The sequence below is a fragment of the Lampetra planeri genome, chromosome 38 (assembly GCF_965212315.1).
Source record: "Lampetra planeri chromosome 38, kcLamPlan1.2.h2, whole genome shotgun sequence".
NCBI lineage: Eukaryota > Metazoa > Chordata > Hyperoartia > Petromyzontiformes > Petromyzontidae > Lampetra > Lampetra planeri.
Window position 1 is genome coordinate 4,611,622 of NC_136144.1, and position 57,453 is coordinate 4,669,074.

General features: G+C 52.9%; 2 protein-coding genes across 4 annotated transcripts in view; both read left to right on the forward strand.

The window, feature by feature from the left end:
* The first annotated feature begins 2,499 nt into the window (after positions 1–2,499).
* CCDC22 (CCC complex scaffolding subunit CCDC22) lies at positions 2,500–29,777 on the forward strand. Of its 3 annotated transcripts, none has more exons than XM_078612238.1 (18): positions 2,500–2,729; positions 5,890–6,029; positions 8,689–8,866; positions 9,980–10,112; positions 11,560–11,660; positions 12,670–12,763; positions 14,512–14,681; positions 15,453–15,656; positions 17,384–17,455; positions 18,025–18,144; positions 19,411–19,530; positions 19,843–19,959; positions 20,992–21,093; positions 22,095–22,202; positions 23,726–23,821; positions 26,627–26,686; positions 27,733–27,807; positions 28,416–29,777. In XM_078612238.1, exons 2-18 carry the CDS (start codon positions 5,980–5,982, stop codon positions 28,527–28,529), a joined length of 1,914 nt encoding a protein of 637 aa, XP_078468364.1. In that variant the 5' UTR covers positions 2,500–2,729; positions 5,890–5,979; the 3' UTR covers positions 28,530–29,777. The 3 variants fall into 3 exon arrangements, with proteins under 3 accessions (XP_078468364.1, XP_078468363.1, XP_078468365.1); XM_078612237.1 differs by having other exon boundaries at positions 5,911–6,029; XM_078612239.1 differs by having other exon boundaries at positions 5,911–6,029; positions 12,679–12,763.
* Positions 29,778–52,847: 23,070 nt separating this feature from the next.
* The window catches only part of LOC144731160 (sodium- and chloride-dependent GABA transporter 3-like), a 25,587-nt gene continuing 20,981 nt past the window's right edge, over positions 52,848–57,453 (forward strand). Inside the window, exon 1 of the mRNA XM_078612125.1 lies at positions 52,848–52,886. Within this exon, the coding sequence (XP_078468251.1) occupies positions 52,848–52,886 (39 nt within the window). The remainder of the gene's footprint in view (positions 52,887–57,453) is intronic.

Consider the following 57,453-nt stretch of genomic DNA (forward strand, 5'->3'; position numbering starts at 1 on the left):
ACGCTGGTCTAATGGTGGCACAACGTGGTTGTGAACGTGGGACGAACGTTGGTTTCCCGTTCCTCGTTGACTAGGAGAGATTTACCTCTTTTGCATGAAGGCCTACCCACCAGAGGTCGCAAACGGGTTTTGATTCCTTACCCGTACCCGGCCGCACCAGGGTCGCAAATGGGTACCCGTACCCGGCCGTACCCGTACCCTACCCGGCCGGGTACGGGTAGGGTACGGGTATCGGGTACCTGATTGCGACCTCTGGGATGAAGCCATGTTGCAGGCGCGGGTGGGTTGATTCTAGGAACTTGAATTGTGAGAAGAGACGAGACGTTGGGAAATGAGTGACAAACGGTTACTCACCAGTGACTCACGGCCTACCCGTACCCGGCCGCACCAGGGTCGCAAACGGGTACCCGTACCCGGCCGGGTACGGGTACCCCTCCCCACCCACCCTCCCCACCCAGCCCCTCCCACCCCTCCCCACCCTCCCCTCACCACCCAGCCCCTCCCCACCCTCCCCACCCAGCCCCTCCCCACCCTCCCCTCTCCACCCAGCCCCACCCCTCTCATTTTTGGATGCACGATGGACGGACGGACACAATAATCCCTGTGGGCTGGTGGAACCAGGAGATTCCTACCAGTATTACAAACCAATTCAGACCTCACTGGTAAGGGGACGTCCATAAATGACGTCACGCACCTAGGGGGGGGGAGGACTCAGACATTTGTGACGATGTGTGACGAGGGGGGAGGGGTTTGAGAAATGTGACGTCACATCAAAATGCGCAACTTTAAATAAATATAGACAACACGTTCTACTTAATTAAGTAGACGTTTTAATAAATGTTTTCTCCTACAACATCAGAGTGCAGCGCCACATTAAATACGCACTACAATGACAATAGTTTAAAGCGATTTGAAGCATGCGTTATTTTAAAATTGGAAATATGGTTTTGGGGGGGGGGGGCAGAGCTTTGTGACGTCATATTTGAGGGGGGGGTCTGGCTTTTTGTGACGCCGTGTGACGAAGGGGGAGGGGTCCAAAATCGTCCAAAATCGCGTGACGTCATTTATGGACGGCCCTAACCCAGTAAGTACCCTTATGAATCTCAAAGTTAATCCTACAAAGTCCCATCGCAAGGGAGAAACACATACACACAATTGTTTTGCCCGAATTGAAACGGCTGTACGCCGTATGGACCTGAAAACTCAATTTCTCTGTACCAGAATACAGGGTACAACGTATGGGTTGTCAGGTATGCGACTATACACTACTAACCACCACACTGCAATATACTACACTATACACTACTATATACTACACTATACACTACACTACTATATACTACACTATACACTACACTACTATATACTACACTATACACTACACTACTATATACTACACTATACACTACACTACTATATACTACACTATACACTACACTACTATATACTACACTATACACTACTATACACTACACTATACACTACACTACTATACACTACACTCTACACTACTATATACAACAATATACATTACACTACTATCCACTACACTATACACTACTATATACTACACTATCCACTACACTACTATACACTACACTATACACTACTATATACTACACTATATACTACACTACTATATACTGCACTATACACTACACACCTGTGAACCCCTATCAGTGCCCCACCTTATTACAGACCAACTCAGACCTTATTGGTCACCCAGTGCCCTTATAAATCTCAACGTCCATCCTCCAATGTCCCATCACAAGGCAGAAACACAAATAAACAAACAAAAAGCTTTTGCCCGCATTGAAACTGGTAAACCACGTGGGTTTACAGCTGTGCAAGTGTGTGGCCTTTAAAGGAAACATTAATAGGCGACTTTCGATTTAAAGCTTTCGTGACTGCAGGGATTCATCTTCTTGGTTCTTTCGGTAAAGTCACGTAGAAGGGAAATAATAAAATAATAAAAATTAAACGTAATAAAATAATTCTCACGACGTTTCGGCCACAACGCAAGCAGCCGTCCTCAGGTGAAGGACAGGTCTGTCGGAAAGACAGCGTCTGAATGAGTCTGAATGTCTTTCCGACAGACCTGTTCTTCACCTGAGGACGGCTGCTTTATCGAAAGAACCAAGAAGATTAATAGGCGACGTTTCGGGCAAAGACCCTCGTTCATATGACATAAATGGCCCTTCGTAGCACATACATGTCCCTTCTTCATAAGCACATGTGCTAATGAAGAAGGGCTATTGCCCGAAACGTCGTCTATTATCTATACAATGTGGATGCAGAAACCCAAGAAACTCAAGGTAACGTTTTGAAACCCAAGAATTCGACCCTCGCCCCTTGGTCACGAGGTCAGCGGTCAGCTGATCGAGGACCTGGCGGCCGTTACAATTCCCAGCGCACAACGGCGCCGATGAATAAATCTCGCACTCTCATTGGCCACCGCCTCCGCGTCTCGCGCGCAGCTCGCCATCCGATTGGTTGGATTTGAGCTCGAGCCTTAAGCGCGCTGGGAAATGCAAATCCGCCTGCGGTCTGTCATCGAATCCCGCGGAAATCCTTCACCGGGGACTTGTGGGAACGGGACTTAGGGGGCCTTAGGAACTCGGGGGTCTCGGGGGGACCTGGGCCACCCCCGGTTGGACCTGCCGGGAACCCGCCACCGCCGGGGAGCGACACGCCGTCGCCTATCGCGCCTCCAGAAGCGGAAACATCGGGTAGGCCGCACCCCAAGCGTCCTCGTTGCCTGAATCGTAGCCCGAGTCGCTGCGCCGGTGCTCGGCGGGATGACCCGAGCTCGGTAGCCCCCAAGCCTCGGGCTCCGAGAAGTCGTGTAAAGTAAAACAATAACAGCACTGGCGAGGAGTTGAGCCGTAATGTGTTTCCCGTCGCCTTTGTCGAGACGTTAAATGGGCCTGGTGGTGGTTATTCCGTGTGTGTGTGTTACGGGGCAAGGGACTATTGCAGTGGCAGTGGTGGGTGGTGGTAACCGATTTATCGGCCCCTGGGCGATGATGAGCTGAATTTAACTCCAGAAAAATTGCAGTGGACGCTCCATTGAAAGACATGCGCACGTACGTGCAACAGCCCTCTTGTCCATCCACTGCTGGATGAAGGCATTTAAACGCTGGTGAAGGCGGGGATCATAAAGCAAGTAGCACAGCAACGTGATTCTTGTATTCATCTGTGCGGAGCTTTGAATGTAACCCAACTCGTATGGGGTAACCATGGTGCCTGGTATGCATGGGGCCGTGGGTTCGATCCCGACCCTGACCCCTGCTGTATATTTGGAATGTGCGTGTCTCTCTCTCCCCGTGGTCGCGTGGATTTTCTCCGGGTCCTCCGGTTTTTCCCTCCACATTTAGAAATGGGCGTTTCGAGTATTTGGCTGCTATAAATATTCACATGATAAGCCACGTCGTTGAGCAATCATTTGTGACCAGGTTGCTTCTGAAAAAGAGCTATACAGCTCAGTGGGCCTTATCTGGTAACATGAACAACAATAGTTTCGTAAGCCTGGTGGGTTTTCTCAGGTTTCCTCTGACACTCCAAGCCATGAATAATGGAATTGGCCAAACGTCCCAATATAACAAACACTCCTTCCCCCTCCGATGCGATGAATCAATGTGTCAATGTGAATCAGGCCCATTGGTGGTAATAATCGGTGTTCACGAGTTGTGGAATGGGACATGTTTGTCAATGCATGCTCCTCCTGAAAAAAAATAGTCTTTAGATTTAGCGAGGCTTTCCTATGAAGAGGAAATGATTTATATAAAAAAAAATCACGGTGACTTCCTGCTCTCATTGAGCATTGATGGCATTGGTTCTGATCTTTACGGTTTACAGCCCTGCCAGATTCAGCGGTGAAAACTCCACATTGCTAAAGCGGTGCCATTGTCCATCCGTGGGACACGGTTGAAAACCACGTTTGACATCCACGGTTGATGTATGTATTGCGATGTGCATACGTTGAGCTCTGGGTACATGTCAACTCGCGTTTCGTTTTTTTTTTCTAAACGCTGTTAACCGGACGTGCAACGCTTCAATGAGGAACTAATGCAACAGCGAGGTCATCTGTCCTGTGGCTGGTTGCAAATATTTTTTTTTCGAACGCCAAGTAACGCGGGATTCGTTGGTTGTCAATCCGTGAACTTTGATTGACAGCTTCTGTTGACTTTGTGTCGCCATTGATTGTTCTGCTTATTGGAGACACTGTACAAACACTCGCCACTGTTGTTAGCTATGGGCCAGGAATTGAACTCGGGACAGGGTTCCTAGTGCAGTACGCCACCCATTTGTTAATATGAACGGTATTCAGAAGTTTGTTTCAGACGTATATTTCCCGAGTAAAACCAGTTGAGCTAAGAAGCTCCTTTTGAAGGAGGACACAGCCAGCAGACATCATATTTGTAATTTATTCTGTTAATTTAGTAGATTAGTTTTGCCTTAAGTTTACTTAATTTTCTTTACACTTACATTCACTTGTTTTTAACAAAAAATATATTTGCTACGAGGCTGTATTGCTAATAAAGGGCAGTGCAGAAAATGTATTATTACTCTAGAGTACAGCAGGGTACTTAAAACAACTGTTCACACTTATATGGAACTATCGTTTTTAATGGATAAATAACGGATAATACACTGTAACATGATAACAAATGCAATGTTAATAGCTTCAAAAAGTCAGTCTCCACTTGTACGCAATCGTTGTCAACGCATGGCCTGGAATCTTCTCCAGGTGGTCTCCAGAGCCCGGAGGCACATTTCTTGTGGTATTGTTGCAAATTCTCAGAAGTGTTAGCATTTTTTCAAGCACCCTGTATATACCAGTGTTCTTTACTAATTTTCAGTGGGGCCACTTTCGCCGATAAGACATCACCATTATGAGGGCCGCCACACATTTGAAATCATTTGGGGGTTTAACAGCATCACGATGATGATGGGTCGGGGTTTTTTCACTATTCGTGAATTGTCGAGGGCCACACGTCAGGGCCCGCAGTAAAGGTCACCAGTGGCCGCCAGTGGCCCGCGGGCCTTGCAATGAAGAACACTGCTCGATACAACGTCAAAGCTCCCCACCTTTGCGAGCCAGTGTGGTGAAGTATGTTCAATAGCAATAGGTTTTTACCCTTTCAACTGGTACAAAAACTGACACCTTTATACAAGGCATCATGTTTGCAATAACCACAACACAAGCAATCAAAATGCAAACAAAAAGAAACAATTCTGATGATGCTAATGATATGCACTGTCCTTGAAGTTGATTGGTCCACACCCGAGACAGCTTTTCTTAGAGCCTAGTCTCCATTGGTGTTGGACCAGATGACGCCAAAAGGCGTACAACTCAAAGACAGCGCACTATCAGAGTATTGAGAGCTCGGGGTAAGCATTTACACTATGAGACCTCCTTTACCAGTGGCAAAATATAGTAAATGCCTTGTATAAAGGTGTCAGTTTTTGTACCAGTTGAAAGGGTAAAAACCTATTACTATATTTTGCCACTGGTAAAGGAGGTCTCATAGTATGTTCAATAGCCCCCATGATCTGCAATGACATGGGGGAAGCTATCATCCAGCGATGGAATTACGGTGCATTTTTTAGTACTTTTATAATGTTTTTTGTAGAATGGTCTGCTTTTTCAATGGTGTAAACCCTGGAACCTGTTCGTGTTTAGCTGACCTGGCTCTGCAGGGAATTTGACGGAGGTGTCTGGTGGATACGAGTCTTCTGCCCTCACTGTGCTCTCCTCTGGTATTACTTAAATCTGTCTCAAAGTCCCCTTCTCGTAAAAACGTGACATATTACAGCCAGGCACGTGCCTTTTTTTTTTAAAGCCACCCACTGTGTAAGTCATGGTGTCAATTAACATGTGTGGAGCCTTGTGATCTTCGAACGCAGAGTCGGTAGGTTGAAGACGTGAGGTTGGTGAGGAGGAGAGACGGTGGCTGAGGAGGTCAGGGTGCCATCATGGAGGAGGTGGACAGCATCATTCTTCATTCCCTCCGGCAGTGCGGCCTGTGAGTAACTGGTTCCACTGACCACACTCTTTCTGAACCACATACAATGACCACACTCTCACTGTAACCACACCGTGACCACACTTTTTACATGACCGCACTGTCACTGTGACCACACTCTCACTCACCACACCCTCAAAAAGAACACACTCGCACTGTAACCGCACTGTGACCACACTTTTTACATGACCGCACTGTCACTGTGACCACACTCTCACTCACCGCACCCTCAAAAAGAACACACTCGCACTGTAACCGCACTGTGATCACACTTTTTACATGACCGCACTGTCACTGTGACCACACTCTCACTCACCACACCCTCAAAAAGAACACACTCTCACTGTAACCACACCGTGACCACACTTTTTACATGACCGCACTGTCACTGTGACCACACTCTCACTCACCACGCCCTCAAAAGGAACACACTCTCACTGTAACCACACCGTGACCACACTTTTTACATGACCGCACTGTCACTGTGACCACACTCTCACTCACCACACCCTCAAAAGGAACACACTCTCACTGTAACCACACCGTGACCACACTTTTTACATGACCGCACTGTCACTGTGACCACACTCTCACTCACCACACCCTCAAAAGGAACACACTCTCACTGTAACCGCACTGTGACCACACTTTTTACATGACCGCACTGTCACTGTGACCACACTCTCACTCACCACACCCTCAAAATGAACACACTCTCACTGTAACCACACCGTGACCACACTTTTTACATGACCGCACTGTCACTGTGACCACACTCTCACTGACCACACCCTCAAAATGAACACACTCTCACTGTAACCACACTGTGACCACACTTTTTACATGACCGCACTGTCACTGTGACCACACTCTCACTGACCACACCCTCAAAATGACCACACTCTCACTGTAACCACACCGTGACCACACTTTTTACATGACCGCACTGTCACTGTGACCACACTCTCACTGACCACACCCTCAAAATGACCACACTCTCACTGTAACCACACTGTGACCACACTTTTTACATGACCGCACTGTCACTGTGACCACACTCTCACTGACCACACCCTCAAAATGAACACACTCTCACTGTGACCATATTCTCACTGAGACCACACTGTGACCACACTCTTTACGTGACTACACTGTGACAACAGTGTGATTATTTTTTGTGACTACTCTACGGTCAGTTCAAGAATAAGTTCTCTCTCGTCTCATTTGTGATGTTCGTCTCAGCTGGTTCTGCATTATGTCCATCTCGTTTGTTCTACTGTGCTTAAGCTACATCAGCGTGTACATTTCTACGATCGTTAATCACCAACTCTCAGATGCGCAGCTTTATGTCATGAGCGAAAGACTGTTGGGGCAAGTGCTGTTAGCCGGCACGGCGCACGAGAGGGTGGTGCGGTTAGAACCATGCCCGGCCGACTTTGTCTCCCGAGTGCCAATGTTTATGCACACTTCGCCAGCGACTCATTTCATGGCTATGTCGGGTTAGGGGTGGACCAGACCTAGTTATGAGATTCGTCAATTTAGGCCATCAGTGGGCTATTAAACTTGCGTTGTCAGGTTCGGAGCGCAATGTGTCAACTGTTACATTACCGCTTCCCGTTCACACATACACACAATGTCACCACCTTAAGTTCAAGGCTTCATGGTGGGAACTTTGTCCTTGTGCGTTATTTTATTTTTTGCTTAATCATGTAAGACACTCGAAAGAGACCGGGATGAGTCTCATTTTCAAGAGTTACCTGGGGCATTATCAGAATCGGCATTTTAATTTCCTGGAGGAATCCGATCAGCGATAAAGCTATTTTTTCACAGATGTCTTGTAGGGGACAATGAGCACTGTGTGTAATCACAATTGAGTGGTTTGCCAGTCTTTTTCGAATTTTTGGCAAATTTGGACCACGACGCTGGCGCACAGTGGCCCACGCATGCCAATTACGCCACTGGATCTTGACCGTCCGCTTTCATCGGGGGAGGGCGCAGGTTTTCGGACCGTGAACCTCTGCAATGAAGCGGCAAACTCACAACCACAGGGCCGCGTCACCGTGCAGGCGTCACTGTTTTTGTGAGTGCAGGAGAGGTAATGCAGTGGTCAGCGTGATGCGCTACGAGCAATAACTGTGGCGAAACATTTGAGCCAGTCCTGGTTCTCCCCGAGGTCAACTCAGCCTTAAATGAGTACCCAGTGCGGAACGTAAATGTCAGCACTGCGGAGACAAAAGTGTCGTATGGCGCTTAAACTAAAAATTATACATATAAAAAAAATTTACTGGTTAAAGCCCACTGATCTATGTAGCTCTTTTGTTAGAAGTGACCTGGCCACAAATGATAGCCCAACGAAGTGGCTTATCACGTTGAAATTTATAGCAGCCGAATACTCTAAACGTATATGTTTATAAATGTGGAGGGAAAAACTGGAGGACCTGGAGAAAAATCCACGCGACCACGGAGAGAGAGAGAGAAAGACATGCAAACTTCAAATATTCAGCAGGCGTTGGGGTCAGACTCGAACCCACGACCTCCCGTATACCAGGCGAGGCAGTTAACATCTCCTAGCCACCGCAAGATCACTTGCCTTAGACAGTCTGTTTAAAGGCTATGACGGGGGGTACCCATTTGCGTGTGTGTGCGCGCGCATCTGCAGGGAGGTGCCGGAGGAGGTGACGGGGCTCAAGGAGTTCACGACGGAGTTGATCGTGGAGGGCGCCGTCCTCTGCCTGCGAGTCATCAGCCCGGCGGCCGGCGGCGGTCTCAGCCACGTGCTCCCACCGGGAATGTCGGCGAGATTCCGGCTGGGGATGAGCCTGGCGCAGGCCTGCCAGGTGCGGGTGGCCGCGTGACCCCCACAACAGAGAGACGAAAGATTTATTCCGTTATAGCGTCAACAGACTGTTGGGGCGAGTGCTGTTAGCGAGTAGCACGTATGAAGGCCGGCACGGCGCACGAGGGGGGTGGGTGGCCAACACCACGCCCGGCCGCCTTTGTCTCCCCAGTGGTGATGTTTACACACCCCACCAGATACTCGTTTGAGGCTGAGTCGACCTAGCGGAGGCCCATAACCAATTCAGATAATCGCCGCTGGTGTTGGCCGTGAGCGGAAATCAGAACTCGGCTCGCCGGGTTCGTAGCGCAGTGCGATAAACGCTGTGACCCACGCTCGCACTGGTGCGTATTAGTACGTATCACATTTTCTTGGTTCTTTCGGTAAAGTCACGTAGAATGGAAATAATAAAATAATAAAAATAAAACATAATAAAATAATTCTCACGACGTTTCGGCCACAACGCAAGTAGCCGTCCTCAGGTGAAGAAACAGGTCTGTCGATGAGACAGAGTCTGAATGACAAGCCCCAGGCTTGGAGCGACTAGCCTGGGGCTTTTCATTCAGACTCTGTATCCTTGACAGACCTGTTCTCCACCTGAGGACGGCTACTTGCGTTGTGGCCGAAACGTCGTGAGAATTATTTTATTATGTTTTATTTTTAATATTGTATTATTTCCATTCTACGTGACTTTGCCGAAAGAACCAAGAAGATGAATCCCTGCAGTCACGAAAGCTTTAAATCGAAACGTATCACATTCTCACACACGACACACAAACACAAGCACACACGGAGATGCAGGTCCCCCATGGCAAGTGCTTTTACCGCTGTTGCTGCTCCTGTTTATGCTGATACTGCTGGTACTGATGCTGCTGCCTCTAATGCTGATACTGATGCTGTTGCTTTTGCTGCTGCTCCTCTCCAACTGCTGCTGCTACTCGTGCTGCTGCTGCTGCTAAATATGCTGCTACTTATGCGGCTTCTGTTGCTGCTGCTGTTGCTACTGCGCCTCTTCTGCTGCTACTGCTCCTCCAATGCTGCTGCTGCTACTGCTCCCCTCCCGCTGATACTGCCACTGCTGCTACTGATGTTGCCACCGCTGCTGCTATTGCAGGAGCTGGGCTACCCGGGTGAGATCGGCTATCAGACGTTCCTGTACAGTAGCGAGTCCGAGATCCGTCGCCTCTTCCTCTTCCTCCTCGAGAAGCTGCCCAAGGAGAGCGCCGCCTCTGCCGACCGGCCAGCCGGTACCCGACCCTTGACCCCTGGAGCCTGACCCCTTGATCCCTACAGCCTGACCTCTTACCTGGGGTATATATATAGGCCTCCGATTAGCGTGGTTGGCTGCGTACGGTGCGAAAGAAGTTCAACATAATGCACATAAATATAAGCAGAACTCCATATCTGTGTGGCCACGTAAAAATACATTTTAGTCCATCGGTCTGTTGACTCTCCAAACCAACAGCATCTCGCAGAAATGTATTCTGAGCAAGGGAACTGGATCGACAGTTTAATATTTCGTCGGTCAATCGACTAAATTGGCGTGAACCGTCCCAGCTTTCAACGTCGCCACGGACCGGCACCCAAGTGCGCGCTTGCAGGCGGCCGCTTGCTGCCTGCGCACTCTTGCCGCACGCAGGGACGTTGCTGCCAGCGGGGGGCGGGGGTGGGGGGAGCGCCCGAGGCTGAAGGAAAACCGCGTTCCGCCAGCACGCTTTGTTACGTTATGAACGCGATGCAAATGCAAGTGTCGTGGTTATAATTAAGGTTTAGGTTTTTAGTGTTGGCACAGGTTAAACCCGTCGGGTAATAAATGTTCATTTTCGATGAGGACTTGATTACACCGTCGACACCTGGTTGCCGTGTCATCAAAGATAATAAACCATGAACAGAGCAATCCAACAACAACTCTCCACACGGCGGAGTTCCGTATGGCAAGGTCGTGCATCAACGCGGCACGAAAAATACAGCCGTGGAGCTGAGAGGTTTCCCCCGTGCGTGCATGGGTGCGTGCTTGCGTGTGTGGGTGCGTGCGTTCGTGGGTGCGTGCTTGCGTGGGTGCGTGTCTGTCGAGCAGTAGTGTGGGGAGTGGTGGCGTAGAGATTAGCGCGTTGCGCTACGAACCCGGCGACCCGAGTCCGATTCCCACTCACGGCCAACACCCAGTGACGATTATCTGAACTGGTCCTGTGCCTCTCCTAGGTCTACTAAGCCTGAAATGAGTACCTGGTGTGACGTGTAAAAACATCACCACTGGAGAGACAAAGACGGTCTGGCATGGTGCTGACGACCCACCCCCTCGTGTGCCATGCTGCCATTCATAGGTGCTTGCTAACAGCACTTGCCCTAACATATTGTTAAGGCTATACGGGGGATCTTTGTCTTTGTCGAGCGGTAATGCAACGGTTAGCGCACCACTCTATGAACCCGGCGACCCGAGTTCGATTCCCGGATAATCTGAACCGGTCGTGAGCCGCCTCTCCTAGGTCGACTCAGCCTCAAATGAGTACGTGGTGCGGTGTGTAAACATCGCCACTGGGCGTCGTGCTGCCCACCCACCCCCTTCATGTGGGGTGCCGGCCCTCGCAGATTGCTAATCGCTGACGGCACTTGCCCCAACAGTCTGTTAAGGCTATCGGCCCGGCGGGGGAGGGGGGGGGGGAAACCTTTGCTTTTGTCTTTGTGTGCCGCCAGGGAAGATGGCTCTGCTGCAGAGGGCGATAGCCGAGCAGATCCGCGTGGAGCTCGCCACCCCCTGGGTGCCTCCGCTCTGCCGGACGCCGCTCCTCCTCTCGGTGCGTGCCCAGCGGCACGCGGCCCTCCCGCCCCGCGCGGCGGCGGTGGACGGGCGTCGGGCTCGGTGCGGTTAAAAGGGGTTCGGCGGTTCGCTGTTGGGAGTTGCGGTTGAAGTTCGGGGTTCGCCGTGAGGGTTGTGATTAGAGTTCGGGGCCAGGGCGGCGTGGGCTGCACGGTTACGGGGGGGTACAGGGAAGGGACGCATCTACCCACCTCTTCTCCTGCTTCACCTCTTCTCCTGCTTCACCTCTTCTCCTGCTTCACCTCTTCTCCTGCTTCACCCACCTCTTCTCCCACCCCTGCCGCCCCCTGCGTCCTGCCGAACAGAAGCTGCGTGATTTGCATGCACGATCTCCCGTGTAACCTCCCCCGTGTGATGAAGATCCCCCATTTAACCTTAACAGACTGTTGGGGCAAGTGCCGTTAGCGAGCACCTATAAAGGCCGGCACGGCACGTGAAGGGGGCCGACACCGCACCTGGCCGCCTTTGTCTTCCTAATGCTGATGTTTACACACCGCACCGTGTGTTCGTCTTAAGGCCGCGTGGAGGCCCAGGACCGGTTCGGGTATTTACCGCTGTTATTGGTCGTGAGCGGGAATCGAATTCGGGTCTCCGGGCTCGTAGCGCAGCTCGTTGACCGCTCCGCTAGAGCGCACTGACACGCGTGTGACCGTGTGTGCGTGGAGCGGTGGCGCAGTGGTTAGCGTGTCGCGCTATGAACAGCACTTTCCCCCCGAGGGGAAGTTTCGCAACTTTCTGTGATCCACCCACCCTTCCACGGCAATTATCGTCGCCTCCTGCCTGACTCGTGGCCCAGGTCACTCTTCTGGGGGGCAAATGAGACTCACCCTGGTCTCGTTGAGTTCTCACTCTGGTTGAAAGAAAATCAGCTTTAACTTAAAACTCGGGAGCGCCGTTTGATCGTGGCCGGAAGGGTTGACGGGCGATGGACGTGACGGTCCGTGAGGGCTATACGGGGGATCTTTGTCCGTGTGTGTGTGGTTGAGTGGCCGCAGGACCCCAGCAGGCCCGTGCCATTCCGCTCCGTCCCGCTCTCCGTCCCCGCCGACGTCACCGACAAGACCTTGCGCATCCCAAAAGGTGAGGCTGTTGTCCACCTCCTGGTGCCCACCTCCTGGTGTCTACCTCCTGGTGTCTACCTCCTGGTGTCTACCTACTGGTGTCCACCTCCTGGTGTCCCTCTACTGGTGTCCACCTCCTGGTGTCCACCTCCTGGTGTCCACCTCCTGGTGTCCACCTCCAGGTGTAGGCCTTCAACTGTCCTTCTACAAGTGTGTGTCCACCAGCAGGTGCCGCCCTACGGGTGTCTGCCTACCAGTGTCTGCCTGCAAGTGGTGCAGTGGCTAGGAGATGTTAACTACCTCGCCTGCTGTGCAGGAGGTTGTGGGTTCGATCCTGACCTTGATGCCTGCTGCTGTATATTTTTCGTTTGCGTGTCTCTCTCTCTCCCTGTGGCCGCGTGGATTTTTTTCCGAGTCTTCCGATTTTTCCCCTCTACATTTAGAAACGTGTGTGTGTTGAAATTCTTCCGCACCGTACGTAGCCATCCGTGGCTGCTATCAATTTCGGCACGGTAAGCCATCTCGTCGAGCTATGATTGGTGGGCAGGTCGCTTCTGAAAAAGAGCTACATCTCGATTTAAAGCTTTCGTGACTGCAGGGATTCATCTTCTTGGTTCTTTCGGTAAAGTCGCGTAGAAGGGAAATAATAAAATAATAAAAATCTAACATAATAATCATCGCTCAGTGGGGTCTTAGTTGGTAAAATAAAAAATAGTTTCTTTTTAAGTGTCCACCTGCTGGAGTCCACCTAGAGGTGTCCATCTGCTGGAGTCCACCTACAGGTGTCCACCTACTGGAGTCCACCCGCACGTGTCCACCTACAGGCGTAGACGTGGGGGCACACAGCAATGAGTACAGGATAACAGTGGATTGTCTTCTGCACCGCCCTCTGCTGGACACCGCGCGAAATAAAGTGGCGGCCGTCAAAGTGCCCCCCACCCCCCGGGCCCACCGAGGTTCCCTGCTTTCTTTCCGCCACCCGCGGATTTCCGTGCGAGGGCTTCCGCGGATTTCCGCTAAGTTAAACTGCGCAGCCTCGCGCCCGCGCGTCCCAGCGGAGAGAATGGGAAGGCGATTTCCACCCACGGCGGAGCGGACTAACGAGCTGTGCTATTAGCGGGGGCGATGGCGCGGAGAGCACCCCCCCCCCCCCCACCACCGGGACCCTTCTGTTAGCGTTTCGTCAGCCAATTATCGGCGTCACCCGGGCGAGGCTGTGGCGGTGGTGGCGATGGTGGGCGGTGGTGCCCGCAGACTTGGGTTAGTGCCGTGGGGGGGGATTTGGGGTGTGGGGGAGGGGTTTTTGGAGGCTTGGAGAAGTCGTTAAAGGTGACGCCTCATTAGCCACGTGATGAGACCCTGTTATAGGGTGCACGTGCGTGTGTGTGCGAGTTCGTAGCTGTGCGCTGTGCGGCTTGTGATGGGAAAGTATTCGGTGTGTTTTTTGAGTTCCTGCAAATGTGTGTGTGTGTTTGTGGGGAGCGGTGGTGTCGCGGTTAGCGCGCTGCGCTACGAACCCGGCAACCTGGGTTCGATCCCGCTCACGGCCACCGCCAGTGACGATTATCTGAACCGGTCCTGGGCCTCCCCTAGGTTGACTGAGCCTGAAATGAGTAAATACTGCCAGTAGGGAGACAAAGGTGGTCGGACGTGGCTCTGACCACACCACCCCCTCGTGTATCGTTCCGGCCTTTATAGGTGCTCGCTAACAGCACAGTCTGTTAAGACGATACGGGGGATCTTTGTCTTTGTGTGTGTCTACCGCAGGCGTGCAGGCGTACTGGAGCGAGGTGCTGCCCACGGTGTCCGGGCAGTGTCCGAGCCCCGCGCGCGTGGCCGCAGCCGTGCTCGAGAACAACGCGGCCGGCGTGAGCGCCGCCCAGGAGTGGGACGCCGAGTGGAACAACCAGGGGCTCGCGTCCCGACTCACCCCGGAGGTGAGCGGGGGGGGTGAGCGAGTGGGTGAGCGAATGGGTAAGTGGGTGAGTGACCGAGCGAGTGAACCAGTGGATGAGTGCGTGGGTGAGCGGGTGGGTGAGTGGGACGCCGAGTGGAACAACCAGGGGCTCGCGTCCCGACTCACCCCGGAGGTGAGCGAGTAAGTGGGTGGGTGAGTGGGTGAGTGGTTGAGTGGGTGAGCGGCTGAGTGGGTGAGCGGGTGAGTGAGCGGGTGAGTGAGTGGGTGGGTGGGTGGGTGGGTGGGTGGGTGAGTGGGTGGGTGGGTGAGTGGGTGGGTGAGTGGGTGATTGATTGAGTGAGTGAGTGGGTGGGTTAGTGGGTGGGTTAGTGGGTGGGTGGGTGAGTGGGTGGGTGAGTGGGTGGGACGCCGAGTGGAACAGCCAGGGGCTCGTGTCCCGACTCACCCCGGAGGTGAGCAAGTGAGTGAGGGAGTAGGGTGGGTGAGTGAGTGAGTTTGACATAAGTGAACGTGTGTGTGAGCGTGTTTGTTTCTATGTGAAGGGAACATACCTCGTATCCCCACATGACTGTCTCTTTGCGCACACTCACTGACTCGAGCGTACGCGTGTGTGGCTGCGTGTGCTTATGCGTGTGCGTGAGTGTGTGCGTTTGTGCGTGCGTGCATGACTGTGTGTGCGTGTGTGCATGTGTGCATGAGTTTGCGCGTGTGTGCATGTGTGCATGAGTTTGCGCGTGTGTGCGTGTGTGCATGAGTGTGTGCGTTTGCACGTGTGTGTGCGTGCGAGCAGGAGTACCGTCTGCGCAAGCGCGAGCGCCTGCACAAGAAGGTGCGCGAGCAGTTCCGGCAGGCCGTGACACGAGGGCTCGCCGACCCCGTCTCGGCGCTGGGGGTCACGGCGGGGGTCCTGCCGGGGGGAGGGGGCGCCCCTGCGGGGACGGCAGCGGTCAAGGGGTCCCGCTTCGTGCACACAGAGAAGCTCATCTTCACGCAGGTTCGTGCGTGCGCGTACGGATGTGTGTCGGTGTGTGCAGGTGTTTGTGTGTGTGTGTGCGTGCGCTAATGGGCATCAGCCCCACCAAAACTAAGCACCTGCCTGGGTATTTTGTACCATCGGACACTCCACCCCCACAACTCCCAATCGGTGATGGGGCAGTTGTGGAGAGAGTGGAGAGTTTCCCATACCTGGGCAGTGTGCTCATGACCGGCTCCGGTTTAACAGCAGAGGTCTCACTCCGAATTAGTCGAGCGGCAATATCTTTTCATCGGTTGCGTAACGCTGTGTGGAAGCTACCTGGTCTGTCGCTCCGCACGACGGTTCAGGTCTCCTCGGCCACGGTCATTCCCTCCCTTCTCTACGCTTGCGAAACGTGGACCCCCCTAATGGAGCATCTTCGCCGGTTAGAAACATTTAGGCTGGCCTGCCTACGATCCATCCTGGGTTTAACCAGTCTGGATTGTGTGAGGAGCTCAAAAATCCTTGAAAGATCTGGGCAAAGTCCCATCAGTGAGCTCCTCCGGCAGGCAAGGCTGCGTTAGCTGGGTCATGTAGCCCGCATGCCCAGCCACCGCATGCCTAAACAGCTTTTGTTCGGCCGCATAGAGGGGGCTAAACGGGCGCGGCACGGACTAGAGAAGAGATGGAGTGATGTGGTACAGGAGGACGTGAAGCTGAGTGGACTTGCTGATGACTGGTACCAGCGGTGTCAAGATCGGCCTCAGTGGAAGAGGCTCGTGAAGGACGCTACTGGGCAGTTGGAGGCAGTCGCCCTCCAACATCAACGGAGGGCGGAAGAGCGACGCTCACAACAACGAGCGGAGCGCCGGGTGGCTAAAGCACAGCAAGTTGGCACAGTAGGGGGCACAGGTGGTGCATCAGCCAGTCATCTCGGTCATCTTGGTCATCTCAGTCAGTCGACCCGTGACACCTGGGTCTGCCCCGTGACCTCCTGCCAGCAGGCGTTCGACACTTCACATGGCCTCAAGGTGCACATAGCCTGGCACAAGCGTCGTGGTGACGTCACCGCCACTTAGTGGCGAATGGCGGTTGTTGTTGTTGCTCATGGACAACATCGGTGACGCATATTTGAGCTGATCCTCGGCCTCCACTAGGTCGACTCAGCCTTAAACGAGTACCCGGTGCGGGGTGTCAACATGAGAATTTGAGAGACCAAGGCGGCGGGGAGTTGTGCCGGTCACCTTGTGTGCCGTTCTAACGGTGCTTGCACCAACAATCTGTTAGAGGCTATATGGGGCATCCTTGTCTTTTTGTGCATGCACGAGTGAGTGCATGTTCGCGGGTGTCTTTTTAACATTAGTATTGTTTATCCAGGAAAACCTCGGCAAGTCTCATTGCCAAGAGGGTATTGCCAAGTTTTCACAGTCGGGATTCCAACAGAGTAATATGCGGTGTCGTTCTTTTCAATTTGACAAATTTTGGACTGTTAAGCCGGTAGACAACGACCAACTCCTGTCCGAACGACGTCGCGGGATCTTTAACGGCCACCTCTCAGTGGCGCGCGGCATTCTCGCGGCTACTACGCACCGCAGTAATCACCGGGGCGGCCGGCGGATCCATCCGCACAGTGAGCGGCGATGTTGCACACGCCTGCGTGCGGTGTACGTGTGTACGTGTGTATCCATACGCGCGCACGCACTCCACGCGCGGGGCTTTAGCTGGCGCCCGTGGTTTGACACCCGTTCCCGTCTCGGCTGCCGCAGGAGCAGGACAAGCCGGAGCTGTTGGCTTCTCCTCCCGGCGATCGCCGCGCCGTCAGCGAGGACACCGAGCAGGTGCGGCGGCACCGTCGTCACCGCCAGCGGCACCGTCGCCACGGCCGTCTTTGTTTTTGTCTTCGCCGTCCGCCGCCACCGTTGTCGTCAAATTTGCGCTACCATTGCTACCTCCGCCGTTAGCGCCACCACCATCGTCATCATCGTCACCGTTGTCATCATCGCCATTTCCGCTACCTTCATCGCCATCATCATCAGCACCAACGCCATCATCGGCACCACGACCTTAATCACCGTTGTCGTCGTCGTCATCGCTACCGACATTATCACCACTACGATCGAGCCCACTGCCGACCACACCATCATCACCACTGTCATTGCCGTGGTCATCATTACCATCATTACCATCATTACCATCACCATCACTACCACGACCGTCATCAGCATTGCCATCACTATCACCTCCACCACCGCCGTCACCATCACCACCACAGTCATCTTCACCACTACCATCGTCATCGTCATCACTGTCCACATGATCGCCATCACCACCGCCGCTGTGATCATCACCGCCACCGTCGTCATCGCCGCCATCATCGCCACCTCCACCGCCCCGTTTGCCCGTGCAGGATGTGCAGGCGGGGCGAGCGAGGGAGGCGGAGGAGCTGCAGGAGCGGCTGCAGCGCACGGCGGCGCACGTGGAGGCACTGGAGCTGGATGCACGGCGGCTGCGAGGGGGATTCACGCAGGCAAGGGCACGCACACACACACACATGTACACACACACACACACACGTACACACACGCACACATATACACACGCACACACACACGCACACGCGCACACGCACACACGTACACACGTACACACGTACACACACGTACACACACACACACGCACACACGCACACACACACACGCACACACGTACACGCACGTACACACGTACACACACGTACACGCACACACGTACACACGCACACGTACACACGTACGCATGCACACACGTACACACGCACACACGTACACACAACACACACCCGCGTACACACACGTACAAACGCACACGTACACACGCGCACACACACGCGCCCACACGCACACACACGTACACACACGCGTACACACACACGTACACGCACACACGTACACACGCGTATACACGTGTACACACACGAACACGCACGCGTACACACGTACACGCACACATGTACACGCACGTACATGCACACACGTACACGCACACACACGTACATGCACACACGCACACATGTACACACACACACGTACACACGCACACATGTACACACGTACACGCGCACACACGCACACACGTACACGCACGCACACGTACACGCGTATGCAGCACACACGTATACGCACACGTACACACGCACACATGTACACGCACACACACATGCACGCACACACGCACACACGTACACGCACGCACACACGTACACGCACGCACACACATGTGTACACACGCATACACACACACACACGGACACACAAACGTACACGCACACACAAATGTACACACGCGTACACAGCACACACGTACACGCACATATGTACACGCACACATGTACACGCACGCACGTGTAGTGGGTTCAACCGAGCCGCACTCTTAGACTTGGAGGCAGCGCATTTATTTAGTTCCAGCACAACGGGGAAACTACTTCCCCTTTAACACGACAACAACCTAGGGCGGTGAGCACCCTGGCTACCTACACTGGTTCCCGAGTAACTATTAACTCCGGACCCGGGATCAACAACATCCTGCCCGGCTCCACATGCTGGAAAACTCGCAGAACGGAGATCTGATAATTTTTTTTACCCTTCTATCTGGCAACAAAACTGACACCTTTTTTACAAGGAGTCATGTTTGCATAGACCACAATACCTGCAGCCATAATGCCAACAAAAAACATAACTCAACATAACTCTGATAATATATGCATTAGTGCGTATATTATCAGAGGGGGGAGTTAACATCTCCCCGTGTCCGTCAGGTGGAGGAGGAGCTGGGGGCGAGTCAGCAGGCCCTGGCCGAGCACCGAGAATCTTTCCGCATGCGCAAGGCGACCCTTGACCTCCTGCCCGACGCCCACAACAATGCTGCCAAGTTGCAGGTGACTCCCCTGACCCCCCCCATCACCCCCCTACACCCCCACACCCGCCCGCCCCCCCGACCCCCTGACCTCTGCTTTCTCACCTCAACCGACTATGTCTATTGTGTGTATGTGTGCGCCTGTGTGTTTGTGTAAGTACGCGTGTTTCTCTTTCTGCGTGTGCATCTCTGTGCGTGTCTTAAGTGTGCGCGTGTGTATCTCTGCGCGTGGTGCTGACCTCCCCACCCCCCTTCGTGTGCCTCGCACTTGCCCCGACAGTCTGTTCAAGCCGTACGGGGGGGATCTTTGTCTTGTTGTATGCGTGTGGTGTAGGCGGTGGTGGAGAGCAGTGCGAAGAGAGTGCTCGCCCTCACCGCTCAGTGGGAGTCGCACCGCTCTCCGCTCGTGCAGCAGCTGCGAGAGCTCAAGGAGCTGGGACTGTCTTGCCAGGTGAGTCCGTGAGCGTGTACCTAGCCTGGCACAAGCGTTGCGCTTACAGCGCCGTCGCTCAGTGGGCGGTGCCGCTGGGTGGGTGTTGTTGTGGGTGTGAGTGGAGCGGTGGCGCAGTGGTTAGCGTGCTACGCTACGAACCCGGTGACCCGAGGTCGATTCCCGCTCACGACCAATAATAGCGGCGAATATATATGAACCGGTCCTGGGCCTCACCTAGGTCGACTCGGCCTTAAATGAGTACCTTTTGCAGTATGTTAACATCAGAAATCTGGAGTCCAAGGTGGCCGGGCATGGTGCTGGCCTTACCACCCCATTGGGGGACGTTTCAGTCTCGCGAACAGCACTTGCCCCAACAGCCTGCTAAAGGCTACACAGTGGATCTTTGTCTCTTGTATCTCCACGTGCGCGTGCAACTGTGTGTCTGTGTTGCCGCGTGACTGTGTGTCCGTGTGACCGTTTGACTGTGTGTCAGTGTGTCAGTGTGTCAGTGTGTCCGTGTGTCTGTGTGACCGTTTGACCGTGTGTCAGTGTGTCAGTGTGTCCGTGTGTCCGTGTGTCCGTGTGTCTGTGTGTCTGTGTGTCCGTGTGTCCGTGTGTCCGTGTGATCGTGTGACCGTTTGACTGTGTCAGTGTGTCCGTGTGTCTGTGTGACCGCGTGGCCGTGTGTCTGTGTGTCTGTGTGTCTGTGTGACCGTTGGACTGTGTGTCAGTGTGTCTGTGTGTCCGTGTGTTCGTGTGTCCGTGTGTCCGTGTGTCTGTGTGTCGTTGGTGTGTCCGTGTGTCTGTGTGTCTGTGTGTCTGTGTGTCTGCGTGTCGTCGGTGTGTCTGTGTGTCTGTGTGTCCGTGTGTCCGTGCGACCGCGTGTCTGTGTGTCCGTGTGTCCGTGTGTGCGTGTGTCTGTGTCAGTGTGTCCGTGTAACGGTGTGTCCGTGGGAGCGTGTGACCGTGCGACCGCGTGACCCCGTGTCCGCGTGACCGTGTGTACGTGTGGTGTTGCGACCGCGTGTGTGCGTGCGCATCTTCCTGCAGGAGGCATCGTCTCGGCGCGTGGCCCAGATCCGCGAGATGAGGGTGAAGATGAAGAGCACGGCCGAGGAGGTGCGCAACAAGGAAGACCTCCACCGCCAGCTGGTACGTGCACACGTGCGTGCGTACTGACATCACGTACTCGTGTGCGTACGCACACACATTTGTCTCTATGCGAGGCTGTGGGTCTCTGTGGATCTGTGGATGGGTGCGGTGGTGTAGCGGTTAGCGCGCCGCTCTACAAACCTGTCGACCCGAGTTCGATTCCCGCTCACGGCCAACACCGGTGACGATCAATCTGTACTGGTTCCGGGCCTCTCCTAGGTCGACTCATCCTCAAACGAGTACCTGGCGAGGTGTGTAAACATTGCCACCGGGAAGACAAATGCGGCCCCACGTGGCGCTGGCCACCCACTTCCTTGGTGCGCCGTGCCCGGCACTTGCCCCGACAGTCTGTTCAGGTAGTAGGTTTTTACCCTTTAAACTGGTACAAAACTGACACCTTTATACAAGACATCATGTTTGCAATAACCGCAACACAAGCAGTCAAAATGCAAACAAAAAACAACTCTGATAATGGTAATGATATGCACTGTCCTTGAAGTTGATTGGTCCACACCCGAGACAGCTTTTCTTAGAGCCTAGTCTCCATTGGTGTTGGACCAGATGACGCCAAAAGGCGTACAACTCAAAAACAGTGCACTATTAAGAGTATTGAGAGCTCGGGGTAAAGCATTTACACTGAGACCTCCTTTACCAGTGGCAAAATATAGTAGTAGGTTTTTACCCTTTAAACTGGTACAAAACTGACACCTTTATACAAGGCATCATGTTTGCAATAATCGCAACACAAGCAGTCAAAATGCAAACAAAAAGAAACAACTCTGATAATGGTAATGATATGCACTGTCCTTGAAGTTGATTGGTCCACACCCGAGACAGCTTTCCTTAGAGCCTAGTCTCCATTAGGTGTTGGACCAGATGACGCCAAAAGGCGTACAACGGGAGGGGCGGCGGGGGGGGAGGGATCGATGCTGTTCGTTGAACTTCTTTCGCATCTCCACGTTGCCAGCCGTGCTAATCGGGAAGTGCGGAAACTCCCGCAGGCCTCCGACTACGAGTCGATGCCGAAGGACGTCGCGCGAGCGGCCTACACCCAGCGCATCCTGGAGATCGTGGCCAACATCAAGCGGCAGAAAGAGGAGATCGGCAAGGTGGACCCCTCCGACACTCCTCCTCCTCCTCTCTCCCCCACGGCCTCGGCATCCCCTCTTCCTCCCGTCACCCCGGGCGTCTCGTGCGTGTCTTGTGGGGGAGGGGGGGGCGGTTCGCGGCTCGACCCGTGGCGAGATGTTAACTACCTCGCCTGGTATACAGGAGGTTGCTGGTTTCAATCCCGACACCGAAGCCGCCTGTGTGTGTTTGGAGTTTGCGTGTTCTCCTCGTGGTTGCGTGGATTTTTCTCCGGGTCCACCACGTTCAGAATCGACATCGCGCGTTCAGAGCCATTTGGCTGCTGTAAGTTTCCACACGATGATGAGCCACGTGACCGTGTACGTGCGTGGCGGTTGGCGCGTTGCACTACGACCTCGACTCACGGAGACCCATAGACTCGCGTAGAGAGCCACTGGAGCTTTGTACTTTTAAATCATCATCTATATTGATAACTAATTTCTGTAGAATAGATTTGTTTTTGTTTACTTTGCCTGGAGACTAACAATGCCCATCGACTTGCATTGCTCAAATACTAACTTTACCCACAGACTAACATTGCCCATAGACTAACATTGCTCATAGACAAGCATTGCATACGTGCAGACATTACAGACCCGTAAAAGATTTCGCACTCGGTGGCAAAAGGTTTGCGCGCAGACCGAGGCGTTCTGGGGTCAGCCTGGGACGAGACCCCATTAAGTTATTTCGGAGGAAGAGGGAGGAGGAAATTCGAGTGGTCGGCACTTGAAAGGAGGAGTCTCCATCTGCAGGATGCCACCAGCGGGGGGGTTCCCGGGTCCGGATGGTTTTGCCACGCGCGCGCGGTTAAACTTTAGTGGGGAGCAGATGTTGCGGCGAAAACCGTGGCCGCGGTTACTTTGGTGTTCACCCGGGGTTGAGGTGGCACGGCCGCGAGATCGACGCTTCACAATTACGCCGCTGTGGCCAATGCCTCGCAGCGAGAAGGACCCCGGGTTCAATCCGCGGCCTCGGCGCCATCGTTCGTGAGAATAGGCCACTTGCGTGCTGGCGTCGCGACGCAAATAATTTGCCAAATTTGAGCGCAACACGGCGGGAGGAGGACGAGGAGGGAAAGCAGCAGCAGCAGCTGCAGCCACGTGGTGAACCGGGCAACGACAGTTCCGCAGCCACCCACGTATACTATGATGTTCTCGGCTTATTAACGAGTGCGCTTGTCACATACGAGGGGGCAACGCTGCCCCATCCAGGTGGGGGCAGGCACCTCCTCGCCGCCCGCGGAATGGGGAAGTTTCACAACGTTTCTGTGATCCACCAACCCTCGCTTGCCCGCCCCCCCTCACCACCACTGTACGCTAATTATCGCCGCCTCCTGCGTGACCCGTGGCCCAGGTCACCCTGGTCTCTTTGAGTTCTCACTCTGGTTGAAACAAAATCAGCTTGAACTTAAAACTCGGGAGTGCGATTTTATCGTGGCTCGAAGGGCTGACGGGCGATGTACGTTAAAGGCTGTACGGGGGATCTTTGTCTTTGTCGTGCCAAGGTGCTGGCTGATACCCGTGAGGTGCAGAAGGACATCAATGGGCTGGCTGGAAAACTGGAGCGCACATTTAGCGTTACCGATGAGCTGCTGTTTAAGGTTTGTCATGGGGGGAGGGGCGTGTGTGTGTCCGTGTGTGTGTGTGTCCACGTGTGTGTGTCCATGTGTTTGTGTGTCCGTGTGTGTGTGTGTCCATGTGTGTGTGTGTGTCCGTGTGTGTGTGTGTAAGTGTCGGAAACGGTGGCGCACTGCACTGCGAACCCGGCGGCCCGAGTTTAATTTGTGCCTGGTGTGGTGTGTAAACATCAGGGAAGTCAAGGCAGCCGGGCGTGTACACTCACATGGAACTCATAAACTCACATGGAACTCATCGACTCACACGGAACTCGTAGACTCACACGGAATCCATAGACTCACACGGAATCCATAGACTCACACGGTACTCATAGACTCACACGGAACTCATAGACTCACATGGAACTCATAGACTCACACGGAACCCATAGACTCACACAGAACTCATAGACTCACACGGAACTCATAGACTCACACGGAACTCATAGACTCACACGGGCCCCAAAGACTCACACGGAACTCATAGACTCACACGGAACCCATAGACTCACACGGAACTCTTAGACTCACACGGAACTCAGACTCACACGGAATCTATGAGACTCACACGGAACTCATCGACTTACACGGAACTCATCGACTCACACAGAACTCATAGACTCACACGGGCCCCATAGACTCACACGGAACTCATAGACTCACACGGGCCCCAAAGACTCACACGGAACTCATAGACTCACACGGAACCCATAGACTCACACGGAACTCTTAGACTCACACGGAACTCAGACTCACACGGAATCCATAGACTCACATGGAACTCATCGACTTACACGGAACTCATCGACTCACACGGAACTCATAGACTCACACGGGCCCCATAGACTCACACGGAACTCATAGACTCGCACGGAACTCATAGACTCGCACGGAACTCATCGACTCACATGGAACTCATAGACTCACATGGAACTCATAGACTCACACGGAACTCATCAACTCACACGGGGCCCATAGACTCACACGGAACTCATAGACTCACACGGAACTCATCGACTCACACGGAACTCATAGACTCACACGGAACTCATCGACTCACACGTAACTCATCGACTCACACGGAACTCATAGACTCACACAGAACTCATAGACTCACACAGAACTCATAGACTCACACGGGTCCCAAAGACTCACACGGAACTCATAGACTCACACGGAACTCATCGACTCACACGGAACTCGTCGACTCACACATAACTCATAGACTCACACAGAACTCATAGACTCACAGGGAACTCATAGACTCACACGGGTCCCAAAGACTCACACGGAACTCATAGACTCACACGGGGCCCATAGACTCACACGGAACTCATAGACTCACACGGGCCCCATAGACTCACACGGAACTCATAGACTCACACGGAACTCATAGACTCACACGGAACTCATCGACTCACACGGAACTCATAGACTCACACGGAACTCATAGACTCACACGGAACTCATCGACTCACACGGGCCCCATAGACTCACACGGAACCCATAGACTCACACGGAACTCATAGACTCACACAGAACTCATAGACTCACACGGAACTCATAGACTCGCACGGAACTCATCGACTCACATGGAACTCATAGACTCACATGGAACTCATAGACTCACACGGAACTCATAGACTCACACGGAACTCATCGACTCACACGGAACTCATAGACTCACACGGAACTCATAGACTCACACGGAACTCATAGACTCACACGGAACTCATAGACTCACACGGAACTCATCGACTCACACGGAACTCATCGACTCACACGGAACTCATCGACTCACACGGAACTCATAGACTCACACGGAACTCATAGACTCACACGGAACTCATCGACTCACACGGAACTCATAGACTCACACGGAACTCATAGACTCACACGGAACTCATCGACTCACACGGGCCCCATAGACTCACACGGAACCCATAGACTCACACGGAACTCATAGACTCACACGGAACTCATAGACTCACACGGAACTCATAGACTCGCACGGAACTCATCGACTCGCATGGAACTCATAGACTCACATGGAACTCATAGACTCACACGGAACTCATAGACTCACACGGAACTCATCGACTCACACGGAACTCATAGACTCACACGGAACTCATCGATTCACACGGAACTCATAGACTCACACGGAACTCATAGACTCACACGGAACTCATAGACTCACACGGAACTCATAGACTCACACGGAACCCATAGACTCACAGGGAACTCATAGACTCACACGGAACTCATAGACTCACACGGAACTCATCGACTTACATGGAACTCATCGACTTACACGGAACTCATAGACTCACACGGAACTCAGACTCACACGGAACTCATAGACTCACACGGAACTCATAGACTCACACGGAACTCATAGACTCACACGGAACTCATAGACTCACACGAAACTCATAGACTCACACAGGCCCCAAAGACTCACACGGAACTCATCGACTCACACGGAACTCATCGACTCACACGGAACTCATAGACTCACACGGAACTCATAGACTCACACGGAACTCATCGACTTACATGGAACTCATCGACTTACATGGAACTCATAGACTCACACGGAACTCATAGACTCACACGGGGCCCATAGACTCACACGGAACCCATAGACTCACACGGAACTCATAGATTCACACGGAATCCATAGACTCAACGCCGCGGCGTTAGCGCTTGCGGCCGCTACGCCGTCGCCACCATCGTCGGCCTCACCGCCGCCCGGCTGTGCACATGTGCGACTTGCTTCCCGTATAGGACGCCAAGAAGGACGAGACTGCACGGAAGGCCTACAAGCACCTGGCGGCGCTTCACGAGGTGAGGCCGCCCTCGCCCCGCTCGACGCAGCAACGCCTCGCTTGACGCGGTAGAAGCTGACACGGTGCTGACAAGTGCCATGGCCACGAGATGTTAACTCCCTCGCCTGGTATGCAGGAGGTCGTGGGTTCGATCCGGAGCCTGCCACGTGTTGTCTGTTTGGAGTTTGCGTGTCCTGCCCGTGGTTGCCTGGATTTTTCTCCGGCTCCTTCCTGTTTTCCCCTCCACGTTTAGAATCGGCTGCAAAACATTTCCGCCGTGATGACAAGCCACTTCGTTGAGCTATCATTTGTGATGGTCAGGTCGCTTCTAAAAAAAAGAGCTAAACAATCTAGCTCAGTGGGCCTTGCCTGGTAAAATGAAAAACTGTTTTCTTTTTAACAGTTAACTTTAATTTCCACGGCGCCTGGACCTCTCCGGCTCGTGAGACCAGGTGGTGCAGTCGCACGACCTGCACACTCCATCGCTACGCCCCACTGGATGTAAAGATGCATTGATTCATCGTGGTTGAAGGGCGTTTGTCCCCTGGTTAATTTAGACTAAACCGGCGCACGCCACGTGGAGCTCAGCGCGGTCACTCGCCGTGTGCCACGAACCTGGCGACCCGGGTTCGATTCCCGCTCACGGCCAACACCGGTGACGATTATCTGAACCGGTCCTGGGCCTTCCCTAGGTCGACTCGGCCTCAAACGAGTACCTGGTGCGGTGTGTAAATATCGCCACTGGGGAGACAAAGGCGGCCAGGCGTGGTGTTGGCCACCCACCCCATCGTGTGCCGTGCCGGCCTTCATAGGTGCTCGCTAACAGCACTTGCCCCTACAGTCTGTTATGGCTATACAGGGGATCTTTATGTGTGTGTGTGTTTGTGTACGTCTGTGTGTGTCCGTGTATCCTTATGTACGTGTGTCCGTGTGTGTGTCCATGTATCCTTATGTACGTGTGTCCGTGTGTGTGTCCATGTGTCCTTATGTACGTGTTTCCGTGTGTGTGTCCGTGTGTGTGTGTGGTGTCTCTCCCATCTCCCCGCTCCCGCTGTGGGTGAGAAGAATTGCGCTCAGCTGATCCACACGATCGAGGATACGGGCGCGGTGATGCGGGAGATTCGCGACCTGGAGGAGCAGGTGGTGGCTGCACACGTGCACGGGGGGGGCATGCATTCACATCGCTCACACCGCTCACACACACACAGCTCACACACACACAGCTCACTCACACACACACACACAGCTCACTCACACACACACACACAGCTCACTCACACACACACACAGCTCACACACACACACAGCTCACTCACTCGCACACACACACAGCTCACTCACACACAGCTCACACACACACACAGCTCACTCACTCACTAACACACACACAGCTCACTCACTCACACACACAGCTCACTCGCTCACACCGCTCGCACACACTGCACGCCCTCTCCCTGCTCGGCACACGCACGCCGCTTGCACGCAAACACGCACCCCACCCAGGCATGCAGGAGGGGGCGCCGCTGCCACAGCTGCTGCTCGGAAGCTGTGATTGGCTCAGAGCCACAACCCCTCAGGGATACGGTGACGTCTCACCCAGGTGCTGCTCGCTAACAGCACTTGGCCCCATCAGTCTGTTAAAGGCTGTGCGGGGGATGTTTATGTTTGCCTTTTTATTCCCTAGACATTTACACGTATTCGCTTGCGTGCGTTTCCGCGCGTGTCGTTCTCGCGTTCCCGCCTTGAAGACGGAGCTGGAGCGGAGCAAGAAGACGCTGTCCAACCTGGAGCGCATCGTGGGCGACCTGCGCGCCATGCAGCACGAGAACAGCCTCCTGGGCGCACGCATGCACAGCGCCTGAGCACCCGCACGGCACCTGATGAACGCCCATGCGGGGCCTGCACGGGGCCTGCACGGTGCCCGCACGATGCCTGCACGGTGCCTGAGCGTCTGCACAGTGCCTGGGCACGTCCCCCGTGCGTGACTGTGCGTGACTGTGCGTGCGCTCGCACAGTCGGTCACGCTTCTGCAACCCGCTCACGATTCACAGCCACGCACAAAGAAAAAGATCCCCCCCCCCGTATAGCCGTAACAGAATCCTGGGGCAAGTGTCGTTAGCGAGTAGCAGCACCTATGAAGGCCAACACAGCACACGGGGGGGGGGTGGGTGGCCAGCACCACGCCCGACCGCCTTTGTCTCCCCACTGCTGATGTTGTTTACACACCGCACCAGGTACTCTTTTCAGGCCGAGTCAACCCTAGGGGAGGCCCAGGACCGGTTCAGATAATCGTCACCGGTGTTAGCCGTGACTGGGAATCGAACTCGTGTCCCCGGGTTCGTAGCGCGACGCGCTAACCGCTGCTCCACCGCTCCCCATAGCCACACGTACGCACACAAACACACACGCACACAAACACACACCTGTCTCACGCTTCCCTCCCGTCCCTTACCATCACCGCCACTGCCTTCTTATCTCACTCCAGGCTCTCAATGCCCCTTTTCTGTCTTCCTCCTTGCTTCCACCCGCCCCGCCCACCGCTCACTCCCCCCACTCCCTCCCACCCTGCCACCACTTCCCAGTCACAGCCACTGCCGCTCCAATCTCTCCCCCCCCCTGCTCCCCCCCCCGCTCCCCCACCCTCTCTCATTAGCTGGCATCTATCTCAGAGTTGGTGGATCACCCGAGGATGGGAGTGGTATCAAATGATCGCTCGGTGCGTCCTGTTGCTCGTCCCCCGGCCGAAGCAATTGGTGGGGGACCTCCGCACGCGTCGCCCGCGACACAGCGCGGAGCCGGGCTCCGTGGAGATAACCGCACCGAAGATGAAGTGCCGCAGCCCTCTCGGACAGATAAACGAGCAATTGGACACGCGGGCGGGTGGGCGAGCGGGTGGGGCAGCGGGCGGGCGAGCGGGTGGGCGAGCAACTGGGTGAGCGGGCAAATGGCTCCACAGCCCCGCTTCTGTCACGCCGTGGTCAGGGGAGATGGGGGGGGGTTGGCGCCGTTCTTGGTGAGCGCGATCCCACGCCATGTTAAGAGGATTCACGACGCGCGCACGCACGATGTAAACAATGGAAGCGAGAAATAAAGAAGCGGAGGAGGAGGGAGAGACGCGTGCAGGCGAGAGCGTGGAGCGTGTGAGCTGAGTGAGGAGCGTGTGAGCGAGATGGGGGGGGTTGTGGGAGACGCGCTCGCGATGTGACAGCGCAGCGCCGAGCGACAACACAATGTGACAACTCGGTGCGGGCTGACAACACAACGGTGACAACAGAACGGTGACGACGCGAGTGCGGCAACGCAATTCGGTCGCCACAACAGCGCAGCGACAGCACGGGGCGTGGTGAGAACGAGGCTGGGAACGCCGCACGGTGCGCCGACGACGAGTGAGCAATCAGTGTGACCGCGGCGACGCCGTAGCGAAGACGACGCACGGTCTGACGGCGAAACAACTCGCCGAGGAGCGCAGCAACAACAACAAAACGTGGCGCAGCAGCAACGCGTGAGCCGCGCGGCGTCGCGACGTAGTGGCGCTGTCAGAGTCGGCACGAGCGTGACGACACAAGGCATCGTGACGGCACAGCCCTGTCGCACGTGACAACCCTGACGCACGTGACAGCCCTGAGCGCGTGACGACACAATGCAGCAGCACAGCGCGGGCCTGCCAACTCGAGGTGGCTCGCGTGCGGTTGGCAGGGCGGTGGCGGGCGCGGTGGTAACCCTCGCGCACCTCTCGCAGCAAAAAAGGCACCCGGGTTCGATTCCCGACACACGGTGCCTTGGCGGAGTTTTGTGCGCCTCGCGAACCCGGCGACCCGAGTTCGATTCCCGCTCGCGGCCACCAACACCGGTGACCATTATCTATAGCGGTCCTGGGGCCTCCCCTCGGCCGATTTGGCCTGAAATGAGTACCTGGTGCGGTGTGTAAACATCGCCACTGGGAAGACAAAGGCGGCCGTGCGTGGTGTTGGCCACCCACCCCCTCGTGCGCCGTGCTGGCCCTCATAGGTGCTCGCTAACGGCACTTGGCGTGTAAACGTCATCGTTGGGAGAGACGGAGGCTGCCGGGCGTGACGACGCTTTCTGTTGTACGTGGGGCGGTGGCGCAGAGCTTCGCGGTTCGCACCCAGCGGCCGCCCTGGTTAATGGCGCGCGGTGTCATAGCCGCCGCGACGATAGCAGGCGCCGTCCGCTTCGCTTAGGCCATTGTGTGCCGGTGTGGCAGAAACTCGTTTCTCCTCTTCCCAAACTGAGAAATTGCACCCCAGACGACTCCATTGGCATCGCGCACACGGCAGCACTTACCGCCCCCTCTCCACCCCCCACCGGCCACCTGATGCCTACCTTGCGCCGCACAGGGACAGCTGCCACTTGGGGGGGGGTACCCTTATGTTGAGATGAGGGTTTTCCACACACGCCTCTCCTCGCGAAGCCCCCGCCCCGCATCGCCACCACGCTCCGTCTTTGCCACCAATCGACTCCCGCCCCCACCCCCCACCCCCTTAAAATACGGTACAAATTCACTCGTTTCACACCGCACTTGCCCGATGATTGTTAAACACGTGACGTTCCGAGCGATTGACGCGGAGTCACGTGGAACACGTGTGTGTGCGCACGTGTGGAACACGTGTGTGCGCGCGCGCTTGGAGATCTCAATGTTAATTTGAATCGACGCCATTCACGCAGGCGGCGTTCATTTTACGAGCGCGTCACGTGGGACGTTTTTAGCAATCATCGGGCGCGTGAAGCAGCGTGGAACGAGTTGATTTGAATGGGGCAGGAGTCGATTGGCGAAGGCGGAAACACGGAGCGTGGTGGTGGTGGGTCGCGAGAACTGGAGTTGGAGGGAAAGCCTGTACGTGAGCGGTGGCGCAGCGGTTAGCACACTGCGCCACGTGCTCGACAACCCGAGTTGGATTACCCAGTCATGGCCAACGTGATGACCAAATGCTCCAGAGGGCTTATTCAGAAAACAAATTTAAAAAGCCCACGTTTGTTCGAGCGTCGATAATTATTGAGCGAATTAAAAATAAAAATAAAGTTAAATTTTTGATCTTCGAAAGCTATTGACGTCGGCCGGGGCCGATCGATAACTTTTTGGCGAACACGGCAACAGGTTGGGATTCGTGCTTTGGGGAAAGATGATGCGGTGGGGGCTCTGCACACGGCGCGGGCTCTGCACACGGCGGGGGCTCTGCACACGGCGGGGGCTCTGCACACGGCGGGGGCTCTGCACACGGCAAGGGCTCTGCACACGGCGGGGGCTCTGCACACGGCGGGGGCTCTGCACACGGCGGGGGCTCTGCACACGGCGGGGGCTCTGCACACGGCGGGGGCTCTGCACACGGCGGGGGCTCTGCACACGGCGGGGGCTCTGCACACGGCGGGGGCTCTGCACACGGCGGGGGCTCTGCACACGGCGGGGGCTCTGCACACGGCGGGGGCTCTGCACACGGCGGGGGCTCTGCACACGGCGGGGGCTCTGCACACGGCCCCGGCTCTGCACACGGCCCGGGCTCTGCACACGGCCCGGGCTCTGCACACGGCCCGGGCTCTGCACACGGCCCGGGCTCTGCACACGGCCCGGGCTCTGCACACGGCCCGGGCTCTGCACACGGCCCGGGCTCTGCACACGGCCCGGGCTCTGCACACGGCCCGGGCTCTGCACACGGCCCGGGCTCTGCACACGGCCCGGGCTCTGCACACGGCCCGGGCTCTGCACACGGCCCGGGCTCTGCACACGGTGTGACCCTAAGAGCTTTAAGCCCTCCACCACCCGACCTGCTGACCCCGTGCCCCTGCTGGAGACGTGCGAAAAAAAGCTTCGTGGCTCATCGGATTCCTCCACGAGTTTACGAATAAAGATTCTGTTGGTGACGTCGAGGGACTGTTGGTCGTAGTTTTTGACCTCTGTAAAACAAATCCAAAGCGGCAGCGCCGTTCGGGAGGTGAGTCCTGCGGCTGAGCGTGGCTCTCCCAGGTAATTACATGATGGGAGTCATTCGGTAAAGTCACGTAGATAGGTTAAAAGAAAATAACAAACACATTCCTGCGGAGGGAGCTGGTAGGAACGTTGGGCTGCTCGGTCAATGGCCAGGGTCATCGGCGGCGTGGTGTATTCCGCAAATATGCCCGACTGTGAGGGCGGGCACAAGCCGGCGTGAGTAGGTTAAACGTTGAGTTTTATAAGGGCACCACGGGGTGACCAGCCCCTCCCCACCCAGCCCATCCCCTCCCCACCCTCCCTACCCAGCCCTTCCCCACCCAGCCCCTCCCTCCCCACCCAGTCCCTGCCTGCACGACGGACGGACACAATAATCCCCTGTGGGCTGGTGTAACCAGGAGGTTCCTACCAGTAAAAACTACGACATTAATTGAACATTAGAAGGGAGTCATTTTAGAGCAGCCGCTGAGTGATGCCAGTCGAAATAAAAATAATCATCGGTTTCTACATTCCCTTGTCAAAACGTCTAGATCATCATTATAATTGACAGCCACTCAGATCTCGCATTAATAGAACATTAGAATTGACATCAATCACTCAGATCTCGCATTAATAGAACATTAGAATTGACAACAATCACTCAGATCTCACATTAATAGATCATTAGAATTGACATCATTCACTCAGATCTCGCATTAATAGATCATTAGAATTGACATCAATCACTCAGATCTCGCATTAATAGATCATTAGAATTGACATCAATCACTCAGATCTAACATTAATAGATCATTAGAATTGACATCAGCCACTCAGATCTCGCATTAATAGATCATTAGAATTGACATCAATAACTCATATCTCGCATTAATAGATCATTAGAATTGACATCAGCCACTCAGATCTCGCATTAATAGATCATTAGAATTGACATCAATCACTCAGATCTCGCATTAATAGATCATTAAAATTGACATCAATCACTCAGATCTCATATTAATAGAACATTAGAATTTACATCAATCACTCAGATCTCGCATTAATAGATCAATAGAATTAACATCAGCCACTCAGATCTCGCATTAATAGATCATTATAATTGACATCAATCACTCAGATCTCACATTAATAGATCATTAGAATTGACATCAGCCACTCAGATCTCGCATTAATAGATTATTAGAATTGACATCAATCACTCAGATCTCGCATTAATAGATCATTAGAATTGACATCAGCCACTCAGATCTCACATTCATAGATCATTGGAATTCACATCAATCACTCAGATCTCGCATTAATAGATCATTAGAATTGTCATCAATCACTCAGATCTCGCATTAATAGATCATTAGAATTGACATCACTCAGATCTCGCATTAATAGGTCATTAGAATTTACATCAGCCACTCAGATCTCACATTAATAGATCATTAGAATTGACATCAATCACTCAGATCTCGCATTAATAGGTCATTAGAATTGACATCAATCACTCAGATCTCACATTAATAGATCATTAGAATTTACATCAGCCACTCAGATCTCGCATTAATAGATCATTATGATTGACATCAATCACTCAGATCTCGCATTAATAGATCATTACAATTGACATCAGTCACTCAGATCTCGCATTAATAGATCATTAGAATTGACATCAGCCACTCAGATCTCGCATTAATAGATCATTAGAGTTGACATCAATCACTCAGATCTCGCATTCATAGATCATTAGAATTGACCTCAATCACTCAGATCTCGCATTAATAGATCATTAGAATTGACATCAGCCACTCAGATCTCGCATTAATAGATCATTAGAGTTGACATCAATCACTCAGATCTCGCATTCATAGATCATTAGAATTGACCTCAATCACTCAGATCTCGCATTAATAGATCATTAGAATTGACATCAGCCACTCAGATCTCGCATTAATAGATCATTAGAATTGACATCAAACACTCAGATCTCGCATTAATAGATCATTAGAATTGACATCAATCACTCAGATTTCGCATTAATAGATCATTAGAATTGACATCAATCACTCAGATCTCGCATTAATAGATCATTAGAATTGACATCAAACACTCAGATCTCGCATTCATAGATCATTAGAATTGACATCAATCACTCAGATCTCGCATTAATAGATCATTAAAATTGACATCAATCACTCAGATCTCGCATTAATAGATCATTAGAATTGACATCAGTCACTCTGATCTCGCATTAATAGATCATTAGAATTGACATCAATCACTCAGATCTCACATTAATAGATCATTAGAATTGACATCAATCACTCAGATCTCACATTAATAGATCATTAGAATTGACATCAATCACTCAGATCTCGCATTAATAGATTATTATAATTGACATCAATCACTCAGATCTCGCATTAATAGATCATTAGAATTGACATCAGTCACTCCGATCTCGCATTAATAGATCATTAGAATTGACATCAATCACTCAGATCTCACATTAATAGATCATTAGAATTGACATCAATTACTCAGATCTCACATTAATAGATCATTAGAATTGACATCAGCCACTCAGATCTCACATTAATAGATCATTATGATTGACATCAGCCACTCAGATCTCGCATTAATAAATCATTAGAATTGACATCAATCACTCAGATCTCGCATTAATAGATCATTAGAATTGACATCAATCACTCAGATTTCGCATTAATAGATCATTAGAATTGACATCAATCACTCAGATCTCGCATTAATAGATCATTAGAATTGACATCAAACACTCAGATCTCGCATTCATAGATCATTAGAATTGACATCAATCACTCAGATCTCGCATTAATAGATCATTAAAATTGACATCAATCACTCAGATCTCGCATTAATAGATCATTAGAATTGACATCAGTCACTCCGATCTCGCATTAATAGATCATTAGAATTGACATCAATCACTCAGATCTCACATTAATAGATCATTAGAATTGACATCAATCACTCAGATCTCACATTAATAGATCATTAGAATTGACATCAATCACTCAGATCTCGCATTAATAGATTATTATAATTGACATCAATCACTCAGATCTCGCATTAATAGATCATTAGAATTGACATCAGTCACTCCGATCTCGCATTAATAGATCATTAGAATTGACATCAATCACTCAGATCTCACATTAATAGATCATTAGAATTGACATCAATCACTCAGATCTCACATTAATAGATCATTAGAATTGACATCAGCCACTCAGATCTCACATTAATAGATCATTATGATTGACATCAGCCACTCAGATCTCGCATTAATAAATCATTAGAATTGACATCAATCACTCAGATCTCGCATTAATAGATCATTAGAATTGACATCAATCACTCAGATCTCGTATTAATAGATCATTAGAATTGATATCAGCCACTCAGATCTCGCATTAATAGATCATTATCATTGACATCAGCCGCAACTATTTACTGGAATGGTCAAATCACCCGGAACGCGACTCCGATCTTGTCGGATCTCGAAAGCTCAGCAGGTGTTGAGCCTGGACAGCGGCCTTGGATGGGCGACCAACGTGCATCACATGTGCTATAGGCAGTCGCAATCCAACTACGTGTGGGCAGTGCAGCCGACTCCGGACTGTTTCTAAGCCCCCCGCCTTCACCAAGCCTGCTCTGACCAACGTGGTGAAGTATGGTCAAACACCCCCCCCCCCACAACCTACACGGCGAAGGGAGGCCATCATCCAGCAGTGGATTTGACATAAAGGCTGCTTGCACACAAGTACGCACGTCGATACATGACTTCTGTTCGCTCCAGTGAATGTAGCGAGCGTATAGAACGAGTGAGCATGGTGCAGGACACGTCAAGTCAAGTCGATGGGTAACTGGGTGAGAACTCGAGAGAACATGGGGTAGAAGAAGACTCATTGGCAAGAGTGAGTGGGCGAGTGAGTGGATGGGTGAGTGAATTAACGAGTGGGTGGGTGAGTGAGTGGGTGGGTGAGTGTGTGGGTGAGTGATTGAATTAACGAGTGGGTGGGTGAGTGGGTGGGTGAGTGATTGAATTAACGAGTGGGTGGGTGAGTGAATTAACGGGTGGGTGAGTGAGTGAATTAACGAGTGGGTGGGTGAAGATATGCGTGAGTTTGTGGGTGAGTGAGTGAATTAACGAGTGGGTGGGTGAAGATATGCGTGAGTTTGTGGGTGAGTGATTTAATTAACGAGTGGGTGGGTGAAGAAATGCGCGAGTTTGTGGGTGAGTGATTGAATTAACGAGTGGGTGGGTGAATAAATGTGGGAGTTTGTGGGTGAGTAAGTGAATTAACGAGTGGGTGGGTGAATAAATGCGGGAGTTTGTGGGTGAGTGAGTGAATTAACGAGTGGGTGGGTGATTGAGTGTGTGGGTGGGTGAGTGAATTCACGAGTGTGTGGGTGAGTGAGTGAATTAACGAGTGGGTGGGTGAATAAATGCGTGATTTTGTGGGTGAGTGAGTGAATTAACGAGTGGGTGGGTGAATAAATGCGGGAGTTTGTGGGTGAGTGAGTGAATTAACGAGTGGGTGGGTGATTGAGTGTGTGGGTGGGTGAGTGAATTCACGAGTGTGTGGGTGAGTGAGTGAATTAACGAGTGGGTGTGTGAATAAATGCGTGAGTTTGTGGGTGAGTGAGTGAATTAACGAGTGGGTGGGTGAGTGAGTGTGTGGGTGGGTGAGTGAATTAACGAGTGGGTGGGTGAATACATGCGTGAGTTTGTGGGTGAGTGAGTGAATTAACGAGTGGGTGGGTGATTGAGTGTGTGGGTGGGTGAGTGAATTCACGAGTGTGTGGGTGAGTGAGTGAATTAACGAGTGGGTGGGTGAATAAATGCGTGAGTTTGTGGGTGAGTGAGTGAATTGACGAGTGGGTGGGTGAGTGAGTGTGTGGGTGGGTGAGTGAGTGTGTGGGTGGGTGAGTGAATTAACGAGTGGGTGGGTGAATAAATGCGTGAGTTGTGGGTGAGTGAGTGAATTAACGGGTGGGTGGTTGAGTGAGTGAGTATGTGGGTGGGTGAGTGAATTCACGAGTGGGTGGGTGAGTGAGTGTGTGGGTGAGTGAATTCACGAGTGGGTGAGTGAGTGTGTGGGTCAGTGAGTGAATTAACGAGTGGGTGGGTGAATAAATGCGTGAGTTTGTGAGTGCGTGCATTAACGAGTGGGTGGGTGAGTGAACGAATGCGTAGGTGTGTGGGTGAGTGAGTGAATGCGTGGGTGAGTGAGTGACTGCGTGAGTGAGATGGTGAATGATGAGTCATTTCTCTGGTGTGTGTATGTGTACACGAAGAGGATCGAAGTCACATATTCAGGGGTGAGTGACCTGGGGCCACCAAAATAAAAACAAAAGACGGAGCAGAAATCCGAGCACGGGCATCAATTATCGTTCAAGAATACATTCCCCTTAACATGTGCGTGCGTGTGTATGTGTGTGTACACGTGTGTGCACACGTGTGTGTATGTGTGTGTACACGTGTGTGTATGTGTGCACACTCACGTGGTGTACACACACACATACACACACACACGTGTGCGTGTGTACACGCGTGTGTGTGTGTACACGTGTGTACGTACACACGTGTGTGTGTACACGTGTGTGTGTGTACACACGTGTGTGTGTGCACGCGTCGGGATCGGAGGCGCAGTGGTTAGCGCACGGCGCCGCGAACCCGTCGATTCAGACAACGGTGACGAATACCTCACAACCCGGTTGCGGGCCTCCGCTAGATCGACTCAGCCTCAAACGAGTACCACGCTGTGTGGGGCGCAAACATCACCACTGGGGGAGACAAAGGCGGCCGGGCGTGGTTGCTGTGTGCCACGTCACCCCTTCATCAGCGTCGGGTGAGACAGAGAAGGCTCAGCGTGCCCCGACAACAACAACAAACAGCAGCCTGGTGGAGTTGATGCAGGAGGGCATGGGGGGTAGGGGAGCCTGTGTCTTGGGAGTGCACGCGTGTCCACCAGATCTGCAGGTGTACGTGTACACACACACGTGTACACACACACACACGTGTACACACGCACACACGTGTACACACACACACGTGTTCACACACACACACGTGTACACACGCACACACGTGTACACACATACACGTGTACACACACACACACGTGTACACACGCACATACGTGTACACACGCGCACGTGTACACACACACGTGTTCACACACACGTGTTCACACACACACGTGTACACACACACGTCTACACACACACACGTGTTCACACACACACACGTGTACACACACACGTGTACACACACACACGTGTTCACACGTGTACACACACACGTGTACACACGCACACACGTGTATACACGCACACACGTGTACACACACACGGGTACACGCACACACGTGTACACACACGTGTTCACACACACACACGTGTTCACACACACACGTGTACACACACACGTGTACACACGCACACGCGTACACGCACACACGTGTACACGCACACACACGTGTACACGCACACGTGTACACGCACACGTGTACACACACACACACACGTGTACACACACACGTGTTCACACACACGTGTACACGCGCACACGTGTACACACACACATGTGTACGCACACACACGTGTACACACACACGTGTACACACACGTGTACACACACACGTGTACATACACACGTGTACACGCGCACACGTGTTCACACACACACGTGTACACACACACACGTGTACACACACGTGTACACACATGTGTACACACACACGTGTACACACGCACACGTGTTCACACACACACACACACACGTGTACACACGCACACGTGTACACACGTGTACACACACACGTGTACACACACACACACACACGTGTACACACACACACGTGTACACACACACGTGCGCGTGGACTTGAACCCCTGACGTGGGATGGTGGGGGGTGGACGCTGTGGGGGGGGGGGGGTCAGGTGGGGGTTGTGGAGGGGGGCACCCCAATGGGATCCATTCCCAGTGAGATGACAGATGAGATGGGAGATGCAGCGAGGTGAGAGATAGAAGGGGGGGGGGGGGTGCGTGCAGATGAGACAGAGACGTAGACATGACACGTGTACGTAGCAATGAGACGCATTCATTGGCTGTCCATGTTAATGATCTCTTAATGAGGATCTGAATTGGACCTGATCTTCAATTCGACCCCTGTGTTGTTTCACAAAGACAAAGATCCCCCGTGTGAAGGCCGGTACGGCACACGAGGGGGTGGGTGGCCAACACCACGCCCGACCGCCTTTGTCTCCCCAGTGGCGATGTTTACTACACACCGCACCAGGTACTCATTTGAGGTTTTCCACGCGCACACAACTGCGCTCCTTGGGGGGGGGGGGGGGGCACCACGCTGTTGCTGAATGATCTTACCCAGAGAGACCCCAACTGGGGGTAAGGGATGCAGGGGGGTAGAATGGGGGGTTACGTCGAGGGGTTCGGGGTGTGAGGGGTTGTTTTGTAATCTGGGTGAGGATTTAACAACAGCAGTAGCAGCAGCAATAGCAGCAACATCAGTTGCATTAGCAGCAGCAATGATAGCAACATTAATAGCAGCAGTAGCAACATCAGTAGCATTAGCAGCAGCAGTGATAGCAACATCAGTAGCAGCAGTAGCAACATCAGTAGCATGAGCAGCAGTGATAGCAACATCAGTAGCATTAGCAGCAGCAGTGATAACAACATCAGTAGCAACAGTAGCAACATCAGTTGCATTAGCAGCAGCAGTGATAGCAACATCAGTAGCAACAGTAGCAACATCAGTATCATGAGCAGCAGTGATAGCAACATCAGTAGCAGCAGTAGCAACATCAGTTGCATTAGCAGCAGCAGTGATAGCAACATCAGTAGCAGCAGTAGCAACATCAGTAGCATGAGCAGCAGTGATAGCAACATCAGTTGCATTAGCAGCAGCAGTGATAACAACATCAGTAGCAACAGTAGCAACATCAGTTGCATTAGCAGCGGCAATGATAGCAACATCAGTAGCAACAGTAGCAGCATCAGTAGCATGAGCAGCAGCAATGATAGCAACATCAGTAGCAACAGTAGCAACATCAGTTGCATTTGCAGCAGCAGTGATAGCAACATCAGTAACAACAGCAGCAACAACAGTAGCATGAGCAGCAGCAGTGATAGCAACATCAGTAGCAGCAGTAGCAACATCAGTATCATGAGCAGCAGTGATAGGAACATCAGTAGCAGCAGTAGCAACAACAGTAGCATGAGCAGCAGCAGTGATAGCAACGTCAGTAGCAGCAGTAGCAACATCAGTTGCATGAGCAGCAGTGATAGCAACATCAGTAGCAGCAGTAGCAACATCAGTTGCATGAGCAGCAGCAATAACTGGAACATCACTTGCAGGAGCAGTAACAACATCGGTAGCATTAGCAGAAGCAGTAATAGCAACATCAGTAGCAGCAAGAGCAGTAGTAGCAGCAGGAGTAAGAGCAGCAGCAGCAGGAGCAGGCAGCAATAGCTGCAGCATTATCAGCAGTTAGCAGCAGCGAAAATAAATATTTGCATCAGTAACAATCGCAGCAACAGCGGTCTTCATCGTGAACATCATCAGCAGCATCCATCATCATCATCAGCCACATCGTTGATAATTAACGACATCAACAACGACAATTATCAGCAACAGCAGGCACCGTCATCAGCAGGAACCATCAGCAGCAGCATCAACCAGCATCATCAGCATTATCAACATCAGCAGCATCATCATCAGCATTATCAACATCAGCAGAATCATCATCAGCATTATCAACATCAGCAGCAGCATCATCAGCAGTATCAACATCAGCAGCAGCATCATCAGCATTATCAACATCAGCAGAATCATCATCAGCAACATTCATAATACTAATCATCAGCAACAGCAGACATTGCTATCAGCATCATCATTGCCATCAACAGGAGGCAAGTCAACCACTAGCATCATGATCATGAAAAGCGTCGACCATTGCCAACAGCAGGATCAGCCGTCACGATCATCTTCATCATCAGCAGTAACATAAACCATCATCACATTTGTTTTTATCAACAGCATCTCAATCATCAACCATCATCACCATCATCTCCATAAGCAACAGCATCGATCATCAACAGCAGCAGCATCAATCATCACTGCCTTCATCAGCAGTAGCATCATCATCAGCAGCACTGACATCAACCATCATCACCATCATCTCCATAAGCAACAGCATCGATCATCAACAGCAGCAGCATCAATCATCACTGCCTTCATCAGCAGTAGCATCATCATCAGCAGCACTGACATCAACCATCATCACGATTGTTGATAATTAACAGCATCTCCATCATCAACCATCATCAGCATCGAACATCTTCATCATCATCAGCAGCAGCATCAGCCCCCCCCTTCCCCCCTCTCTCCCCCACCCTCCCCCCCTTCCCCCGCCCCTCCCCCCGCTCGTCTCGGCAGAGGCGCGAGGCACGCAGCGACTCCTCCACTCGCGCGCGATCCCCTCTCTCCCCTCTCTCTCTCTCCGGACCCCCGATACACAAGGACCCCCCTTCTACCCCCCCATCATTCCAACTCCATCAACTCGGGGACCCCCCTCACCAACCCCCTCTTCGACAAACCCAGGGGGGGGACCGATATCCCCTCGTTTATTCCTTCTCTGCAGCTCGTTCCAAATCCGTCTACCCACCCCTCCTCCTCCTCCTACAATCACCACCACCACGACCCCCTTTCTCTCCACGTAAACCTTTCTTGGATCGTCCGCGGACCCCCCCATTTCCTCGCTTTGTTCAAGGAAGCAGGGACCCCCCCCCCCACCACCACCGCTCTCCACCCCTTGCCACCCCCTTTGCTCGGCTCGGGATCTGTGTGTCACGCGCGCGGGCGCGTGCGCGCGCTGCTTCGGGGACCCCCCCTTTTGGAGGAGGTCGCCACGAACCGCGTGGACTGCTCGTCGCTCTGCGTCGACACCTCCGCTCGCCACAGACGCACTCGCGAGGTGAGCCGATCGTGGGGGGCCACGGGAGGGGTCCACGGGAGGGGTCCACAGCGTTGGCAGAGGGGGTCTGCGTCGAGGCAAGGGGGGGGGGTCGAGAGGGGGCGCTTGGAAGGGGGGGGGGTAGAGCTGACACCGTGGGGGGTTTGCTCACCTGAAGGGGATGCAGAGGGGGTAGTGGAGTTAAGGGGAACGGAGAGACGGGGGGGGCGGGCTTGTGACTCGCCGTACACCTGTGTGAGTGAGTGGTGAGTGTGTCCGTGTCGTCTCCCTGGGTCTTCATATCCGTGTGTCTCCGTGTGTCTTCGTGGGTCTCCGTGTGTCTTCGTGGGTCTCCGTGTGTCTTCGTGGGTCTCCGTGTGTCTTTGTGTGTCTTTGTGTGTCTCCGTGTGTCTTCGTGTGTCTTTGTGTGTATCTGTGGGTATCCGTGTGTCTCCGTGTGTCTTCGTGGGTCTTCGTGGGTCTCCGTGTGTTTTCGTGGGTCTCCGTGTGTCTTCGTCTGTCTCCGTGTGTCTCCGTGGGTGTCCGTGGGTGTCCGTGTGTCTTCGTGGGTCTCCGTGTGTCTTCGTGGGTCTCCGTGTGTCTTCGTCTGTCTCCGTGTGTCTCCGTGGGTGTCCGTGGGTGTCCGTGTGTTTTCGTGGGTGTCCGTGTGTCTCCGTGTGTCTCCGTGTGTCTGGGCATCTCCGCGCGTCTTTATATGTCTTTGGGTATCTGTATGTGTCCGTGTAGCAGTGTGTCTCCGTGTGTGTTTGTGTGTCTCCATGTGTGTCTGTGTGTCTCTGTGTGTGTCTGTGTGTCTCCCTGTGTGTCTCCGTTTGTCTGTGTGTCTCCGTGTAGCAGTGGGTATCCGTGTGTCTGTGTGTCTCCGTGTGTCCGTCTATCATTGTGTCTCCGTATGTCTGTGTATCTCCGTGTATCTGTCTGTCCGTATATTTGTGTGTCCGTGTGTCCTGTGTCTGTCTCTCTCTCTGTCTCCACGAGGCTCCATATTCTACTCGATGTCTCCGTATTTGTCTTCATGAGTGCCTCAGTGTCTCCGACCGTGCCTCTGTGTATCTCCGTGTATTCATGAGTGCCTCTGTGTCTCCGTGTCTTCACGTGTCTCCGTGTCTTCGTGCGTGTCTCTGTGTGTCTCCGTGTCTTCATGCGTGTCTCTGTGTGTCTCCGTGTCTTCGTGAGTGTCTCTGTGTGTCTCTGTGTGTCTCTGTGTCTCCGTGTCTTCGTGCGTGTCTCTGTGTGTCTCCGTGTCTTCATGCGTGTCTCTGTGTGTCTCCGTGTCTTCGTGCGTGTCTCTGTGTGTCTCCGTGTCTTCATGCGTGTCTCTGTGTGTCTCCGTGTCTTCGTGAGTGTCTCTGTGTGTCTCTGTGTGTCTCTGTGTCTCCGTGTCTTCGTGCGTGTCTCTGTGTGTCTCCGTGTCTTCATGATGCTCTCTGCGTTCGTGTGAACGTTTCCCTGTTGCTGTCTCCACGTAAGTGTGCCTCTGTGCGTTTCGTCATGTCTTCGTGTGTGTGTGTCTCTCTCAGTTTCTCCCCCGCGTCTCTGTGTCTCCTTGTGTGTCTCTAAGCGTCCCTCTCTGTCTCCGTGTGTCTCTGCCTGTGTCTCCGTGTCTCTCTCTCTCTCTCTCTCTGTCTCCGTGTGTCTCTTTGTGCCTCCCTGTGTGTATCTGTGTCTCCGTGTGTCTCTCCCTGTCTCCCTGTGTGTCTCTGCCTCTGCCTGTGTGTCTCTCAGTGTCTCCGTGTCTCTCTCTGTGTCTCCGTGTTTCTCTCCCTGTCTCCCTGTGTCTCTGTGTCTCCGTGTGTCTCTCCCTGTTTCCCTGTGTGTCTCTGCCTCTGCCTCCCTGTGTGTCTCTCTGTGTGTCTCTCAATGTCTCCGTGTCTCTCTATGTGTCTTTGTGTGTCTCTGTGTCTCCCTGTGTGTCTCTCTGTGTCTTCGTGAGCATCTCTGTGGGATCGTGAGTGTCTCGGCGTCTCCACGAGTCCGCGTACGATCTTGATGTCTCTCTCTCTCTTGTGTGTTTCCGTGTTGTTATTCCATCCGTGTCTCCGTCACTGTCTCCGTGTGCCTGTTGGTCAGTGGGGAGCGGTGGCGCAGCGTCTCGCCTAGATCCGCTCTGCCTTAAATGAGTAACCCGGTGCGGTGTGTAAACATCGACACTGGGGAGACAAAGGCGGTCGGGCGTGGTTCTGGCCACCCACCCCCTCGTGTGCCACAGTGCCGGTAGCCTTCACAGGTGCTGCTCGCTAACAGCACTTGCCCCGATAGCCTGTGAAGGCTACACGGGGGATCTTTGTTGATCAGTGTTGTCGCGTCTTCTTCTCTGGGGACCCCCTGGGTGTCTCTCGTTCATTCTCTTGCTGGGTTACGGCTCCGTGTCTCCGTGCGTGTCTCCGTGATTGTCTCCGTGATTGTCTCGGTGTCTCCGTCTCTCTGTGAGTGTCTCCGTGAGTGTCTTACTCCGTGAGTGTCTCCGTGATTGTCTCAGTTACTCCTTGGATGTCTACGTGAGTGTATCCGTGTCTCTGTGAGTGTCTCCGTGTCTCCCCGAGTGTCTCCGTGTCTCCTGTCTCTGTGCGCGTTGCGTCTCCTTGTCTCTCCATGCGTGTGTCTCTGGAAATGTGTGTGTGTCTGTCGATGTGTGTGTGCGTCTCTGTCTTTGTGTGTGTGTCTCTGGCAATGTGTGTGTGTCTTCATGTGTGTGTCTCTGGCAATGTGTGTGTGTTTGTCAATGTGTGTGTCTGTCAATGTGTGTGTGTCTGTCAATGTGTGTACGTGTGTGTGTGTGCCTCTGTTATGTGGAGCGGTGGTGTAGCGGCTGCGCTATTAATCCGAAGAACCGAGTTCGATTCACGGCCACCAACACCAATGACGATTATCTGATCCGGTCCTGGGCCTCCCCTAGGTCGACTCAGCCTCAAACGAGTAGACGGTGCGGTGTGTAAACGACGCCACTGGGGAGACAAAGGCGGCCGGGCGTGGTGCCGCCTCGCGTGCCGTGCCGGCCTTCGTAGGTGCTCGCTAGCAGCACTTGTTGAGACTATACGGGGGATCTTTGTGTGTGTAGTTTTATGCGTGCGCGTATCTGTTTGTGTGTACACGTGGGGGTGTACGCGTGTACGTGTTAGTGTGTGTGTGTTCATGTGTACGCGTGAGTGTGTGTACGTGTGTATATGCTAGTGTGTGTGAATGTGTGTACATGTTAGTGTGTGTGTTCATGTGTATGTGTCAGTGTGTGTACATGTTAGTGTGTGTGTTTATGTGTGTAAGTGTGCACGTGTTAGTGTGTGTGAATGTGTGAGTGTGTGTACATGTCAGTGTGTGTGTATATGCCAGTCTGTGTGTGTGAGTGTGTGTATATGTCAGTGTGTGTATATGTCAGTGTGTATGTGAGTGTGTGTACGTGTTAGTGTGTGTGCTTATGTGTACATGTGTATGTGTGAGTGTGTGTATATGTTAGTGTGTGTGTACACGTGTGTGTACGTGTGAGTGTGTGTATATGTCAGTGTGTGTGTGTGTGCGTGTCCGTGTGTAACAATGAGCGGATCGCCGGGAGAGACGGCACAGGTAGTGTTTCTGTCGGTCACAGCAGTCAACCCGTACCACCTGGGTCTCTCCCGTGACCTCCTGCACCTAGCCTGGCACAGCAGTCAACTCGTACCACCTGGGTCTCTCCCGTGACCTCCTGCACCTAGCCTGGCACAGCAGTCAACCCGTACCACCTGGGTCTATCCCGTGACCTCCTGCACCTAGCCTGGCACAGCAGTCAACCCGTACCACCTGGGTCTCTCCCGTGACCTCCTGCACCTAGCCTGGCACAGCAGTCAACCCGTACCACCTGGGTCTCTCCCGTGACCTCCTGCACCTAGCCTGGCACAGCAGTCAACTCGTACCACCTGGGTCTCTCCCGTGACCTCCTGCACCTAGTCTGGCACAGCAGTCAACCCGTACCACCTGGGTCTCTCCCGTGACCTCCTGCACCTAGCCTGGCACAGCAGTCAACCCGTACCACCTGGGTCTCTCCCGTGACCTCCTGCACCTAGCCTGGCACAGCAGTCAACCCGTGCCACCTGGGTCTATCCCGTTACCTCCTGCACCTAGCCTGGCACAGCAGTCAACCCGTACCACCTGGGTCTCTCCCGTGACCTCCTGCACCTAGCCTGGCACAGCAGTCAACCCGTACCACCTGGGTCTCTCCCGTGACCTCCTGCACCTAGCCTGGCACAGCAGTCAACCCGTGCCACCTGGGTCTCTCCCGTGACCTCCTGCACCTAGCCTGGCACAGCAGTCAACCCGTACCACCTGGGTCTCTCCCGTGACCTCCTGCACCTAGCCTGGCACAGCAGTCAACCCGTACCACCTGGGTATCTCCCGGGACTTTGTGTACCTAGCCTGGCACAGCAGTCAACCTGTACCACCTGGGTCTCTCCCGTGACCTCCTGCACCTAGCCTGGCACAGCAGTCAACCCGTACCACCTGGGTCTATCTCCTGACTTTGTGCACCTAGCCTGGCACAGCAGTCAACCCGTACCACCTGGGTCTCTCCCGTGACCTCCTGCACCTAGCCTGGCACAGCAGTCAACCCGTACCACCTGGGTCTATCCCGTGACCTCCTGCACCTAGCCTGGCACAGCAGTCAACCCGTACCACCTGGGTCTCTCCCGTGACCTCCTGCACCTAGCCTGGCACAGCAGTCAACCCGTACCACCTGGGTCTATCCCGTGACCTCCTGCACCTAGCCTGGCACAGCAGTCAACCCGTACCACCTGGGTCTCTCCCGTGACCTCCTGCACCTAGCCTGGCACAGCAGTCAACCCGTACCACCTGGGTCTATCCCGTGACTTTGTGCACCTAGCCTGGCACAGCAGTCAACCCGTACCACCTGGGTCTCTGCCGTGACCTCCTGCACCTAGCCTGGCACAGCATTCAACCCGTACCACCTGGGTTTCTCCCGTGACTTTGCGCACCTAGCCTGGCACAAGCGCCGTGGTGACGTCACGGCCACCTGTTGTTGTGTGTGTTTATGTGTTCGTGTGTGGTGCTTATGAGTGTTTGTGTGTAGTAGTAGCAGCAGTAGTATGATTTGTGTGTGTGTGCCATACGCGTGGGTGTTTATGTTTTATCAAATATTCAGTGCAGGGAGCGGTGGCGCAGCGGTTAGCGCATTGCTCCGCGAACCCGTCAAAGAGCCGAGTTCGATTCTAAATCGGCGCGCATCTAAACCGGAACTGGGCCTCCCTCCTGTAGGTCGACTCAGCCTTAATTTACTACCTGCTGCTCTGTGTAAGCATCGTCACTGGGGAGACAAAGGCGGCCGGGCGTGGTTGCTGACCACCCACCCCCTCGTGTGCCGTGCCGGCCTTCATAGGTGCTGCTCGCTAACAGCACTTGTCCTAACAGTGTATTAAGGCTATGCGGGGGATCTTTGTCTTTGTTGCGTGTGTGTGTGTTCCTCTGTCTCACGTGTTGCCCCCCGCTAATCTCCCTCCCCCGTACTTGTACCCGGCCGCCTTTGTCTCCCTCCCTCCCTCGCGACGCGCCGCGCACTTTAACTCGAACAAGATTCGGGGACACATACACCTCCCGTGGGAAGGAGGGGGGGGAGTAGGGGGGGAGGGGGGGGGAGTGAGAGGTGGGGAGGGAGGGGGCGGTGAGAGAGGTGGGGAGGGAGGGGGAGTGAGAGGTGGGGAGAGAGGGGAGGGGGGGAGAGGTGGGGAGGGAAGGGGGAGTGAGAGGTGGGGAGGGAGGGGGGGTGAGAGGTGGGGAGGGTAGGTTGAGTGAGAGGTGGGGAGGGAGGGGAGGGGGGGGGAGGGAGGGGGGGAGGGAAGGGGGAGTGAGAGGTGGGGAGGGAGGGGGGGTGAGAGGTGGGGAGGGTAGGTTGAGTGAGAGGTGGGGAGGGAGGGGAGGGGGGGGAGGGAGGGGGGGAGGGAGGGGGGGAGTGAGAGGTGGGGAGAGAGGGGAGGGGGGGAGAGGTGGAGAGGGAAGGGGGAGTGAGAGGTGGGGAGGGAGGGGAGGGGGGGGAGGGAGGGGGGGAGTGAGAGGTGGGGAGGGAGGGGGGAGTGAGAGGTGGGGAGGGAGGGGGGGGAGTGAGAGGTGGGGAGGGGGGAGTGAGAGGTGGGGAGGGTAGGTGGAGTGAGAGGTGGGGAGGGGGGGGAGGGAGGGGGGGAGGGAGGGGGGGAGTGAGAGGTGGGGAGGGTAGGTGGAGTGAGAGGTGGGGAGGGGGGGGAGGGAGGGTTGGGGAGGGAGGGGGGGAGTGAGAGGTGGGGAGGGAGGGGGGAGTGAGAGGTGGGGAGGGAGGGGGCGGTGAGAGAGGTGGGGAGGGGGGGGAGGGAGGGGGGGAGGGAGGGGGGGGAGTGAGAGGTGGGGAGGGAGGGGGGGGAGTGAGAGGTGGGGAGGGAGGGGGCGGTGAGAGAGGTGGGGAGGGGGGGGAGGGAGGGGGGGAGTGAGAGGTGGGGAGGGAGGGGGGAGTGAGAGGTGGGGAGGGAGGGGGCGGTGAGAGAGGTGGGGAGGGGGGGAGGGAGGGGGGGAGTGAGAGGTGGGGAGGGAGGGGGGAGTGAGAGGTGGGGAGGGAGGGGGGGGAGTGAGAGGTGGGGAGGGAGGGGGGGAGGGAGGGGGGGAGGGAGGGGGGGGAGTGAGAGGTGGGGAGGGAGGGGGCGGTGAGAATTGGGGGGTGATAGTGCGGAGTGGGGGGGTGTGAGAGCGGGGGGAGGGGGTGAGAATTGGGGGGTGATGGTGGGGAGTAGGGGGTGAGAGGGGGGAGAGAGTGGGGGGTGGTAGTGGGGAGTGGGAATGGGGTGGGGGGTGATAGTGGGGAGTGGGGGGTGAGAGTGGGGGGTGATAGTGAGAGGTTAAAATCTCCCCTGAGAGAGGGAGACGATGTTTGTGCGATATTCCACCACTGCCACGACACCGCGCCGTGGTCACGCTCTCACTCGCCACCTGCAATGACGAATTCTCCGAATTATAAGACGCGCCGGAAAGTAAGACGCACCACGAAGGCGTGTTTCTTGCCCGCTGTTAGCGAGCACCGTTGAAGGCCGGCACGGCACACGAGGGGGTGGATGGCCAACTCCACGCCCGGCCGCCTTTGTCTCCCCAGTGGCAATGTTTACACACCGCAACAGGTACTCGTTTGAGGCTGAGTCGACCTAGGGGAGGCCCGGGACCGGTTCAGATAATCGTCACTGGTGTTGGCCGTGAGCGGGAATCGAATCGGGTCGCCGGGTTCATAGCGCAGCGTAGCGCTAACCGCTGCACTATCTAACTCACCACACACCCACCACACACACACCCCACCACCACACCACAACCAACACCACAACCCACACCGGATTATAAGACGCCCCCCACTATTAATTTAATATACAGCGGGGGAGGGGGCTGTGGGTGTGTGTCGGGGGAGAATTCGAAGAATACAACACCCATGCTCCTGTGTAGTACTGTGTCATAATAAAAAGACACTGACAAATTATGCAATCAGGCCAAACGCCCACCCTCCCACACCCCTCTCTCTCTCTGTGCATAAAAAAAACACATCCAGTAATCGTTTTACGCATCCCATCAGTAACGCAGCACTTCTGTGGGGGTGATTTTCCTTTTTAAATCCTTTATATTAAGTTCACTTGCTAGCTTGCTTGCGCGCTTACGACCGTGCAAATCTCTCGGTCGTTTTTTAACCCACTTCCCGTGATCCAATCGAGCTGACATTTTGCACACAGTCTCGTTGTGCGTGACAATTTATTTCCGTAAAAATGTTTTTCCAAAATTTTCCACTTTTTAGGAAAAAAACAATTATATTTAATTTAAAATACCAATGTGATAAAAATGAAACTCTTAGTCAAGAAAAACAGAAATGAATAATAAAATAAAACCGATGCCACGCATATAAAGGATTTATAGTGAAAAACTTTGTTTTTACGGGTAATTTTTTTTCCTCCCTTCCCCGCGGCGTTCTTAGTGTAATCAATGCGTCAGTTTCTCATCGGCAGGGTTCAGACTTGTGTGTTAAACAACGCCAGATCTCACACGTGGGCCAAACGTCCAGATAAACTTGGCAGCACCCTCTTGCAAAAGAGTCTTGAGACTCAGCGAGCCCATCATGCTGTCAACACTTAGAATAATAATGATAATTACAACGATGGCAATGATTTTATATTAAAACATTACGTTGCTGATGCCGCTGCTGATGCCGCATTGGGGATGATGCACAACCACCAGCCAACGTCGCCGTGCCTCGTGTTGGTGTCGACTGAAACGTGGGGAGCGGTGGTGCAGTGGCTAGCGCGCTGCGCTACGAACCCCGCGGCCCAGAGGTCGCAAACGGGTTTTGATTCCTTACCCGGCCGCACCAGGGTGGCAAACAGGTACCCGTACCCGGCCGGGTACGGGTACTCGTACGCTACCCGTACCCTACCCGAAATGAGTGACAAACGGTTACTCACCAGTGACTCACGGCCTACCCGTACCCATACCCGGCCGCACCAGGGTCGCAAACGGCTACCCGTACCCGTACCCGGCCGGGTACGGGTAGCCGGGTATCGGGTAGGGTACGGGTATCGGGTACCCGGTTGCGACCTCTGCCGCGGCCCGAGTTCGATTCCCGCTCGCGGCCACTAACGCCAGTGGCGATTATCTGAACCGGTCCTGGGTCTCGCCTAGATCCACTCCGCCTTAAATAAGTACCTGGTGCGGTGTATAAACATCGTCACTGGGGTGAGAGAGGACTGCCTGGTGTGGTGCTGGCCACCCACCCCCTCGTGTGTCGTGCGAGCCTTCAAAGGTGCTACTCGCTAACAGCACTTGCCCAACAAGTGTGTTAAGGCTACGCGGGGGGTCTTTGTCTTTGTGGCCTTCAAATGAAAATAACATGCGTAATAGCCGACGGTTTGGGCAATGGTCCTTCTTCACAGCACACGACCATGAAATGATTGTTCATTGCAATATTATGTTGTGATGTGCGTTGCAGCTGCGTCAGCTCGATTAGTAGCAAGTAATACGATCAGTTCAGGGACACCTCCCTTTGGTGCATGAATGGTATCCTTTGTTCCCACACCTTGCCGCCAGATGGCAGAGGTGTTACGCCGTGGAAAGCCCTTGCGCGCATGCACATCAGCAGAGCGGCGAGTTCCTTTTCCAGTTTCCGTTGCCTCTGCGAGGGTGTTTCGGCAAGTAGTGGCGTTTGTCAAAGTAGAGGGTGCTTCAAAAAAATGTTCACACTCATATGGGATTTTCGGTTTTAATGGAAAAAAAACGGATAATAGTACACTGTAACGTGATAACAAATGTCATGCTAATAGCTTCAAAAAGTCAGAGTCTCCACTCGTTCGCCATCGTTGTCAGCGCGTGGCCTGGAATCTTCTCCAGGTGGTCTCCAGAGCCCGGAGGAGGCACATTTATTGTGGTATTGTTGCAAATTCTCAGGAGTGTAAACAATTTTTTAAGCACTCTGTACATCCACGTACCCGTGGCACCACATCACGGGGAGGGGGGTAGAGTCAGATGTGTAAACGCTCAGCAAACGCGGGGGGGGGGGGGATTATTGATTTATTTTACCAGGTAAGGTCCACTGAGCTATGCACGGCTCTTTTTCAGAAGCGACCTGGCCATCACAGATGAGAGCTCAGCCAAGTGGCTTATCGTCGTGTGGAAATGTACAACAGCCAAATACTCCAAACGCGCGATGTTGATTCTAAAAGTGGAGGGAAAACCCGGAGGACCTGGAGAAAAATCCATGCGATCCCGGGGGGAGAGACACACAAACTACACATATATAGAAAGGCGTCAGGGTCGGGATCGAACCCACGACCTCCTGCATACCAAGCGAGGTAGTTAACATCTCCTAGCCAACGTGATGAAGAATGAGAGAGAGAGAGAGAGACATGCAAATTCCAAATATACAACAGACGTCAGGTTCGGGATAGAATCCAAGACCTCCTGCATACCAGGCGAGGTAGTTAACATCTCTATATTTGAAGCTTTTGTGATTGCAAGGATTCATATTCTTAGGTTTTTTTCGGTAAAGTCACGTAGGTAAAGAATTTAAATTAATAAAAGTAAAATAAAAATAAAATAAAAATCACGACGTTTCGGAGGCAACACAAGCTTCCATCTTTAATTTTTTTACCTACGTGACTTTACCGAAAAAACCTAAGAATAGTTACCATCTCGCCACCGTGGAGCTCTAAGATGCGCAGGCAACGGAGTGGAAGCCGGGATGGAAGTCCTCCCTGAGACGGGCAAAGAGGAGGGCACGGTCGGAAATAATAAAATAATAAAAATAAAACATAATAAAATAATTCTCACGACGTTTCGGCCACAACGCAAGCAGCCGTCCTCAGGTGAAGACCAGGTCTGTCGGGGAGACAGCGTCTGAATGACGCTGTCTCCCCAACATTCAGACGCTGTCTCCCCGACAGACCTGGTCTTCACCTGAGGACGGCTGCTTGCGTTGTGGCCGAAACGTCGTGAGAATTATTTTATTATGTTTTATTTTTTATTATTTTATAATTTCCATTCTACGTGACTTTACCGAAAGAACCAAGAAGATGAATCCCTGCAGTCACGAAAGCTTGAAATCGAAATTTAGGAGGGCACGGCTCAAGATGAGCAGCAGTAAGAGAGAGAACGAGGAGGAGGAGGAGGCAGAAGAGGGAATGACCGCGCCAAGATGTCCGGGATGATGAGAGGTCGGCGTCGATGAGAGGTTGAGGGAGGAGTGAGCGAGAAGAGAGAAGGAGCGAGTAGAAGTGAGCGGTGTGGAGGAGGGAGCGGTGTCTGTTTTCACAGGGGGCGGGGGGAGGAATTCAGAGTGGGGGTGGCCACACAGACCAATATGCCACGTGAACAGAACGTGGCCAATTCGTTACTAGTGTAGTAGGTTCAAGGAGACTTGGACGACGTAGTCGGAGGCACACTTATTTATTGGCCACAGTTGTATATTACAGGCCGAGATATACAACACTCGAAGGGGTATCGGCCCCTTCACCCGTCTAACAGGGAGATCCCACAATCTCTGTCCCGGCTAGCCTACTCCCAGGTCCTCCACTACAGAGCTAGGGGAGGCTAGCTGACCCAGCTCTGGTTAAGCTGGGATCACGGCACCCTGAGTCCCCAGACCGGCTCTTACAAGAGCATCGGCTCTGGGCTCTCGGGGCCACACCACTGGCTTGCCCTGGTCGGTCCTGAGAAGGACGGCGATCCAGGGGAGTCCCAGGGCCTATCTAGCCGGTCTTCTTGCTTCGCTGGTTAAGGCTGAACACTGAACCCCGAGCCCTCCGGCTCACCGCCTTATATAGCAACTCCCCCACCGAGGGGTGGGGCCGTGGGGTATCCCAGCGCCGTGTTAGCCCCCCAGGCTAAACGGTGCGGACGTGGATGTAAGCATCTCTTCGCGTACGGGCATAACCACGCCCGGTGTGTTTGTTTGCCCTCCCGTAACACCTCTACACTAGTGCAGCACACCGGTGTGTTGATCTGGCTGCCGCCTGATGATGCTAGTTGTTCTCAGATTGTAAATATTTTGGGGTTGCTCTCCAACACACAGGTGAGCTGGACTAGTAACGAATTGGCCACGTTCTGTTTACCCGACAAACCTTACTAATTGGCTGTGTCGGGTCGTGGCGGGTTTAACGACACATTTATATTTAAGCGATCTAACCCACAAAAAAATAAAACCTGTACTTTAGAAGTCACGTGATTTACAGGAGGCTTGAGCTGATTTACATGGACGTTGTATTCGTGAGCATGGCAACATGTTTAAGAGCAAAATGCCAACGTCTGCTCACCGCGAGAGAGCTTCATGAGAGAGTTGGTGTGGTTCTGCTATTGAAGGAGAACATACAATGTAGTGATTTAAAGCTTTCGTGACTGCAGGGATTCATCTTCTTGGTTCTTTCGGTAAAGTCACGTAGAAGGGAAATAATAAAATAATAAAAATAAAACACAATAAAATAATTCTCACGACGTTTCGGCCACGTCGTGAGAATTATTTTATTATGTTTTATTTTTATTATGTTATTATTTCCCTTCTACTTGACTTTACCGAAAGAACCAAGAAGATACGATGTCGCGGTTTACTCTGTGGTCCCATCGTTTCGCTAGCATGGCCACGGCGGACTCTTTACATCTTGTACTCTTAGTTTTTTCGGTAAAGTCACGTAGGTAAGAAATGAAATTAAAATTAATCAAAATAAAATAAAAATAAAATCACGACGGCGCACAAACACGCCCACGTCTCGGTGCACCTCGTGCTCTGTTTTAGCCCCGCCCCCTCCCAATACGTTCCATTCATTGGCTACCACATTCTGATAAGCTCCCCCCCTCTCCTCCCCCTTAACTTGTATTTAAGAGCTTGCATCTTGGAATCCCTGCCTCACTTGATGCAGCAAATCTGGCTGTGACGGTCCCACCTGATGACGGAGACTTGTGTTGCCTCCGAAACGTCGTGATTTTTATTATTTTATTTTTATTAATTTAAATGTCATTTTTTACCTTACGTGACTTTACCGAAAAAAACTAAGATTATGAATCCTTGCAGCCACGAAAGCTTCAAATCTATCATCTTTACATCTTCCAATGGTGAAGGAGACGCCGCGCATCGATCGGCCTGCTGATATTCTGATGACGCGGTTGATGGTTTCACCACCAGTTCCTTCGAGGAGGAATTCTCAAAAGCCAGGAGGAGGTTCCATGATGTTCGAGTCTCGAATGAGGAGGTGGTTGTTTTTCGATTTAAAGCTTTTTTCGTGACTGCAGGGATTCATCTTCTTGGTTCTTTCGGTAAAGTCACGTAAAATGGACATAATAAAATAATAAAAATAAAACATTAAATAATTCTCTCGACGTTTCGGCCACAACGCAAGCAGCCGTCCGCAGGTGGAGAACAGGTCTGTCGAGAAGACAGAGTCTGAATGACACGCCCCAGGCTTGGAGCGACTATTAAGCTGGGATGGAGGGGCGAAGAGCGCCTTGACAAAATAATTTGCGTATCAAGAGGAATTTAGCATAATTAGGGAAAATGCAGATATGCGATTAGTACTACTTGTGAAATGCGTAGGAGGTTTGGCGGGGGGTTTAAAGTCCGTGCATTATGCAGGATTAGCAGCATCAAAGGGAGGGGGATAGGGGTAACATTAATAAAGGGAAGGAATGTTAATAGTATGTAGCTGCAGTAACTAAACCACCACGTAAACAACTAAAGTATAAACTACATAGTATAATCAGTATACTAAATATACTCTATATTCTTAGGTTTTTTCGGTAAAGTCACGTAGGTAAAAACATTAAAATTAATAACCTAAGAATATGAAGACGGAAGGTTGTGTTGCCTCCGAAACGTCGTGATTTTTATTTTATTTTACTTTTATTAATTTTAATGTTTTTACCTACGTGACTTTACCGAAAAAACCTAAGAATATGAAACCTTGCAGTCACGAAAGCTTCAAATCTAAATATACTCTCCAATAAGCTGAGCTACTAACAGTAACGTACTCTGCCTAGGAAACGTCGTGAGAATTATTTAATGATGTTACATTTTTATTATTTTATTATTTCCATTTTACGTGACTTTACCGAAAGAACCAAGAAGATGAGGTGGTTGTTGTTATTATTATTATTGTGGACGTCCACGTTGTTCCACTCTTGCTCGCCACTCTGCTCTTCTGGACCGTGGTTGAGATTCTCGGATGGGTGACAGCAGCAGCAGCAGCGATCCCGTAAAGGGGGATCGGTGGCGAGAAACATTGTTGTGGTCGATTGTAGTTGTGCTTTTTGTAAGAAAATGTGTCAACCCGTTTACAGTTTTGTGCGAGGTCTCCGCGGAATTTGGTGCCAGAATGTTCACCGGAACTGGCAGCTCGGGGAACAGTGCCGGATTATCATCGTAGCAAAAGTAGCTACACGTGTAGTAGCTACAAATGTAGTAGCTGCAAATGTAATAGCTACAAGTGTAGTAGCTACACGTGTAGTAGCTGCACGTGCAGCTACAAATGTAGTAGCTACACGTGTAGTAGCTACAAGTGTAGTAGCTGCAAATGTAATAGCTACAAGTGTAGTAGCTGCACGTGTAGTAGCTGCACGTTGCAGCTACAAATGTAGTAGCTACACGTGTAGTAGCTACAAGTGTAGTAGCTGCACGTGTAGTAGCTGCACGTGTAGTAGCTGCACGTGCAGCTACAAATGTAGTAGCTACACGTGTAGTAGCTACAAGTGTAGTAGCTGCACGTGTAGTAGCTGCACGTGTAGTAGCTGCACGTGTAGTAGATGCACGTGTAGTAGCTGCACGTGTAGTAGCTGCACGTGTAGTAGCTGCACGTGTAGTAGCTGCACGTGTAGTAGCTGCACGTGTAGTAGCTACGGGCCCCGCACTTTCAAGGGCCCCGCGCTAAATCCTTTCAGCCTATCAATTCCGGTTCAGTGATTCTGCACTTGCTCTATTAATATAGTACTATACCGCCTTCAACTTTTATGAACAAATGGGTGTTTAAGGTTAGCGATTTGTCGTATTATCTGGCTGTATAGCAAATGAAAACATATAATAACTTTATTTTTTATTTTACTTTTATTAATTTAATTTTTTTACCTACGTGACTTTATCGAAAAAACATAAGAATATGAATCCTTGCAGTCACGGAAGCTTCAAATCGAGAGCGGAGGGGTTCATAGTCGGGGTGGCACCAGGGAAGTCACGTGCTTCACGGGAGGCCTGAGTTGATCTCGATAGAGAGATGGAGATTAGCACGGCTTGCTAGGTACGGCGCGAAAGAAGTTCAACATACGGGGGGGGGGATTCAAGGTTGGGGTGGCCACACGGAAGCCGATCT

Bases quoted from the DNA above. Each gene is read 5' to 3' on its own strand.
- CCDC22 (XM_078612238.1), top strand. From the start codon at position 5,980: ATGGAGGAGGTGGACAGCATCATTCTTCATTCCCTCCGGCAGTGCGGC. The intron at 15,657-17,383 runs GTTCGTGCGTGC...CGGCTGCCGCAG, and splicing joins AGAAGCTCATCTTCACGCAG to GAGCAGGACAAGCCGGAGCT. The intron at 18,145-19,410 runs GCAAGGGCACGC...CGTGTCCGTCAG, and splicing joins TGCGAGGGGGATTCACGCAG to GTGGAGGAGGAGCTGGGGGC.